This window comes from Amblyomma maculatum, chromosome 1 (genome assembly GCF_055883805.1).
Source record: "Amblyomma maculatum isolate TAMU_Amacu chromosome 1, ASM5588380v1, whole genome shotgun sequence".
NCBI classification, from domain to species: Eukaryota; Metazoa; Arthropoda; class Arachnida; order Ixodida; family Ixodidae; genus Amblyomma; species Amblyomma maculatum.
This window is the reverse complement of record NC_139344.1, coordinates 439,623,854-439,695,942: the sequence shown is the minus strand read 5'-3', so window position 1 is coordinate 439,695,942 and position 72,089 is coordinate 439,623,854. Positions and strand designations below refer to the sequence as shown.

General features: G+C 46.1%; 1 protein-coding gene and 1 pseudogene across 2 annotated transcripts; both read left to right on the top strand.

Moving 5' to 3' along the window:
* Positions 1 to 30,088: 30,088 nt before the first annotated feature.
* LOC146209536 (uncharacterized) lies at positions 30,089 to 38,698 on the top strand. The gene is made up of 5 exons (XM_084580412.1): positions 30,089 to 30,095; positions 30,437 to 30,539; positions 35,649 to 35,835; positions 37,314 to 37,400; positions 38,612 to 38,698. The coding sequence occupies exons 1-5, from the start codon at positions 30,089 to 30,091 to the stop codon at positions 38,696 to 38,698; spliced, it is 471 nt and encodes a 156-aa protein (XP_084436538.1).
* A 3,828-nt stretch (positions 38,699 to 42,526) lies between these two features.
* LOC146209535 (uncharacterized) lies at positions 42,527 to 44,574 on the top strand (annotated as a pseudogene). Its single transcript, XR_014703451.1, has 2 exons — positions 42,527 to 43,162; positions 44,494 to 44,574. The product of XR_014703451.1 is annotated as an uncharacterized LOC146209535 (transcript).
* The last annotated feature ends 27,515 nt before the right edge of the window (positions 44,575 to 72,089 follow it).

Genomic DNA, 72,089 nt, shown 5'->3' with positions numbered 1-72,089 from the left:
GCCGTGATCACACGTTTGCCGTGGCCGCGCTGAACTTAAACCATTGCCTAGCAACCGCCACACTTCGCGGGGGCACACTACTAAGTCACACCGCTGGGCCGGTCGCCTCATGGAAACAAAAGTGTCTCCACCGAGAATCGAACCTCCATCCTTGTATCTCTAGCCGAACCCCCCCCCCCCCCCCAACTTTCGGGATATCCGCCTCACTATTAACAACCTTCCCGTGCCTATAATCGACACTAGCCGAATTCTTGGCCTCTACCTCCAAGCAAACGGAGCCAACACCAACACAATACAACGCGTGCATCGATGCACACAGCAGACAGCCCATCTCATACGGCGCGTTGCCAACAAGTGGGCAGGCATGAAGGAGGTAAATCTTTTTTCTCTTTTTCAAGCATTTGTCGTAAGTCGTATTGTACACTGCTCCATATATACGCCTCACGTTCACGGAGAAGCACCGCCTGGATTGACTTATCCGCAGCGGGGTCAAAACAGCCCTTGGTCTTCCTCTCTCTACTCCCAACGACAAGCTCCTCGCCCATGGTGTCTCCAACACGGTTGACGAGCTCATTGAGGCGACCCGCCTAGCCCAGTGCCAACGCCTCTTACTAATTTGCGCAGGTCGCTGTATCCCTGAACTTCGCATCGCTCCCCTCCGTCCGCTATTCTCGGTGATCAATCTCCCACCTGCCATTAGGGCCAACATCAAGACTCTCTCCCTCGCAACATGCATCCAACTCATCTTCAAGATCGCAGAGAAGCTCGGGCTGCGTCACGATAGCAGCGATATGCTGACCGACTTGACGTAGTTTACACAGACGCGGCAGCTAATCCTACTCAGACTGCTGCAACAGCGGTTGCCACAGATGAGAACATGACTCTTATGCCTCCTGCTCCTTACTCACTTCACATATAACTACAGCGGAGGAAGTAGCTATTGCTCTCGCGCTTTCCACTTCTGAAGCTAAAGTGGTCATAATTGTGACTCACAGCGTGCCGTTCTTAATTTTACTCATGGCCGTATTTCAGTCAAAGCGTTTTGAATAGTTATATCAAGTCGTCCTAAACGCCAGATGCTCCTGCTATAGGCTCCGGCCCATATGGGTCTCAAGGGTAATGAGGAAGCACATGAGCTAGCTCGAGGGCTCACTTTCCGAGCAGCTTATCATCCTGCCCCCAATATGCCCGCCTTCGTCTGGAAGGACGCCATGATCATTTCACGCGACCTGCGCCAACACTATCGCTTTTCTCGCTAACTCTATCCAGGTCCTCTCCAAATTCTTACAAAGCCAGAGGCCTACATGTGGCGCCAACTCCAGAGCGACACTATCCCAATCCCAAAAGATTTCATATTTCCTTAAAGGTTTATGCCGATATGTAAACACTGCAATATCCCAGACGTTCTCCTTCGTTAGGTCTGGACTTGTCCACGACAACACATGCCAACACACACACAACATACCTGGGAGGCTTGTCTGCGAAGCTCCACCCTGGAGGACCAACGAGCTCGCATCGGTCTCGCTCTAGAGGCTGCCAAGTTCCAAGGAGCCTTGGCCGACAGCTAGATGTGGCCTTCTGCCTCTTGACTGTTTATTAAATGTTTACTAATCAAAACATCCCAGTGAAGAGGCGAAGCGGGTGGCATAATGTACCTCTCGCTAGAAAACTTGTGAATGGGGGCATATGTGGGGTGCTGCGCGGTGAAAGGCTGGATTTGGCGGTGCGCTGACGGCGGAGCGATGCTGGTGTGAGCTTACGCGCGAGTGCCGAGAACAAAGCGCGTTCCGGGAGCGAGGAGCGGAGAGGTGACGTGTTGGGAAACCGAGATGTCAATGAATTAAGGGAGAAGAATAAAGGAGGGGAATTAAAGCGTAGAGGTTAGCGGATATCCGGTTTGTGCGGCGAAGAGGCCTCTCTGATCACCATTGCAAAGCTGGCCTAATTAAGCCTGCAGCATGACGGAATGCCATCGACGGGTTTGGCGCAGGTCTAAGATTTGGGTACGCTGCCACTGCCAAGTTCCTGGGGCAACCGACGTAAGTGCATAGGTCTTCTTAGCGTCCTCCCTGCACCTGCTTCCACCTGGCTCTTGAAGAGCATTCTTGAACGGTGAACCACCGACTCGATGCAGCTCATTCAATCGCGTCCGCCCTGGGTACGAGACATTCCTGCTTTTCTTGGACATTCTTCATACGATGAACGCTTTCAAGTTACTTGTACTGGTGTGCAAGTTTTGTTTGAGTTTTCCTGTAAGTGTGAATTCCTATTAGCATACTAGCTTTAAATTATAAAAACAGCTTCGATTTTGTTTCATTTTTTGTGATCTTGTTCGAATCTGCTCGCGCAGTGCTCCCCTCTTGCATTTAGGGACGCGTCGCGGTCATTTATGTATTTATTTAAAACTTAATTGCCGCCGATACAGGAGGTTCCCCTACTCCCCCAGCCAGGTACGCAGACCCGAAAATAGGGGGCTGGGAATCCGCGACTAGAAGCGCGCAAGGATAAGTGATTCTTCGCAGCCTCAACCTCCAGGCGGACTGCTTTGTTTTGGGTCTCAAGTGTTTCGCTTTGGAGAAGGGATTCCCAAGCTTCCGTGTTGCCCACTGCCCCAGGCGAAAAGGGGCATTGCCAGATTATGTGATCTAGTGTACCTTCTGTCCGCAGTGTTACAGTTTTCGTGTTGTCGTTCATCTACTTTTAAATGGTGCAACCATACCGGGTTGGCTTAATTTCCGGCCTGCAGTCTGCGGAGACTTTTGGCCTCTTCGTTGTTTAGCTCTTTATGTGGAGTGGACAATGCTTTTTTCCGGTTCCGAGGGAAGAAGTTTAGAGGAAGACGACGCTGTAAACAACAATACGTCAGTTCGTCGCGAATTTATGTACGCGTCCCTGTTTAGTTTGTAGTATTCACAGATCTCCGAGAGGTTAAACACCTACCACGAAATCTGTGAATACTGCAAACTAAACACGGACGCATTCATAAATTCGCGACGAACTGACATAATGTTGTTTACAGTGTCGTCGTCCTCTAAACACCTTCCCTCGGAATCGAGAATTCGACCGTACTTTCTCGGACCGTTTTTACAAAGCTGGCCTAAATGATTGAAGAAGTTTTTTGGATGCATCGCGGATTTCACTCATTAACGGATCAGTGGACTGCTTTATTTTTCTTTGGACTAGGGCTTGTACAAGCAGTTTCTTTCGACGATACGATTTTCATTTTCGTCTATTTCCTCCCGTGTTAGCGGCGTCTTCTTTGCCTTATGGTGTTCCATTCAAGTACCCGTCGTTGTTTGATGGCTTCCCTAATTTCCTTAATTCACCAGCTTAATAGCTTCCTCTACCGTACAACGGATTTGCTACTTCTATATATTTAATTTTTCTACTTATAAGTAGTTCTATCTGATTATAACCCCACTGTGCTCTCGGACGATCTACATCTTCACATATACGGGCTGCTATAAGCGTATTTGTTCGCAATTTAAGCGTCAGGTTGCTTTTTGTCTTTCCTGCATTTATGTATTAAATAGTGCTCCTAACTACAGAATAAAACATTTATGATCATTTCCCAGACTGCAGTGACCCTTTTCGTCATTTCAATCTTCGCGAGCTTGCTATAAATTTCCTGCAAAATTGGTCAGTAGTCAGTGGTCGTCTTACTGTTCTGAAACTTTTACGTGATTTGCCTATCGCATTTAGTTTCGGTGTTCACAAAAAGTTTAATAATGTCGCGCACGGAAGTGCACATTAATGTCCGTTGCAATCAGTGTATCTATCCAAATCCTCAATGTGGCTGGCCATTGAAATATCCCAATGGCATAATATCGACATCATCTACAAACCGGGTTTAACCTTGACTGAAATAGTCAACCAGATCCTTGCTTTCCTGCCTGCATTTGTTGCCTGTCGCAAAAAAAATAACCGGTATCCATATGCTTCTAGCGATGTTTGTTCCTGATATCAAAATGTTTTTTGCTCAGTTATTCTATTTGCCAATTTGTTCTTTGGTGTATCAACATACCTACCCCTGCCACCCATTTTTTTTTTAAAGTGTGGCAGGGTCCTTTGAATGGCGTCACATGACGATGCATAGCAGAAATATTATTAAAATTGTGAAGAGCACTATCAAATTCCGCTGTTTCCGTCGCTCCTGTGGCTTCTGTCGAAGAGTCACCTAGTTTGTTACCGCATCTCGATGGGCGTTTGCGTCTCCTTCGATTTTGGCATTTGTTATGGCGGAGAATTATTTGGTTTTAGCGGCCATGCATTAGGCAGCTCGATGAGATGAGGCATGAGCTAGTTTAATTTTTATTTCTCCGAAGGTTCTGGGCGCAATAAATATAGAGAAAAGCTTCTGCGTTGAGAATATTAACGCCACGTGTTTTAACACGTTCAAATATACTTCTTAAAACATAATTCTTACTGGTAATGTTTACAAATTGGCACTATTACTTGGCAAATTACTAAAATATTCTATGTATGGCTGTTCCTGTTTTGGTTGAGCTTTGCGATGTTTTCCATTACCAGTAGCCGCAAAACCAGCCAAGGAGCCAGAAGGCGACATCAATTGCTATTGGTCGTGGCAGCGCTGATGATATTTAAGTCCATTATTATTTACATACCTATTTCCATATTTATTTCGCATCTTAAAAGATAGTGTGTTGCTTTTAGGTTGCGTTCAGACCCATTTCTGCTGCGGAATCAAATTTTGTAGCGAAAGTTACATTGCGCTAGGTTTTCAAGCCTTCAGCGTGGCACCATGACACCATGTGCCATGCGCCATTACCTAGCAACTGTCACGTGGTATAGATAGAGAGCTAGGTCAGAAGTTAGAGGAGGAAAGGAGGAAAAAATGAAGAAGGAAAAGTAGAAGAGAAAGAACAAAAAGAAGCAGAAGATAGATAACTCGGTACTTGGTGGAGGCGAACGACAACAACGAGGTACTAGGACAGAAGGTTCGTTCAAACTTTACGACTTCGGTACAATAAATCCAGGTGTCCGCAAAAAAATTCCCTCTAACATTCACAGCTTTCGCTCGGTCACTAGGTTGAATCCATTGTAAACCGCACAATTTATTTAATTCGCTGACATACAGGAGAAATAAGTAGCTGCAGGAGCCTGTAGATGAAAGTTTGGAATCGCGCTGTCTAATCTATTTACCTTCCTTGCTGGTGAGGCTCGGTTTCTCTTGTCTCATTTGCAGTGTGCGTCGAATTCTATGGGCCTAAATTTGTTTCGTTACATGATGCCGCTTGTAATTTTAGCTGCAGTTGTAGCCTTTACCCTCCCCTTCTCTTTTATCTCTTCCTTCTCCCTCTTTACTTCTATCTCTACGTTGCGCGCTTGTGTGCCTGCTACGGTGACATCGACATGTCCAGACTCCTCATATCGATATGCAAGAATGGAGGCCAAATTACCTGAAAGGGAAGCTTATGTCGACGCCAGGACATATTGCGACGTCTAGCAGACACCTCGCGGGATCTTGCGAACGCAACTCGCCAACTCGAGGTTTTCACCATGCGCCTAGAAAAGTTTTCGCCTTAAAATGCTTTCCTTCGAGAAGTAACATTATATAATGTCACTTTGCATTGTGCCGAGGGTAGCTTTGCTGGGTTAGACAAATAGGGTGCACGTTATAATATGCTTTATTAAAATGCTACAAATCTATTTTGTAAACGCATCACCACAATTGCCTTTATTTGTGTTTTGATTAACTGGGATATGACTTCTTGAATGCCCTTTAATTAAAATTCCAGAAACTCTGACCAATGTTGAGTGGATTCGATTGGAAAAAATTACAAAGGTTCAACGCTGCTGAACCAAATATTGAGCGAAAGCATTAACTGCGGGTGACCGAGCATTCTTCTTCTCTTTTTCTTCTTTCTCGTCCCACCTATAAAGCCCTGCTTTAACCAACCCATATGAACGTGCCTTAGTGGCTTATAGGGGTAACGTGAATGCCAAGGTCCTAGCATGTTCATTCTGACATAATCGTCTCACGTGAAACGAGAGACCCAAGTTCACCCTGGAGCCTCGACTCCACCCGTACACTGGGACTATCGGCCTAGAGACCCTGAATATTGCCATGCAGCTGCGTCCCAGCCCTTCCTGCCCAGACCCGACCAGCCGCAACTACCGCCGCTCCGCCCTGAGCCCGGATCTGAAGACAGAGAGCACAGACTAAATGACCAGAGCCGAAATCAGAACAAAGATCTGATCAACCCCAAGGAACCGAAGGACTCCAACACGCAACCCCCGTCCAGCCGCGCGACGCGACCTCGAAACAGAAGGCTCGGTGTCGATAAAGGTCGGTACAATAATGTCGAGAGAACATGAAGCGAACGGTCATAGCAAAGGAAAATAGACATAAGTAGTTGTTCCATGCTTTGAGGTATTATAGGCTTATGTAATGACGGGAAGCGCATCATCGAAGTTCTTGTGGTGAAAGGCGACGTATGTCGACTTTCGAAGCATGCTTATCAGTGTCCGGTTGTACGTTCAACGAGGTTATTTGCCTGGAGGTGGTACAGTGTAGAGTGACACAATTGGAAAATACAAAGCTCAGAAGCTGTTCTACAACATCTGCCATAAAACTGGCGGCTATGGTCACTAATAATGACATGAGGAAGCCCATGACGAAGGACAACAGATTGGGGCAGAAAGGAAGAGAAGTCAGGGGCGGTAGCAGAAGGGATGGTGGCCGTAACACGTGAGATATGATCAACGTATATGATGACCCAGCGGTTGCCTTTGTACGAGCGGTGAAACGGGCATAATCAGGTCAAAACCAACTTCCTCATATAGTGTGGTCTATGTTGTCAACCGATGTAAGCGGTCCGCGGGGAAGTGTTGGGAAGGTGAATCGCTGGCACTGCACACAGGAGGTCATGTAACGCTTAGTCGTTCCACGCATATTTGGCCAGTAGAAATATTCCTTAAAGGGACACTAAAGAGAGAAAGGAAGTGGGTTTGCATCGATAGAATGCCAGTTCCTGATTACAAAAAGGCCACTCTTACTGGAAACAGAGCTGTTATAAGGTAGTAAAGAAGAATAACAGAAATACAGGTATCGCCACCACAGCCAAACGGCCGAGGCTCGCAACTACAAATCACGTGACGCGCTAGGGATCCCGGAGGCTGACAAATGCGAATTACGTTGAATGTTTGAATGCGGTAGTACGTTTTTTCTCAAACATGATAACACGCTTTTACCATACGTAAACGACGGCGAAAAGACAACGTAAACGTTGCAAGGCAAATACAAAAATATACTTGGAGGCGCCTCAAGTTTTGGTTATGTTTCGGCTGAGGCAATTTTGTGCGCACTCGGATAGTTTGTTTGAACCTGCAGCGCCTGAATTACGAGCTTGGAGCAGCAGATGCGCCTTGATGGTTCCCATTTGAGCATTCGGAGGCACGAGCGAGCAAAATCCGCTACCGCCGACACACTCCTTCGTTCACACTTCTGCGCCAACATATCGCCGCCGTTGCCGCTTCGACTGCGACCTGACCGCTTGACTGCAGCTACGTACGCCACGAAAAGCATACATATGCTAAGTACCGAAGGAAAAACGCATTATCATTCAATTGTTCACTAAATCATGGCACATCTGACCAACATATACTGCGTCAACAAGATCTTCAACGTGCTATTTGCAGGCGTCGTAAACAAAAGGGGCATACTTGCCGCTCATACGAAGGAGAGCGTCGATATATTGCGCTTGTCGCTCGTCGAAAAAAAGGGCCTCGGGTAAAAAGTAAAAACTAAAAATAACGAAGCACCAGAAATACATTACAAAAGGTTCAAAAAAATTGATTTGTAAAAAAAAGAAGAAAAAAAGAAAAGGCAGCAGCGCTGAGACTCGAACTCGCTACTGCGTCCTCCGCAACGTTCGGCGCTAACCCCTCGGCTACGCCGCGCCGCAAGAACCTTGGAAATATTTCTAGTTTTTATGTCATGGCCCCATTTACAAAAAAAGTGTTTCTGCTGCCGGTCTAAAAATTACAACTTCTTGATCATCGGCGCATGCTGCCTGCTCTCACGTCTTGCAACTAATGTTCTGGATGCCTATGCGCACTATATTGTGCACTGGATCCATTTTAATATGTGGAATTTCACAGCACTGGCAAAGGTAATGGCGCCGGCACTTCGGTCATGTTCTGCTACCGTGGACATAATTTTCGCTGAACACGGAGCTGTAGCACAAACCTTGAAGGAAAAAAGTGCGACGAAGCTTCAAAACTGACAAGCGCAGCAGCGAGGAGACTATTTTGCTGGTAACTAAATCTTATTATTATGTAAACATGTCAGGAAGCGTTGCGATGACCGAGGGCTCGGTTTGTTTATACACAGTGCAAGGAGGAGCGCAAAAGCTTGAGAAACATGTAAAGTATTGTGCATTACAAGCCCTCTATGTTTTTTTTTTTCTTACTTTATGGGCCCATCGCTCGGTAAAATACTCTCTTCATCGTTTTATTTATTTCGGCTGAGGCCGTCATTGCGAGTACGCTGTTGCCAAGTTGGCCCTTGAGGGATGCGACGCCGCGGGCCGCGCCGGCTCGCTAACTATCACGGAGTCTCCGCTTACGTCATAGTGTACGTCACTCAACTCCAACTACGTAGTTGGAGGCCACAGTTTGAATTCGACCGGCGGGAACAAGAAAAAACCTCAACTTCTTATCGCAATATCTCAGCAATTATTCGATTTTTTGCTGCTGGATATGCGGCGACAGTGTCACCAAATGTAGTTTATTAGATTTTCATACCATCTTTGGCTGTCTTTAGTGTCTCTTTAATTTAGTAAGGGTCCTGGCAAACACCCAGTGTCCAGCTGTAACGTTATCCCGCATTACATGTAGAACAAAGTCGTAGAGGTTAGCCGGAACGACGAGAAAAAAAAATGCGCACCGTCGCGAACGCTGAAAGGGCTTTCAGATGCTGGATCACGAGCTTTTTCAAAAAGCGGTACCAAGCCTTGATCTTTGCGTTCTTCTCGCTGGAAAGTGCTGAGATCCAGAAATTGTACGGAAACGGTGGCAAGATAGTCGTCAAAGTTGTCATTGCAAAGTGCAGTCGCTAGAGGGAGCCGCGAGAGGCAGGCAGCTTGGGCGTTTTGGGAACCACGTTTGCACGACACTGTAAAGTTGAAATCCTGAAGTCTTAATGTCCATCAGCGGGCGAACTGACCGCATGAGTCGCGCAGATTCACTCGCTAGTAGAGTGAATGATGATTTGCGATGGCTGTAATGAACGTCCATAAAGGTACGAGCGAGACCGCTGTACTCCGAACACGACGGTAAGGCCCTCTTGCTCCGTCACGGTATAGTTGCGCTCAGACTAACTCAAGGTAAGACTTGTATAAGCGAGGAGTTGATTCCCGCTATGCATTCGTTGTATGAGTACAGCCCCCACGCCGATGCGACTGGCGTCAATGTGGAGTTCAGTGGGAGCTGTCTGGCTGAAATAACGTAGTATGGGCCGCGAATTAAGAAGAAACTTGAGCTGACGTAACGCAGAATAATATTCAGGGGCTCATGTGAGAGGAGTATCTTTCTGAAAGAGGCATGTGAGCGAGTAGGCTAAGTTAGAAAACTTGGGGATGAAGCGCCAAAAGTAAGAGCAAGGTCGCAAGAAGCACCAGAATTAATTCACAGACGGCCTTTTTGAAGCAGCGGACAGCTTTAGTCTTCTGTAGGTGGGATCTAACACCGTCTTTGTCAACAAAATGCACAAGCACAGCGATCTGGCACTCGCAGAAGCGGAACTTCTTGGAGTTGAGCATGACACCGGCTTTCTCTATGTAGTTAAGGACAACAGCAAAAACGCTGTTATGATCGGTGAAGGTCTCGAAAATCACTACGTCATCTAGGTAACACATGCAAATTTGCCACTTCAGTGCACGCAGAAGGGTGTCCATAAACCATTCAAAGGTAACCAGAGCGTTGCATAGCCCAAAAGGCACCACATTAACTTCATATAACACATCTGGAGTTACGACCACAGTCTTCTCTTTGTCATTTGGATGCATCGGGATCTGCCAGTATCCGGACTGTAAATCAACAGAGGAAATGTAGAGAGCTTAACGGAGGTAGTCAATGGTATCAACAACGCACGGGAGTGGGTTAACATCCTTCATTGGGACAGGGTTGAGGCGGCGATAGTCGACACAAAATCTGCATGTGCCATCGTTCTTTTTCATGAGAATCACAAGGGCGGCCCACGGGCTCGATGATTCGTGAATAATTCCTTGTTGCATCGTATCACGAACCTGTTCGTTAACTATTTTTATGTTATGTTATTTTTATGGCATCTGACTAATCGGGTGTGCAGACCCGGTGTCGATCCTGTGATGGGTGCGGGAAGAGGAATAGGTGCTGGCTGGTTTCGAACAAAGTGAACATGCCCATATGTTTTAAAAGCACAGCCATTAGTATTCGTGGGCCGTTGTTGGGTAGCAATTTGTTTATCATGGACAGTTATCAAAGCTTAAGCAAACTTGTTCTTTTGTTCTATCTCACAGCTCAAAGTGTCTAGTTTGATGAGCAGCGCCAGAAATAACAGCAGTAGCATTTCTGAGCACTCCGAGGGAACAAAGTTCTGGCCTTCTATCCGAAGCTTTCTATTTCCCAGCGCATTTTTTTTTTCAACAATTTGTTTTGTTCAGTTCTGATCTTTTTTTCTAGCAAAATGGTACGTGCAGTTCAAGCTGCTGTAATATCTGGACTATATGGTGGCACCCGCTGTACATTCTGCAGGGAACAATTTCAGTTCAGACCGGGTTTTGAAACGAGTGTGCAATTGGTAAGCAAACATTTTGTAATCAAGGAACAAAATAATCAATTTTATTATACTGCATTGATTTCAGTCGTATAAGTATTGAAAACTAATTTCATGAGACTAAACGCTGCCGAGAAAGTTGTCCGTCTTTGCGTCGTCATCGCAGCTATTTCGAATGTGCCAGCACTGGCGATACACCTATATTTATGCGTTCCCGAATTTATTGTTTATTTGTATTCATTGCGGTTCGTGCACTTGCTCACAAATAAAAGCACTGGAAAGCAGCCACTCTTTGCCACAGCAACAGTATGTGCCTGCATGCCAAACCTGGTATACGGTGTGGAAACAGGGTATTTTATGCAAAAAGGAACGCAGCTCTATCCTGCTGTCCGGAATTAAACAATTGTACTCTGAAGGTGTTATTTTAGGACACGTTTCTGTTCTCACGAACTAAATATTCCAAAAATCAAGATTATTCTCTAATGCAGCTGCTCTGCTTGAAGAAAGCAATCGGAGCGTCAGTCCAAAAAATATCTTCGTATTTGTGCCGTTTTTAGAGACATAGACTTGAATGGAGTCGGAACGGAAATTAGGTCTGATTCGTGCTTCCACAACATTCTCTTCGGATGCTGCAGAAGGCAATGAAATTATCAAATTTTTAGAAAACAAATCATGCCGTTGTCTGTAAAAGTATATATATAAATTCAAGTGCTATCGAAAGCAGGAAATTTTAAATTTTGCTGCTTGAAGGACCAGCGATGGACTTATGGGCTGGAGTGCTGAAGAAGTTTTAAAATCAGTGGCATCGGCGATGAAGACTTGTGCAACGGGCAAGTGACTAAACTAAAAGCGCAATTTTCTGCATTTAGACCTCTTACATGAAGTATGCTCGTTCTGCTGCGTCCTACTGTAATTTGTGCTTATAAATTGTATAGCTACACGCTCCTCTAAATATTTATTTATATTTCTCGTGTTTCAGTGGCCCTTTTCAAAAATTCGTTAAAAACGTTGCTTCGAAATACAAACTAAATATTTAGAGGAAGAAACACTCAGCAACGCCAGACACAAATTGCTGCAAAACTCTATAATTATACGGCTATTTAGTTACAATATGCTATATCACTTTTTATACATAGCGGAAGAAATATAATCGCTGAGGCCCTTTAACGCGAAGATTATAGGCACATTTTTTGCATAAGACCAAAACAGTGCATGAAGTGCGGTTCACATGCAAGTGATTGGGCGAGCACCACGGCGAACGGCAGCGAGAGAGCGAAAATTTCGAAACCTGGTGAAACCGCGTTGATTTGGCCACTCAAGCTGGCGCTACAACTAAAAACAGGTTTTCGTGTCGCCGTGGCAGAAATCATCATCGTTTTTGCAGCGCGTAGCCGGACAAGGATAAAGAACGGAGGAACAAATAGGACGGACAAGCGCTGAACTGCAACTTTCATTGCAGTTCAGCGCCTGTGCGTCCCATTTGTTCCTTCGTTCTTTGTCCTTGTCCGGCTGCGCGCTGCACAATGAAAAACCAACTATCTCGACAGCTCATCCTTTTCAAAAAGTCACCAGAGCTTCTGCTTGCATGTGAAATAGATTTTATGCTCACAAAAAGCTCGATGCACACGCTACCTCCACTACTGACATGTTGCAGCTGCCGCGACGTCTAATTAAACCCGCGCTCTGAAAAAAGAACGTGTTACTGTGCAATATTGTCTAAGTACATACACTTTGTATCTTTGTGAAAGATGACAACCGTTGCCAAATTCGCGGTTTTAGCTTTTGACACGAACGGAGAAATAAAACTGATCACGGCTCAACACAGTGAGGCCGTCATATGCGAGCGAGAGCTAGCAAACGGATTTTTCACAAAGTCCGACTGCAACGTTCTCGCTGCCGATACACTTGCTGCAAACCGTATGGTGAGATCTGTGATTTGGTGCTTCTTGGCGTCTGTCGAATGTAATAGTCAGAGGCGTGTTAGTTGTTGATTAGTATTAGAATGCATCATACAACCGGGGGAAAAGACAAGGGACAGAGAAGAAGGCGACAGGACAAAGCGCGGACCCGTCGCCTTCTTCTCTATTCCTTGTCTTTTCGCGCGGTTTTATGATGTCTGCCGAATCTTGTTGTTGCCCTCATAAAAACAGCGTATACCCACAAGGAGGATTGGCCATGACCAGGCGGTGGTTACGGTTTCTTATCGCCATATTTACAAACACGGCTTCTATTCAACGCCTTGTCCAAGCGGTCCTACAGGCCTTTATTTCGTTTCAGAAAGCAACCTCCGCTGGAATCGGACGTCCGACCGCGAAGAAACTCGAGTTTTCTCGAGAATCTTGTGTAGCCAACGACGCTACCTTAGACGCTCCTCGACCACCACTCCACTTGTAAACATGGCGAATGTCACATCATTACCTTGCTGTGCGGATTTCGTTCTACCGGTATATCTAGCGGCTTCCGAAAATGGATACAACCAGAATGCACCAAACCTTTCTCTAAAGCATCGGCTGAGAGTGACAGTGACACGGAGCTGTTGAAACATTATCGTTTTACGTACGCGGACGTGACTAGCCTCCTGCTGTCCCTGCCGCTCACGTCAAGCATGAATAGCCGTGATCAGCCGCCGACAGCAGTGTAGTAACTAATTATTGCATTCCGCTTCTGTACCCGGACACATTTCATGTCGTCACCGGATGACTGAACCACATTTCGGAGTCTACCGAGTGAAGTATTGAGGCGCGCATTTCCAGACTAATGGTGAGCACACCAGTCGACGAGCGCCAGGAACGGTGGCGTGCTCCTTCCATTGCTCGCCCTGGGCGGTGGCTTCCGGAGACGATGACGAGCGTCTGGGGGAACAGCCTGTTACATGCAGTAAGATGGGGCACCGAACGGGCAGTGTAGTTGTGCGAACATCCGTGTTGCGCCTCTAGTTTACTATAGCTGAACCCCACGCATCAGTCTTGCCCATCGCCTGAGAGTACGTGCGGCGCTGTCAACTGAACACCATTTCTCAAATCCTACGTAAACTCTGGGTGACCACCAGTGGCAGACATAAAAGCATTATCGGCTGTTTTTAGCCACCGTTTTTATGCAGCCTGCAAAGCAAGTTTTACTATAGACCATTTTATCGGCAGAAAGGAGTATTGGAGGAAAATACTAACCGATAAGAATTATTTGGGCAGCCCACTATTGTCAATCCCGCATGAGCTGTGTATTCGCATGGTTCATGCTTGACAGAGAGTCCTTAGTCATTAACAGTTTGCCGTTTTAAAGACTTAAATCATTTCAATAGTGCCATTTTCGGTGCTAACGTCATCGGAAAAGCAATGCGCGATCGTGGACTGCAAAAAAAAAAAAGAGAAACCGCAAGCTGATTGCCGAGAGCGTATGCGGGACACATGCAACGACAGTAAAGTGCGGCTGTGATACGTTTCTGTTTCACACCTCTCTAATATTTCCTGATTTAGATCGCACATGAACGTTTTGTGTAAATCAGACGACGCACTCTCAAATATGATGCCCATTTCACTGCCTCCACCCCAGTAGCTACCGCACACGCCGTGTCGGCCGTGCCTTCCGTAACCCCGCGTCATGATACGGTGGATGCCTTGCGCTGGCATCAAAAGGATGCACTAAATTTTGTTATTTCTTTAAATAATTGACAGGTTGCAAAGAAGAAAATTTTCGGGGCATTGCTGACTCATACCGTATTGTTGGCATGAGTGATAACAGCAAAACAAAAAATTCTGCTCACAGCAATGGCCGCCTTTACGGCGCAGATCATCGTGTGCTTGCACGCTAGCTCTGCTGACAACTCTTTGCTGAAATTAAAAATATTTCCCTTTCATCATGAGTTCAATTATTGACAGTAAGGTAGTTCTGTACTCAACCGATGTACGGTTTAAAGAACCGTCTACTGTGCCTTCGATGCGAACCATTTTGGGCCTACTGAAGACTCAAGAATAGCGCCTGGTGAGAGGGACGGGCAGCGCTGTTGCTGCTCCGTCGGTCACTTTCGAAGGGTCCATAAAATTGCTGTCGGACTGTACTCTGGTCAATAATTGCTTTATGGGCAGTTTAATAGTACAGTGAAGCGCGATTTGAAGGTTATCGCGCGAGCGTCGACCAGCCTAGCACTCCAGGCACCTGGGGGCCGGGTTCTTAACGGGAAAAATGATTTCGCACTCTTCTCTCTCTCGTTCGCTGTTCCAAACAACAATACTCACCCCCGCGACAAACTCACCGCCTTTTCTATCTATTCTAAGCTTTCCATTTATTGCGATAAAGTGTCCAATTTCAGATAATACCAAAGAATAAGTCGCGCGCACTACGATCACTGCCTGTTCGCAGAACCAAAATCAAAAGAAAGAAACTGAGAGCTCAACAGGGAGTGACGGCTGCTGAAAGAACACCGAAAAGAGTGAGGGAAGCTGGCCTGATACCTCCCTCGCCTCGGCAGAGAATTCTGGGCTATGGCGCTGCTCATTTTCCCAGTCGACGCTCACGCGATAAACTTCGAATCGCGCTCGACTGTACGTTGTTGAAGCCCGCCAACCCGATTGTAGGCGTTTCGCACTGGGGCGCCGGCGTGCCACAGAGGCCACGTATCGCTAAGCTCGCTTTGCGATAGCATCGGCAAGCTGCATAACTGCGGAGAACATTGTCCTGTATAACAAGCCTCGATACTTTAATTTGATATGAAGGCAGTGCAGCATTGAATGCAAAGAGGGACTGTCGAGAGAAAATACGACATAAAATCGACTGTAATTCGCCGGAAATCAGTGCGACAATGAATGAAAAACAACTCTTGCCGTAAATATTTGTATCGCCTTCGGAAGCTGCACATAACCTTATTTCATTGCACGCTCGGTTCAACAATTATTATAGCAATTATGAAGTATAACACAAAATAGAGAGGGACCTACCCACTCGTAACTGTTTTACTCACCACAAAGTTCGGCCTGTGGAAGCGGAGCGTATTCCGCAGTTGCCCTGGCCGCTGCTGCGGGTTTCAACAGCTTGTGCCATGCAAAACGGATGGTATACTTGGCTGCCGCGCGCATACAAAACGCAAAATAGCACCACGGTGCCGGACAACTTCCGCGAGCATAGCGCAGTAGCCGTTGTACACTGGCGCTACTCCAGCACGAACTGTGCACGCACAGCCTAAGATGGGATCAGGTGCAGCCGGTGTGGGCTTTCCATCTTTGACTCACGCTGGACGCTACCGCCAGGAGATAATGGCAACTCCCAGGCATCAATACTAAAATCGTCTACACTGTGAAGCTTGCTTTGTCGACTCGGTATAAAAAAATGAGCGTGTTACACACTGCAGCCCGTAGATTTTGGGGCAAGTGTTTCCTTGATCTATTCGCCATGCGACTTATGCGCAGCTTCGAGTGGAGGTAGTATTCTCGACGAGACTTTGTCGGAGGAAACACCGAGGAGCGATCATGATGCGGAATCAGCCCTGGAGTGTATGAGCGTATGAGTACTACATTCCGCGATGTGGAGGTGGAGCGTCGAGCAGAGGTGCGTTTGTGGATACTGGCGTTAGATTCCATACTAGAGAAATGATAAATTTCAGCAAATTAGATTCAATGACAGAGATGACGGAATGTGGTAATACTCCTTACTGAGCATTAATTTGTGAAATGAGGGAGCCAAAGAAAAACAAAAACGTAACTAGAAATAGAAAAAGCGGATATCGAAATAAACGACGATGAAATATAACAACCGGCTATGATGAACCAAGAGAGTTCTACTTAAGTTGAGGACAACCCAGAGGGCTATGGAACGAAAAATGGTAGGGGTAACATTAAGAGATAGAAAGCGTGCAGAGTGGGTCAGAGAAATAACTCAAGTTAACGACATTCTAGTGGAAATTAAGAAGAAGAAATGGACATGGGCAGGACATGTAGTGCGAAGAGAGGATAACCGATGGTCGCTTAGGGTAACAAACTGGATTCCAAGGGAAGGAAAGCGTAGCAGGGGGCGGCAGAAAGTTAGGTGGGCGGATGAGGTTAAGAAGTTCGCAGGGGTCAAGGGGATGCAGCTAGCACAGAACCGAGTTAAGTGGAGAAATATGGGAGAGGCCTTCGCCCTGCAGTGGGTATAATCAGGCTGACGATGATGATGATGAAAAACGTTTTGATTCCAGAAGCAATTTTTTTACACTGAGCAAAATTTCCCATCTGTACTTGCCAGCATAGAACGGCCAAGAGGCAGAATAACCCCTAAAGACAAGTGGAAATTAAGTTTCTGTAATTGCATTTCTAACAACCGCCTCCTGAGCGCTGTGTATCTGCGACAAAGAGAAAAAAAATGTTCAATTATTTCCAGTTCAGTACAATATTGGCACAAAGGAGAGGTGGCAAGACCAGGCCTGTAGAGGTAAAAAATTACCGACGATTACGTTACTTCCTAATGCTAAATTTGAGCGCAGCAAATAAGCTGTTTCACCTTTTCGATAGATTGAGTCAAAGAAATCGAGCAACACATGTATGCGCTATCACAGAATTTTTTTTTTTTATTTTTCACACGTATTCCTTTAACAAAGACTCCACTAACAGTTCTTGACAGTCATGAAGGAAGCTTTGTGGTCGGAGAAGTAGACTGATATATGTTCGACTTTGTACACCAATGCTTAATTCTCAAAGACGAGATCTATACAAGTGCCTCGCGAGGTTGTCACAGCCGTGGGACGCGTTACGAGCGAGAGGAACGGGGTGTTCTCCCGCATAAGTGTGAAGAAATTCCTGTTTGCCTTTATGTCAACATTCGTCTCGCTCATGGCTCAGAAAGAACTGGCCGATAATTTTGCAGTGGCGAACGGCAGCGGCAATTTCGGCTCGGGCGGTGCACATATACAGATCAGCCGCCACCGATCTGGCTCTCTGATTGCCACCGCACAGGGGTTGCATTGGAGGAGGAGAGAAGAAAGGAATTAAGTTCGAGCCGGCGCTTTGACAACCAGAGACTCGCAGGAAGAGGAGGGAGGGGGGCGGCGTGTACACCCAGCGGCAAATGATGGGGGCAGAAGCACGCGCAGCAAGCGGACAACGTGATAAAGGGAGGAGGGAAGAGATAGCAGCGACTGACTGATGGTGCTGACGCCGATAGTGAGTCAACCCCAGCTGCGGAGTTGGTTTCAGGGACAACGCCGCCGATGCCGACGCAAACAATATGATACCCTCGCTTCCGCAGCGCCAAGAACCAGGTCTAGCCGTGGGAAGGTGGTCACGTATTCGTCGACGTGCCGGGGCCTACGTGAAATAACCGGCGCGTCGGCAACTGAAGAGCACCCTATCCGCCACCCAGGAACAGGGGGGGACCCTCCCCTCCTCTTTCTGCATGGCGGCGACGATGTTTTATGCAGTCACGTTATCTTGACTCTCTAGCGGCGTCAGCGGCATCCAGCGGTATCAGTCGGTCGCTGCTAGCGCTGGGGGGATGAAAGGGGGGCGGAGCTGGTTACGAGGCCGACGACGACGTCGACGCGAAACCCAGGAACGGACGCCAAAGAGCTGCGCTCTAAAACATTTGCAGCGCAACACGACAACAAAGCTGAGTGAAAGAAACCCCAAGTTTGCGAGACAGCCAGGCTTAACTTCTTCCGAGTACTCTTGCTCCATTTAGCCGGATTTTTCTCCCTCTTCTTCTTCCCTTCTTCTGCGTTTCGGAGCAACCATTTGCGATTGTTACGGCGTCACGCGCAGTGGCGACACTTACCCGAAATGCACCGCTGAAAATCTTAACGCAGAATTTTCCTCATTGGCGCTAACCAGCGAGTGTGGGTAAAACCCTACGCTCCTATGGTCCTTGAGGTATTTGAACAAAACAATAATTAAACCTGATTGAACTCAATTTTTTGGGGAGGATTTAATTGAAAATATATTGCAAATAGCGAACTTAACAGTAGACTACGCGCGTAGCGGAGAGCAGTTTATTCCTCCAAAGGTTTTCTTTATTTAGGTTTGTATTCACCGCCGCCGCTTGCGGTGGGGGCTAGGCTGCCACCGAAGTTTTATCTGTTGTAGGTCGTCATTGCACCCGCCACCGCTTCGGTGGTGGATGACGGCTGTTGTTGCTGCGCGCGTCTTTCTTTCCCTCTTTCTTCTCTATTTTCTCTTCTGTCTGCACGAGGCAGCGGAGGTGGCTCAGCTACAGAGCCAGTAGCAGGCCCGTGCATTTTCTTCTCCTTCTTCCTACAGCCAAAAAACAACAGCCCCATCAGGGGAGCACCAATCCATGTCAGCGCACGTTAAAGATCCCCAGGTGGCCGAAATTACTCCGTAGCCCTCCACTACGGCTCCTCTTTCTCTCTTTCCACTTTCTCTCCCACCTTCCTCCCTTCCTTACGGCGTAGTTGAGGTGTCCACAGAAAACAATGGAGACAGCTACTGCGCCTTTCCCTTCCTATAAACCAATCAATCATTGCCACGTTGAAGAGGAATGCGGAAAGGAATCCTAGCGGTGTGCCCCTGTTTTCTAGCTGCAATCTTGGAGACTAAGTTCTTGGAATTTAACGCATACGTTTTGTCGGTTAAGAAGTCACTTAAGTAATTATATGTTCTGGATCCCACTCCGGTCTCCTAGCCACCGCCGTTTGGTATGACGTCACACCGCTTGAGTCATCGTTGCGGTCACTTACGCTCGCTTCACTAGCTGTCAAATTTGTCAGTACGTTGTTAAAATTTTCTGAGAATAGTAACACGCTTATCCAGCAACTTCTAGGGGCTCAGGGACAGATACAAGTGCAGATTCAAAATCTCACTAAACAAATGCAGGAAGCATCACTGGCCTTCTCTGAATCCAGTAACAGAATCGCAAAACTAGAAGAAACAATGGGTAACAATCATGGACAAAAGCCATAATCAGAAGGACAACTCCACTATCTGGCAGTGGAACTGCCGAGGGTACCAGATATATCGAGCGCTATTGCAACAGTACATGGAATAAACTGCCGACAAACTCATAGCTATCATGACACAGGAAACTGGAAAAAACCCAACCAAATTGTTTGGATATCAAAGCCACAGCAGCGATAGGGGCGAAAAATCCAGTCACGACGTTTATCCATGGAAACATAGCCGTTACTAATCACGAGATCAGATCTCGGAGGCGAAACGAAGAGGCGTCCGTGTGCTGTGCGATGTCAGCGCACGTTACGAAGAGGCGTCCGTGTGCTCTGCGATGTCAGCGCACGTTAAAGATCCCCAGGTGGTCGAAATTACTCCGTATCCCTCCACTACGGCTCCTCTTTCTCTCTTTCCACTTTCACTCCCACCTTCCTCCCTTCCCTTACGGCGTGGTTGCGGTGTCCACAGAAAACAAGTGAGACAGTTACCGCGCCTTTCCCTTCCTATAAATCAATCAGATCACATCTCGGGATATAGAAGCAGTTTAAACCGAAATCGTCACTGGAAGAAAAGACCGAAAGAAAATCTACCTCTTGAATATATACAGCACTCCGAAGCAAAGGAAAGTTAGGTTTCAAGTCCTACTCCGAAAAGCCCTAAAGATCGCAGGAAATAACCCACATATAGCGGGTGACTTTATTGCAGCCCATCAGGAATGGGGGTACGATAGGCACGATCCTAAGGGCACACAATTATGGGAAGACATTGAAACACTAGGATTCACCCTGCATACTGATCCAAATGCACCCACACGCACGGGTAATAGCGTCAGCAGGGACACCACCCCGACCTGACTTTAAGCAAGAATGTAAGTACAGCGGACTGGAAAAACACCGAGCAAAACCTAGGTAGTGACCACTTTATTATTGTACTCACATTAGGAAAAGGAATCAAAATTAGAAACTCCAAACAACCCAAAATCACGGAGTGAGAAAGATTTAGGCAAATACGAGAGACCGAGGCAATTGAGAAAATCGACGATATCGACAAGTGGTCAGAAACGCTAAAGAAACACGTGGAGGAAGCAACACTCACTCTACAAGAGAAGAAGCACCCCCGAGTATCGATAGCAAACTCCTAACATGTGGAACAAGAAACAGGACCTAGAGAAAACCCTAAAAACACAAAGATGGAACCGTAATATTAGGAGAGCACTAGCTCGACATAATAAAGAAATGGAGACATACGCCATCAAACTAAATGAACAAAACTGTTGTAGCAGATGTGATGAAATGGAACAAGGCATGAGCCTCTCCAAAAGATGGAACATTCTACGACACATGCTCGATCCGGAAAAATCTAAAGCACAAGCCAACGTAAATCAAACTAAAGTTAAGCATGCCTTCGGAGGCTTGGACGAACAATTGATGAGTAAATTAATCGAAATCTACATCGGACAAACGGAAACCGAAACGTTACCAGCATATGAGGGGAAACCAAACCTAGACTTAGACGCCCCCATCACTAGGGCTGAAACGAACAGCAAGGCAAAATGTGAGCTTGTCTTGTGGTTCTTCCTAATAAAAACCTGAAATTAAAGGTACGTCTTAAAGCTTGCTGTACAGCTTTGCTACAGGCACCACACGAGAAGCAAAGCTGGGCGCAAGGCCAAACAAAAGAAAACAGCTGAAGCCCGAGCTAAGATTAATGGATTAAAGACAAGATCAGCCTCAGGACCTGATGGTATCACGAACACTGTTATCATAAATCAAGACGACAAGTCAATTACAGCCCTGACAGAATACATGAATAAGGTATGGGAGACTGGACAACTACCGCAGGCATAGAAAAATGCCAGTATAGTCCTCGAACCCAAACCGGGGAAGCTGTCAAAACTAGAAAACCTCAGACCCATGTCACTGACCACGTACGTGGGAAATTTAATGGAACGCGTTATTCAGACGAGACTTACCAAATACATGGGGCAAGAGAACCTCTGGCCACACGGAATGGTGGGCTTCAGGCCGGGGCTAAGCACACAGGACGTGATGCTCAGACTTGGATACGATATCATAACACATGAATATTCACATACAAAGACTATTCTCGGACTCGACGTAACCAAAGCCTTCGACAATGTCAACATAAGGCAGTGCTCGAAGGTCTTCAAGAAGTTGGGGTTGGAATCAGAACCTATCATTATATAAAAGATTTTCTCACTAACAGAGAAGTCACCATGAGCTTTCAAAGCACCAAATCACCCACAGTTACCTTGGTTAGCAAGGGAACGCCACAAGGCTCTGTCTTGTCTCCCTTTCTATTTAACATTGCTATGAAGGGGCTACCAGCACCAACTAAAGCGAATACCGGACTTAAAATTTAGCACATACGCAGATGACATAAATCTCTGGATAAATAAAGATAGCGACGCAGAGATAGAGAACAAACTTAAGGCTGGCGCAAATAAGGTGGTTGAGTACGCTGCGGAACGAGGTCTATCCTGCTCACCGCAAAAGTCAACACTATTCATCTACAACCTCAAATATAAGAAAAATAAAGCAGACATAAAGATAAATGTTTAAAACTACTTGGTTCCACAAGTAGAGGAAAGTAGAATCTTAGGAATTTTTCTGCAAGCAAGAGGGCAGAACACAAGACATGAAAAAATTGGAGAACTACGCAGCCGAAGTTACGGGCATATTCAGAAGAGTAGCGTTTAGAGGACACGGTCTCAAGGAACGCAGTCTACTCACAGTGACACAGACCTACATCATCAGTCGCATATGTTGTGCCACACCTTTTCTCAATCTCAAAAAGACGGAACGTGAAAAAAGCGACTTCATAATTCGAAAATGCGTCAAACGCGCACTAGGCCTCCCTGTCTCCACATCAACAAAGTAGCTGGAGAAAATGGGGATTCATAATACATGGCAAGAGCTCACTGAAGCTGTCAGAATCTCTCAACTGGAAAGACCAAGTCAGACGGAGACAGGCAGAGCCATCCTAGACTGGGTCGGACTCCAATCAGGCAGAGGCCCACAGACGAAAACATCTATCCCATCCAACATAAGGGAACACATACTGGTACCACCCTCGAAACATGCACCCAGACTACAACAAAGAACGCAGAGAACCCAGAGCCAAAGTCATCGCTAAAAGAATGAAACACAAAGCAGTCGATGAAGTTGCTTATGTAGACGCATCATGCGGACGACACGGAGCAGCTGTCTCGGCAGTAGTAAATGGAGAAGGTGCACCTAAAATTGCGGCCTCAACACGCACCCGTGACATTAGTACAGCTGAAGAGGTCGCAATAGCGCTCGCATGCACTGGTACACAGGCCAAAACTATAATCAGCGATATCAAAACGGCCGTCTGAAATTTTGCAAAAGGACGGATCTCAGAGGAGGCCAAAAAGATTCTTCTCACAAACCCCATTACTAGAACATTATCCATCATATGGATACCAGCACACTAGTTTGTCCCTGGCAACGAAGCTGCGCATCTGCTGGCCCGAGATCTCTACCACCGGTGAAGACCTCTTCTCCTAGACGGGGCCGGGTGTCCTCTGGCCGCGGTGCGACAGACTGCCTCCTCGGACGCCTGCGTGCGGACCCGTAGGTGGCTGCCGCGCCATATTCGGCGGAAATAAATGTTCCTCCTCCTCCTCCTCCTCCTCCTCCTCCTCCTCCTCCTCTACCACCGGGCAGCGGTAGAACAGCCCGAATGCAAGGGAATAAAAGATTGCGCTATCACATACAATGAGATCACAGGATCTTACAAACTAGATCGAAAAGTATACCCTCCTCCAGATCAGTCTCTCACTAACAATGAAGCACGCATCTGGAGGCGATTACAAGCCGATAGCTACATCGGCCCTGTCTGGGTTTTCGTAACACAAACCGGGGAGGAAGAAGATTCTAAATGTAAAAATTATGGCCAAAAAGGCACGCTAGATCATATGATATGGCAATGCGCCGATTCCCCAGGCGCCGGCATTAACATTGATAGTAGAGAAGCCTGGGAGGTTTGGCTGCGGAGCGGAGATCCCACCGTTCAGCGGCACGCGACCCGCCTGTTGGCTGTGGCCGTGAAGAGTGCTTGTAACTTCACCTAACCTCAGCCTGCGGGGCCCTCCTGACCCGCTCCCCGGCCTGCGTGCCGGAGGCTGGAGATGAAGGACTCCTTTTTGGTAGAAATAAAGTTTTCATTCATTCATTCATTCACCAGCTGTGTCGCATGCCTGATAACATGTCGGAGGATTGAATAGGAGAGCTCTCGTGCGCCGACAGCACAGTTAGGGCGGCGGTATGGAGAGCTCTGCAAGCAGGAGGCTTGCAATCGACACCGGAACGAGAAGAGGAAAATAATCGTCCACGAAACAGAGGAACAGCGCGCCGAACGACTGCCTAAACGCCCCGTATATGCCGCCGTGAGGCGACTGTCTCGACCACTATCAGCCACACCCCGCCGGGGTGGCGCAGTGGTTACGGCGCTCGACTACTGTTCCCAAGGACGCGGGATCGAATCCCGGCCTCGGCGGCAGCTTTTCGATGGAGGCGAAAAGCAAGGCGCCCGTGTGCTGTGCGATGTCAGCGCACGTTAAAGAACCCCAGGTGGTCGAAATTTCCGGAGTCCTCCACTACGGCGTCTCTCATAGCCTGAGTTGCTTTGGGACGTTAAACCCCACAAACCAACCAACCAACTATCAGCCACGACAGCAGCCGAACGAGAGCCCTGATTCCTGCTTCACTGAATTTCCCGTGATGAACTCATGTTAATGCCACAACAAAATAGCTAGACAACCAGACTATCCTGTATTTGCAGTCAAGACAAACTAACGCTAACCAAGCTATGCCTTACGTTTCGTTACGCATATCCTGGCATAGCCGAGCTAAGCCACTGACAATTTTTTCATATTGCTGGAGCCCGAAACATAACAAACGAGTTATCTCCTGCCTTGTCTACTGAACGCGACGAGAATCTCAAATAAGAGGCATCAGAATCTCATAGATATTGGGATAATGCACCGATATGAGAAGGCTACTGTTCAAAATGCACTCTTGAAGCAGCCCCTAGTCGCCATTCATCTGCGCAGTACGAGTGTATTACCAATACGAAATTTGACAATGGAAACATGAAAGTCCCCCGTTAAGGACACCAAAACCACTTATTATATTAAAACATTCTTCCTGCCACGAACGGCTAGTCTGTGCAAAGAAACCAGGCATGTTTGCGTACCGAACACAAACTGAGTATGTCATTTCACAAAGGAAAGCTGGGAGATATGCGTAGTTTTGTCGCCGTTGCTTATATTATTAGGATCTATGATATCCTGACGACAGATTGCCTCCACCTTGATGTCATTTATTGATAGATTGATAAGAAGTACACAAAACCTGTCTAATGTCGAATTCAGAGCTACCTTGCTAAAACGCTTACACGAGCGTCACTGCTTCGCCAGCCTGGAGGCTTCAGACACACACACAGGAGCCTATATTCGGATCAAAAGCCCTTAGTCTAAGGAACTAAGAAATATTCGAAGCAAAATTGTCAGTATAAAAACGATCACCCTGTTACAATGAGCTGATCTCTATCGCTCTTGAGGAACTTGGTCGCTCAAACATGACAGGGAATGTTGTGCGCTCATTGCACAAAAACATGGTTCAGGCCCTTCGGGGAGCGCAAATCTACTGTAACAAATCTGCTACCATACCTGATGATGATGATGCCCTGTGGCGGGCGATTGGTCAGGGTACTTTGCAGCTACTAAATATATATCGACAAGTAGTGCAGAATGTAGATAGTTTTGAATGCTGAACTACAATTTGAACATGAAATAAAAATGAAAAGAAAAGGCAATGAAGTCACGCCTAGCGTAGTAATCTGTCTGATGAAGCCATGTAAGCATGAGCAGAGTCGCACACTGGTCTCAATGCATAACCCATGATGCTTGCCCCGAAGGCGAGCAGAACCGGAATGGTTACAAGAAGCCCTAATCTATCAAGGGAACACTATACGAATATTTTACGGAGATGCGAACCGCCTGCTGAGGAGGAAAAACGGATATATGGTTTCAATTTTACCACAGTACTCACAGAGGTTGGTCAAGCAAAGACCCGAACGACGTAAATACAGATTAAATTGCAGTATTCTGCTGTGCGAGAGAATCATGAACACCTCATATTTCCTTGAACTACATATGCGCACACGCCAGGGCCATTTCACGTGTTGAAAGTCCGCTGCAGCAAAGAGAGGCTCATGGCTCAGTAAATAGAGATGTTTGACATCTTTGAAGCGCGCTATCGTTAGTAGACAGTAACGTTAATGAGAAGGTATTTGTTACGTACAGCACAGTAGGTCCACCAAAAATTTGCCCCCTCATTCGGAGTAATGAGTCGCCAGGGACCCAGTGAAAGCGCACTTCTGTAACATGTGGGAAACGGAAAAGCAGAGTATTCCTCAACTTTTCGAGCACTGTCAATAAAGAAAGACTGACAGCAAACTAACTTGAGATGGTACAATGAATCTTGAGTAAGGCCAGCTGAATGGCCAGAATTTCAGCAACCAAAATAGGCGTGTAGTCATGAACCCGAAACGAAAAACTCCAATCAAGAGTATGGAAGCATATGCTAATAGCTGCTTTTTAATCTGTTGGGAGGCATCTGTGCCTCACATTCCTCTCCGGCAACATCGTCTTTATCTTTTTCCGTGCTGATCCAAAACGTGCATAACCAACACTTCTTTTTTTGTGCTCATATTCACATCGTTTTCTGTGTTCCTTCAATCACATGGGTTTTTTTTTAATAAGCTTACAAAGTTATCCCTGGATGCCTATATTCAGCTCAATTTATTACGCATACATGGTCACATATATGTGTCTCAGCCATTAAAAGGTCGCCAATTAAATGACCATGACATTTTCTTCCCCGCCTTTTGGTTCATTCCGGAATATTCAAAATACTGAGGGATATATTTTCCATCCGTTCCGGGCATCGATAATTTCGGCACCTGGAAGCAGTGGGTATCGCACCATATACCGCAATATATCTCCGTCCTCTACTACAAGAGATCGTCCACTATTTCTTATTCATGTAAATCCACTTTTGCATCAAAAGCTGCATTGCTCTACGTTTTCAAGCCGCCGATGTGGCACCGTGTGCCGTTAAGGGAAGGAGAAGAATAATGACAGTTCGTGCCGTCGGCTTCGCACGGCGGCCGTATGCTCTGCGGCGCGTCGCGCTGTTCGATAATTACATGATGCGAGGAGGTATATACTATACCGGTAGATAGTAGGGACGCTGGCAGTAGGGGATGGAGCAGGAGGCTAGCAGAGCAGCCATGTTGCACAGCCGAAATGAAGCCTTACAAAAACGGCGCAGCCAGAGGGCCGTAGCTATCGGCACAACATTAGGCTTAACCGCAGTTAAACCAGAGCTCATTTTTTTCACAGTTCTTTTGATAGCCTGGCGACATAAGCAAAGATGTTAAAAATATGTCCATCAAGCAAATTGACCTATCAGTGGATTTTTAAGTTTTTATATTTATGTTGCCAGTAAGAAAATTGTGGTGCTTGTATAAGCAAATAAGGAAAAGGATAGAATATATAGGCAGAAAATTAAAGCCTTGTCGAAAATAATATTTGCGGCGCATCTGACATCATTACACACGAGGCAGTGCCAGAGGTTACATTGCGTGCACGTGACGAGAGGACAACAAAGAAGGGTTTCTACGCCGCATTTTATCATGGACGCTGCTTTTACTGGTAAGGCATCGTTGATCTTTTGCATATGCCGCAACCCTATAGCAAGTCTTGCCTGAGGGGCATTTAATTACAAAGTTTCGACTCATTTATGGGGGCAAGTGTTACGAGCAAAGCCTAATAAGAACACTATTTCTGAATAAGGTTAGTTCTGAGTGAGTACGGAAAGAACAGCTCCCAGACTGACTTCATGCGGCTGCGTGTTGTATGTGCTTGGTACGAAAAACCTAACAAAGCGTCTAGAACTACTGAATCCTGAGACATTCATTGCTTTGGCGCAAAAATATTGCACATTACAGTGCCAGCCAACACGTACAATGAAGACCTGCACCTCGTGCTTCGATACCAGCAGATACTATAGGTATGAACGCTAAGCCTAAATGCGTTAATACGTTGCTTCACACGGAATCACAATATAATATAGTTTCTATGGGGTTATGGGCAGCATTCATGGTGGTTACAAGATTTTAGGGGTATAGACGTAGTTCTGCAGCATTACTTACAGAGGATTGATGCAATCATAAGCGATGCGTATGCTCTTCCTATGCCGTGCTGGTAATTGCTTTCACTGCAACAGTCACTGCAGAGGGCATTAGCTAGCTCAAGGTCTCGACCTCAAATCTGTTTGCATGTTTCATAGAGCCATAACTGTCGACCATTTTATTTATTACATGCCCCGAAAGCACCACTTACGAGATTGAGGGCGTGAGCGATTCACGAAAACATGTGGCGTTGTAGTTGCTTTGAGAATCCGGACAGTGATTTTAAATCCTTGTGTCAAGATTTTTGTTCTAAGTTATAAATATCACCGAGAATAGTTATATAATGTCCCGGACAATAGGGCCAGACGTGCTTAAAAGGCAGGACGGAGCTATACCAACAGCCAGAGTTCTGGACAGAGCGCGCGAGCCGACTTCAGCGTCCTTTCTTCCTAACAAATATAATAAACCTAAGAATCTCGGGAACACCAGGTGGCACAACTCCCCCTCCTAAGAAGACGAAAGAAGAGGCAGAGCGCGAGCGATGGGCGATGCCAGTAAAAACAAAAGGATCAGCACAGAAACCAAATAGAAAACGGAAGCGGGGTAAGGCGCCCTACACAACAACAAAACAAGCACATAGTACACTGCACATTACCGCGTGAAATAAGGCTTCATGCGGACAACGTGCACCACTTTGTAGCGTGGTTGTCGACGCGAGGGCTCCACAGTACCCGCTTGAGGAAGTTCGTATGTCACTTCAGTGACAATATACGCAATACCGAGGGTATATCCCTGGATTATTTTGATGTTAGGATCGTGATATTTCTCATCATATAGGTTCTATTGAACATCAGGTAGAGATCCTTATCAGCGCTGTTTCTGCGCCCTATTTCAAAGGTGGATAGGAGGGATTCATGGGTTTGATCACTAATACCCCAAAAAGAGTTGTTTTCCTTCAAACTAGATGACAACTACACTAGCCTTCTATAGCCGCTGCCTTAAGATCTGCTACTGGGACCCGTAACTAAAAAAAATCAGGTCTAATCTGTGGTTCACCTATATTATTCCACTGCAGGAATGCATATTAGTGTTTGAACAGGCAATCGATCGGCAGTAATACTCGCGGAATGTTCCGCTGATGACAACGCCATTTTTGTGAGGTTATATCAAGTTAGATACCCAGAAAGAAAATGTTGAAGCACAAGTGCCGGGTTAGAGGATTATATAATTTTCACCAGCCAGTGGACACGCGCTCACTGGCCACGGAATATCAGGTTTTTTCCAAATGTGATGGTAGTTGTGTCTGAATCTTTAGTAGCGGGAAAGATAGCTGGAAAAGATAGAAAGCTACAGTGTATAGTAAGTATACAAAAAAAGCGACCCAGCCGTTCATGTACTCAAGCGCACCCACGGGCACACAAGACACACGGCCTAGTGACAACCGACGAACTGCTCTCCATCAATTGGCAAGCCTCGTTTACATGCCGCAGCACTTCTGCTGAAGTATGAACAACCACTGCACATTATACTTTGTTTTCGGCCGTTCCCAACGTCACCTTGCATTTTACGGACATGGTTAAAGAGAAAAATTTGTTCTGTTGGAGCGTAGCGCCCTCGGTGATCGACATGCAGAGTCGAGGGCAGGCCAAGGCGATGTGGACAAATGCCATCTTGAGCGGCGGCGGCATTCCTTGGTGCTAGGGTGACCCAGGCTAGAAAGTGTCTAAGACTAATAATCATCTGCCATTGCAATATTTCTATTGAAGGTAGTAAGAAAAACCTGTTCGAAGTTTGTAGTGTTTCGGTTTACGCTATCTTTGACTAATACCTACAGCGACGAGACACGAGAATTTTCGAAACTTGTCTGACAGTCTGCAGCGCAACTAGGAAGGTGCTGTAGCCTTGGTGAACAGAACTGTAACGGCCTGACGGGCAATGGGAGTTGAACGAGCAGCCTCCAACATGATCCCTGTATTGAGTACATTTAAAAACACCTCGCATTTGGCCTGGAATGGATCTGAAATGGGTAAATAAGAGAACATTTTCTGCTATTTCTTGATACCGCAAATCACAATGAAGGTGCTGGGGTTGATCGTGCACAGTGAGCTTCAGAAAAAAGTCCTACTGAGATTTTCAAGAAAGGTGTGACTGAAGCTTGAGAAGTAGGCTATGGAAACCGTCAGTTTTCGTCCTCAAGATGACAGGTGCGTCGCACAAGTTTCTATTAGAGTTAAAAATGCGATAATATTTCAAAGTCAAACTGGGAATCAAGCAAAGAAAAAGACTTACTGCCCCTCCAGTCGTCAAGTGCAGATGTAACCAAGAAAAGGTTACATACATATCATGCTCTGTGCAGGTGCGAGCAGTCTTCTGGCGTATTCCTCGAAAAGTACCTGTATTCCACACGACGGCCTCTAGCTCTCTTTTCATCAGGCTCTATTGCACAGGTGAAGGAGCTCAGAGCCATAAGTGCCATAAGTGCCGCCAGGTAAAACAAAGAGCAGACCCAGTTACACATCTTGATTTCATATAATCTTCATTTCAGTGCTGGCCGTGAAGAATGGGTCTGCTTTTGTCACCGAAGTGGAGCGCTCCCTCTTCGGATACAGCACGCCCCAGACACACAACTGGTTCCTCTGCTTCGAGATGAAGCTAATTTAAAAAACGCTGTGTCGATGGGGGCCATTATCACTACAGTTCAGATATTCGCATTTCGTACAATATCGGCGTTAGATTCAGCCCCAGTCTCAGCTTACATTTCCTCTGGTTTATATTTCAATTTATTGTATGTATTCCTTTTTCTAGAATGAACGAGGAAACTGCGACAAAACTCGGTTAGGCTTGATGAGGTCACAGTTCCCTAAAACAATCAGCAGCAGTGAGCAACGCAAAAAACATAATTGAACAGACTATAGAAAACGGCACATTTACACTATATGACTATATAGTGTAAATGACTAATAGTGTAACACTATATATTTACACTAATTTCTCTGCTATATGACAGCAGAGAAATTAGATGCACAAACATGGAGCACACTATGCACTCAAAGGAAACAACAAAAATGGCACAAAACACTAAAGCAAGTCGTACATTCGACATGGGATGATAAAAATTTTCATTAGCTAAAGAGAAATCAAAACAGCTAAATATTTAGACCAGTTTGTAATTGCTTTTTTAATCTCTTTTAAATTTTCTCTTTCAGATGAATGAGTGCTCAACAAGCGTTGACGGCGTGACTCACTTCTCAAGCTGAACCAACGTTCCGACTAGGAGACTTCTCCAACTTTCGAGCTGAGGCACCATCTCAACCCTAGTTCAGAGGTCTTTCATGCCCTATAGCCATCTTCTTTCTCTCATCTACCCTAGGTTCTTTTACAAAGATGAAACATGAAGTTTCTGGATAGGTTATTGAGAGCAGCCTGGAATCTGGTAATTAAACGCTTGTTTTTAGTAATTTGTCTTTGTTTTAAGGACCATGTTTCTGTGTTGCCAGAGGACGTATTGGTTTCACCGCGCTAACACATTGAACGGCAGAAAAGACAAACACCAGGGAGCGCGAACTAACAACTGGTTTTAATGGATGAAACGGAAGTCATTTTATACACAAAACGTGGTCGTCATCAAACAAACATAAGCAACGAGGAAACACGAGGAAACAATCATCGCAGGTAACAAAGGCATACAGCTAGACACACTCATCGCGATAATCTAAGCAAATCAACTTCTTTCGCAGACAACCACAGTTATACGTGTCTGATACACATATCGGCCACGACGGATTTTATTTGAAGCGCTTCTGTGATCTCTCTTTCTGTTTTATTATCAGAATGCGAAATAACAGCGGTTTTTTCAAATTGAGTCAAATTCAATCATCCGCAAGGGGTTACCATCTTTATGGGTAAAGACCCATAAAGATGGTAACCCCTTGCGGATGATTGTGGAAGACAAAGAAACCTGGCAAAGGAGCGTGACACGATACCTGCAACAGCATCTCTGTACTTTGGAAGTAGATGACCCGTACAGAATAAAGGGATCTGAAAAAGTCGTGGACTTTCTAAAAGAAGGCCGCAACGTTAGTTGCCTCTCCATCGATGTTCAGGACATGTACTACAACATCCCAAAACCTGATGCCGTGACCGCCGTCGAGGAGGCTGTGGAGTACTTTGGACCCACAAAATTCCAGAATCAATGCGGTACTAGCGTTCGTGCTTTTTTAGACTTGCTTCAGTTGTACTTGGGATCTCTGTTTGTCGAATTCGAAGGGAACCTTTTCGAGCAGCGCACTGGGATCTGCATCGGCTCCTGCTTGGCGCCGATTTTGTCTGACCTGTACATGGCAAAAGGAAATAGGGCATTGAAGCACCAGCTCGAATCCCTCGGAGTGCTTGCATGTTTTCGTTATGTTGATGATTTTTTGGTGTGTTCTCCTGGTGATGCAAGCAGTACTGTAAACCCCAACTTGGTTATTAATTTGTTTGAAACGGCGTTCAAGGGACTAAAATTCTCCTTTGAACTGCCGGAACAATCGGTGATTAGGTTTCTGGACCTCGAAATTCACAAGGGCCTAGAGCACACGTGTTGGCTTTACAAGACAAAAGGAGAAAAGGCGATTTTAAGGTATGATTCCGGACACTCAAAATTAATCAAACGGTCCATCGCTAATACATGTATAATTCAGAGCATCAGGAAGTCATGCGTGCATAAGGTAGAGCAAGGAGTTATCCAACAGGTTGCCAGGTTAAAAGATAGCGGGTACCCTGATATTCTCCTGGCCTCGATTTCAGAAAAAATCCTAAAAACATTGACCGCAAAAAATAAGGAAAAAAATGACCCTGAAGGTTCCAAGAAGATCACGCGTCCGATTGTCATCCCGTATGTACACGGAGTATCGCACGGTCTAAAAAAGATTGCAGGCAGGCACGAAGTTACTGGGGTGTTCACGGCACCCAAAAAGCTATCGGGGTTGTGCGCAAAAATAAACAGACTCGATGAAACACCCAAACTACGTTGCACCACCAACCATGAGAGGAAACACGTCGAATGCGATACAGGCGTGGTTTATTCCATCCCCCTCTCATGCGGATTGAAGTATGTCGGCCAAACGGGTCGGTGCATAAACAAAAGGCTAAATGAGCATGCTAACAATTGCAAATCAATCGTGCATCCAGGGAAGCTGGCTACGCATTGCCAGCACTGCAAATGTAAGCCTCAATTTGAAAAAACCGCTGTTATTTCGCATTCTGTTAATAAAACCGAAAGAGAGATCACAGAAGCATTTGAAATAAAATCCGTCGGGGCCGATATGTGTATCAGCAACGTATCACTGTCGTTGTCTGCGAAAGAAGTTGATTTGCTTAGATTATCGCGATGAGTGTGTCTAGCTGTATGACTTTGTTATCTGCGATAATTGTTTCCTCATGTTTCCTCGTTGCTTATGTTTGTTTGTTGACGACCACGTTTTGTGTATAAAATGACTTCCGTTTCATCCATTAAAACCAGTTGTTAGTTCGCGCTCCGTGGTGTTTGTCTTTTCTGTCGTTCAATGTGTTAGCGCGGTGAAACCAATATGAATAACCAACTAGGCCCAATTCTCGCCATTTTAGCAGAGGACGTATTTGCTATGATGCCGATTAAGAGTGAATGGAAGCAGCCTATTGCTATTATAAGGTGTGACAAGCAGCATATGTAGACTCGGTTTACTTTAAGCAGATTATGCCTTTGGCATACAGTGACATTGGTAAGTCTGCCGGTCTGTCTTGACAACCCTAATAGCTCGGAGTGCCTTTTTGCCGAATCAATAGCTTGTTATAACAACTTGAAGTTGTGATGCCCCACGCAGTGCACAATATGATAACTTACAAATATAGAGTGCATTACGTAAATATTTAAAAACACAAACCGGTAAAGAGGTCACTGATCCTGCAGAGAGAGCCAACGGTTTTGCTTTGATCCACGACAAGTTTTCAAATATGTGTTTACCGGAAAGGGTTGTCACTGAAGCAGATACCAACAAATCTCTGAGGCTTTACCTTGCGTATATGTTTTTAGCATACCTTATAGAAAGGGCGTAATGGATTGGGACAATAACATGTTTAAAAATAATAAAGATGTATTGATAAAGTTTCAGCTAAATTTTTTCGCCAGCATTCAAGTATGCAATTCTATTGAATTATCATTTGCAGAAGTGGCAAACCTTGGGTAACGCTCAAACTATTGGACACACAATTATTGCATTTAACAAACTGCAGTTTGTTGCTAAATGAGCATTCACCAGATTAAGGAGAGTTCCTTGTATTTCATACCCCTCATGTTTTCTCGAGACGATTTCATGCAGCACGAATCAAAAGGTTTGGAAGTCCAAATATAGACCAAATGTGTATCCTTGGGAGCCGGTATTGTCAATAATTTTCTATTTAACACAGAGTAAACATGCTTGGTCACTTTATCTTTTATAAAAATATACTGGGACGAGTCACTACCAATATAAACTTTCCAATATGCTAACGATGGCTCTTTCGAATGATTCGAGAACACAAGTAATGCGGAGATAGGTCGATACTTTGTGACTTCATTTCTCTTTCTTCCTGAAAGAAAGCAGTAGTGAATGGCAGATTTATAATACAAGCTAGAAGGTTGAATACTGATACCGATACTTACTTCAAAAGCATAGTTTTGATTTAGTAATGGCCCACCGAAGCATAGTTTTTTTTATTTTGTACAAATATAAAGAGCTACTTCTTGTGGTGTCACCTGTGTAGCAACGTAATAGATTTACGTAAAGAGTAATGGGGTCACGAATCGAGGCATTTAAGATAGATTGATCTGATGCGGGTTTACTAACGTCAATAAAAAAGTGATTTATAAGCGCTGCACAAGTTGGCCATCAAATAAACGTTTTCTTCAATACGGCTACAGACATCCGGCACACACTTTGGTTGAGTTCGTGGGTTGGAAAAAGGGATGAAGGCGACCAAAATGGACACGTGGTGTCATCGAGTAGCTGAAAAATTAGTTTTTATTTCCGTTTTGTCGTTTCTTTTGCACTTATGCAGCGAGGCACTTTATCAGAGGCACACTTTGGGTTTGCTTACACAGCCTTATGAGCAAACATGGCGTCTTGCTCTCTCCCGGGTGTGAAACGGAAAGCGCGTAAGTTGAAATAGTCGCTGGATGTTGACCAAAAGTTCTGGATGTGACAGCAAAGGGTCTTAGTGGTGGTGCAGCCTGATCCAAGTTTGATTCGTGCAGCCAGTCTTCGCTAAATTAGCAGGTACTTCGAAGGGTGCTCACAGGTGAGCCTCGTTATTTTAAGTGCATCTTTTGAACGCTATTGTTTTTGCATGTCGTTCTTCAGAGTTTCAACAACCTAAAAAGAGAGACTTATTGGGCGCCACATTGGGTGAATTTGAGAACTGCTTTGAATGATGCCATAATCAAATTGGGACATAGTTGTAACTTTTTCGTTGTTATAGCTGACATTTCAAGCAGCAGTGTTGACATTCTAAATTGTTTTATTATTGGTCCGCATTCACATTGCATATCATGTTTTGTTTTTACTACTCTTCTTTGGAAAAAGATTTATAAAATATTTCTCCAAACTGTTTAGCTTTTATACTTAATTTTCGGATTGCAATATAAAGTAGCTATTGTGCTAAACTTTATATATCGTAAAAGCTCTCTGTCAGATTTTTAATACTGTTTTCTTAAGCCTTGAGACATTGCTTAACATGCTTTATGTGCGATGTTTTTGCCAGGCGGGAAGCATGGCGTTGCTGTCTCTGCTGTACAGCCCGTGGTCGCTTCGGGTGTCATCGCCGGAGCCATGGCCGCTGTGGCTCGCCCAGTGCGAGTCGTTACAGAGCAGCCTGCACTGCGCCCAGATGCTGCTCTCGGCAGCGCTCTCGGACAACACCTACTTCCTGCTGCACGCCACCTTCTACGTGAGTGGCGGTGCAATTATTGCGAAAGACATACTAGTGCCCTCAAAATAAAACAGAGTACGGACCTGTGCAAAATGTTCTCTCTTCATCCGGGCTGTTAATGAGGCAAACGTCCGGATGTCCCACAAGCATCGAAACTATACACATCTGCGTCCGCTTCAAGGGCGCACCGCGAAACAAAATTTTCTTTGTTCGTGTGCTCCATTTTATTTTGGGGGCAGTAGTATGTTCTTCCCACCGCATGAATAATTTGCGGCTACATCCTGTTCCGGATTCTCTTTCCCGCTCAGGGTCAGCAAAAATTATGGGGACTCTTAAGCTCTGCCTCTAAGGTTATGACGAGATAGCTGGGCTACCAGCCTACATAAAAAGCCCGCTTTAACCAACACGTATGAACGTGTCCGCGTGGCCTATAAGGGTAAGTGAATTCGATGGTCCTGGCAGGCTTATTGTGACATCAGCCTTTCATATGAAAGGAGAGGCCTGAGTTAGCAGCTCTTGGAAGAAGGCAGCAGAGCAGGTAACACCAACACAGAGCACGAGAGGCCCACACACGCACACAAGGACTGCGCGCTGCCTGTTTCCCTCTCCCCGCTCGTTTTGGGATAACCGGTACCGCGCGAGGGGGCTATAAAGGAAGGCGCGCGCCGCCGTCTCGCCCTCTTCATTCCTGCGCTTCGCCCTGGCTCTTTGCTCCTGGACGCGCGGGCTGTTCGCTGCCTGCCCTCCCGGACGAAGACCAGACACAGCCTTGGACGACCCCCTGTGAGATTAAAGATGTTTGTTATACGGCCCACTGTGTATTTGTCGTGCGCATCCCTCGGGCAGAGGAATCGCCCACAAGATATAAGGGGATGCTTCTTGCTCATCGACTACATCTCAAACATGTTGAGTGCAGCACCGATTAGTGAACGTGACATGGGCCATGCGATCAAAACAATACATAGCCTATACCGGTGTCAGTGTGAAGGTTTTCTGGTAACACAAATCACGAAGGAAGAAATGCTTTCACATTAATGAATGTAGAATTGGGCTACGCATTATGCAAACTGGAGAGGTCTATAACGAAGTCGTGTTCAACTCCTCAAGCCCTCAGGCTTGTATTACATCTTTCTTTTCAGTGTGTGTTTTAGCTCTCACTCTTCTCGTAACTCTCTCACCAGCTTAGCTTCAAACGTGTGACACTGCATGGATAGCAAATATTGTCCACAACAAAAGATTTCGCCTAGATTCCGGGAGGATGTGAGGATTTAATACGAAAAATGAATCATCATTCTCCAAACGTAGACCTAAACATTTCGTCAAATATTTCATTGACTTGATACAAAGTGCCATTCTTCTGAAAATTAGGATTCTTTTCACAATGTGCTTTGTTGTATTGCTTGCCATAGAAGCATTTCGAAATATTAAACTTATTTCGGATAAATAATCTTCTCTAATGCGTTTTATAATTAAAACATTTTTTTCACGTCTTCTAGTTCCTGCTGTTCCAGGCCACAGCCACGATCCTAATCCTCGGAAGCGGAATCTACATGCTTGGAAACAACGCGAATAAGCTCGCGGGTGTGAGTATTAAGGTTCCACACCCCTGAAGATTCGCTTGACGCGGTTTCCTAAATACAAGCGAGATGGGCGTTGTCCCTCTGCTTTGAAGAAAATATAATATGCACTCTGATCATTTAGCACGATGTAAATGTAAAGTATGTAAGGATCTAACAGGAATTTCTTCTGCATTTTTCTCTATGGTTTATTTATTTTAATGAATTTTGTCTCTCTCTCTCTCCGTTTTTTTTTCTTCTAGTTCGTACAATCTCTACAATCAACTATATCGATTTCATATTAGGGTATTTTGGTGACATTTAATGCTTTAAGTATTGATTGGTGCCATTGCTTTAAGAGAAAGACTTAAGGCATATTAACTAGGAATCCAAGGAATCGGAAACGATTAATATTATATTATTATTATTATTATTATTATTATCATCATCATCATCATCACGTCGGTTCTTAGAGACGAGGTTATTTGTTACTCAGGTTAAGACTTTGAATGCTGATCCGGGGAATGCATTTAAGTTATCATAAACTTTCAATCACTAAATCTATTTTTTTAGAGCAAATGAGAACATATGTACCGAAAATGAAAATTCACCTTTTACTACATAACAATAATTAAGAACTGTGATCACAGTGCCTTTCACAAACCAATTTTGCAAAGTGCAAATTTCATGCCCATGAAAGCCTGTTATCATCTGAACAACGTTCACACGGTATTGCAATATCTGCCATTGGATTCGATTTATTTAAAAAGAATGCATGTGTTGTTCTTAGTGCTTCAATACAGGAAGTTGAATGGACGATGTGCCTAATGTTTGGAACATTATTTCCACTGATTTCTTGGGATTCCTTTGTATTACAGAGAAAAGTCTGGCTTCCCGCTAGTTGATTGAATTCATCAAATCGCTGTCAGAGAAAGAAAGCTACCACGATAGCGAAACGTTTGTAAATTCGAAAAGCAAAATGTACGGAACGCAATTGTTCGATGTCAGGGCAGGTTAAAGAACCCCAGGTGGTCGAAATTACTTCATAGGCCTTTACTACGGCTCCTCTTTCTCTCTATCTACTCCCCTTCCTTCGTTTTCTTACGGCGCGGGTCATATGTTCCCTGAAAATATGTGACTTATACTGTGCTTTTTCGCGCTTGCATTTTTTGCGCCAGAGATATAATCTTCAAACACATAAATTGTGGAAACCTGTAAGGCGCTTTCTACCTTCGCAGACGGTGGCTGCACTCACGGGCGGCGTACACGCGGCCCACCTGTGCTTCACCCTCAACGACCACTACTTCAAGTCTAGGGGATACTGAAGGCCCGCCGGGAAGATTACCTAGCTCATTCACATCAGGACACACGAAAACTAAAAGCAGTGTCGTAGTTGGCAGGAAATCATAAACTGTGCTACTTGTGCTCGATATTTTAAAATTTGCATTCTTATGTCGGCGTTTCACCTTTTACTAAAGCAAGGCGCCCGTGTGCTGTGCGATGGCAGTGCATGTTAAAAAACCCCAGGCGATCGAAATTTCTGGAGGCCTCCACTACGGCGTCTCTCACAGCCTAAGTCGCTTTGGGACGTTAAACACCACAAACCAAACCAATATGTGACTGCGGTATGAATCTAAAGTATTTAAATAGGATAAGTATATTTAGGCATGTAAAAAGGACATACATTTGCATTTTTGCAGTCATTCACTGAAAACTCCGACAAGGTGGTCAATAGTGCCACGTAATGGTTTACGCAGATGTGGGCGTCATATTCCATCCTCGTTTCTGTACGGCTGCATAAACATTTTGTACATGCCACCTTGAAAAGAGAGCATAGGAGCAAGAACAAATGTACTCTAACACCAAATAAATTAAAGTGAATGCTCTAATTATAAACTCTTGATAGCCAATTGATCAACGACGACATTAGCGCAGGACATAAAATGCGGCTCATTTACGACAGTGTAATACCAACTTAACCTAAGAATGTTGTTGCAAGCAAACAGCATTGATAACTTTTTTAGGCGTAACTTTCAGTTCCCTGCTTCAGTTATTTCACATCCTTCAAGTTTCAAAGATGATGCCAGCTATGGGCTCTCGCTTTCCCTCCACTGCTGTAATGCGCAATAGTCAGCCCACACTTCAGTCTGTTCCAATCATTGCGGGTCCACCACAGCTAACTCGAAGGACTCGATTTCTAGCGTCTAATTAAGTGAAATACAAAGTTTAGGAAATTCGTTTTCCGCTGTAAGTGGCTGACTCTGGGGGACGCATTTCGGGAACAATAGCGACAGCCTGATCAATGCCCCCAAGCGCTTCTGAAGAACAACTCAAAAACAGACAACCACAGTAGAAAAGAGGGACACACAGCGTCGTGCTCATTGATCTCCATGTGGTTAGCCATAAACACCACTACAAGAGCTTCGCACAATCCAACAGAAAGGGCGGAGTCAAATTTTCATTTTATGACTTCAAACATTCTGCATAAGATGCACTTATTATGAAACAAGGCGGAAACACAGCAATATAGGACACATGTTGACTTAGGTGACATACACACAGGGTCGCAGCAGATAAGCATCTCTGCACTTGCGCACTCAATGGAGGCGGAATGCAAGGCACCCGTGTGCTGTGCGATGTCAGTGCACGTTAAAGAACCCCAGGTGGTCGAAATGTCCGGAGTCCTCCGCTACGGCGTGTGCTTCTAAAGCCTTGATGTGAGTTTGACTTAGGTTGCAGCTTTCCTCAACTTTGGCACACGCGCCTGCCAACCCTCCGCGGGTGAGTCGGTGTCGGACGTTGCTTTGAGTTTTTGTGCGGATCGGTTGGGAGGCATCACTTCTAAAAGCATACAAGACGGCCCTAGGTCTTCCTATGTCCACAGCTACCCATAAGCTCATGGTTCTCGGAATCTCCAATACCGTGAGCGAATTGATCGAGGCAACCCTCACCGCCTAGAATGAGCGGCTCTCACTCACGCACGCTGGCCGAGCGGTAAAGCTCATGGTTCTTGGAATCTCCAATACCGTGAGCGAATTGATCGAGGCAACCCTCACCGCCTAGTATAAGCGGCTCTCACTCACGCACGCTGGCCGAGCGGTACTGCACCAAGTTTGGATCACCCCGTCGAGATCGGCCCCAAGTTACGCTGAACTTACACCGGAATATCGCCTAAGTTTCCGCATTCCACCCATTCCCAAACAGATGCATCCGGAACACCACGCCGAAAGACGGGCCGACCGGGCTCGTCAATTCGAGAAACGCTTCAGCGGACGTCCGGACGTCCCGTATACGGACGCCTCTTACCATCCATCGAGGCCAGCGATGGTGGCGGTACCTCTCGTCCCTCACCGCAGCTGGTACACAGTCTGCAGCATTCGCAATGCAGAAGCAGTCACCGCAGCTGAGGAGGTTGTCATTGCGCTAGCGCTAGCCGACCCTAATACCAAAGTCGTCATCAATGACTCTCAACAGGCTATTCGCAATTGCGATGCTGGCCGTATCTCTTGCCAGGCGTTACACATTTCAAGTTCTACAGCACCCTCTTCCACATCTTGCTTACTTCTTTGGGCTCCAGCACACGAGTCGCTCAGCGGAAACACCCAGGCACACACTCTCGCTCGAGATCTCAGCTGCCGAGCCGAGAGCATGATCAGCCACCCTGCTTCCGCCGACACTAATATTTCACGCGCTTCTCTACTCACCACTTACACGGACATGCTCCAGCACTACCGACTCCAAAGGTGCACATATCCTCCCGCACACCGAGATCTAACAAGACGCGAGGCCGTCCAATGGCGCACATTACAAACTGTCAGTTTCCCACACCCCCTCTTATACAGCAGGTTCTTTCCGGATCAGATAGCCCCCATGTGTAAACACTGCTCAACTCCGGCCACACTCATACACCTGGTGTGGACTTGTACACATTACAACACAGACAACACAAACACCCCAGAGACGTGGGAGTCTCTCCTGTGTACTTCCGAGCCGGCAGACCAACGCTGGCTTATCCAGCGCGCGGTGGAGGCCGCGGCATTCCTAAGGATCCCCGCCGACCTCCTCTAAGTCAGCGCAACCGGTCCTTTGACTGGTCCCCTGTTTTTGGGCGCAATAAAAGAGTTCACCACGACCACCACCGCTACGGCGTCTCTCTTAGCCTGAGTCGCTTTGGGGCGTTAAACCCCACAACCCACCCAACTCAATTTTATTAAGGGGAAAGTCGTTATAGGCTCACACTCGCGGCGTCTGGCGTCTTGTCCCATTATAGCTCTGAATCAAATGACATCAACCTTTCCCTTTTTTTCTTGTTGTTTATCATTAGGAATATAGTTTATATTAATAAATGAATACCTTCCCTACCGGGAATCGAACCTCCATCTCTTTGATCCAGAGCTGCGCGCTTTAAGTAACAGCGCCACGCGCGGGATCCTGAAATGCCCATCATAATTCTCCATGTGTACTTTGAGGATGTCAGCAGCAATGCCCCGCTGCGGTGGCGCAGTGGTTACGGCGCTCGACTACTGTGTCCAAGGAAGCGGGATCGAATCCCGGCCTCGGCGGCTGCGTTTCGATGGAGGCGAAACGGAGTGGAGTCCGTGTGCTGTGCGATATCAGTGCACGTTAAAGAACCCCAGGTGGTCGAAATTTGCGGAGTCCTCCACTACGGCGTCCCTCATAGCCTGAGTCGCTTTGGGACGTTAAACCCCACAAACCAACCAACCAGTAGCAATGGCTGAAGCTGCAATAAGTGATTATGACAATGATGACATTAGCAACGATAATGACGGCTCATTTAGTCGATAGTGATATTGAGAGTAAACGTAATGCACCGTGTGCCCCAGCAAGGCTAGACGTTCGCATTTTTGCACTGTAGATTCCACAGTGCTCTTGCAATTGTTGACTGACCCAGGTGAGAGGAGGCCGAAGTTAGGGGGAAGAGGAAAAGATAGGTGTGGTGTATCTTTATCGCATCGTCATGACACTGCATTTCCTGCGCCATCACTTATCAGCCACGCAAGTAACAGTGGGCGCATCACTTGTCTTTCATGCTTTAAAAGCATCTGTGCAACAATGAAGATTATTCACTTCCACCCTGGCATGTCAATGAGAGACAACAGCTGGCGACGAGGCGGCGACGGCGACGGCTGGCGATGGCTGTCGGCAGGTTCGGCGAGTACCGTCTTGAGCACGAACGCGTCATAGGACGAATACGGCGAACACCTGGAAATGTTTTGCGATGCGAACCAGATAACGAAGCAAGAGCAGAAAAGGGCAGTCCTGCTCAGTTGTTGCGGCGAAGAAGCGCACGGGCTCATCGTAACTTTGGTGAAGCTAGCAAGACCGACAACAGCAACTTACAGCGAACATAAGACAGCGGTTCACAAGCACCTGCATCCAAGGCCTTCAGAGCTGTACGCAAGTTTTTGTTCTACAGAAGAATCCAGGCTGCCGAGAAATCAGCTGCGGACTACGTCACGGAGCTGCTGCAGCTAGCCGAAGACTTCGGGTTCAGCGAAAGGCAACTCCCACTAGACATCATGATGCGGGATCGTTTCGTATGTGGTCTCCAAAACGAAGGAGTTCATCAGCGACTACTCGCAGAAAGCGATCTCACACTTATGATTGCGTACGACTTGGCCGCGACAGCAGAAGCAACAGCCAAGCAACAGCAAGACATACGGAAGCAAAGCCGAGGCGAGACAGCGGGCAGCCAAGGGTGTGATACAAGTAACTCCGCCCGAAGCAAGACTTCACGAGAGAGAGCTGGAACTTCTACCGGTGCAACGGTAAGCACGCTCCTCATTTATGCTGTTTCAGGAAAGCGGCATGCTTCAGATGCAAAAATGTTGGTCACATAGCGAAGGCTTGTCGTTCAAAAGACTAAAATAGAGAGGTTCGGAAGACCATACGTCAAAGGGCAAATAAGAGCAAGGGCGTTTACGAAATGAGTGTATTATTTTCACTCTGCGAAGTGAATAAACAGTACCAGAATTTCATTGTTCAAGTCGTAATTGAAGGGCATGAACTCCCGATGGAGGTTGATTCCAGAGTGTCGTGCTCAATTGTAAGTGAAGACACATTTCGAGCCATCGAGGGAAACTGGCGTAAAATTCCGCTGAAAGGTTCCGGAAAGATTTCGGAACAGGCGTTGCCTGTTTTGGGGCGTGCAATAGTCTTTGTGTAATTCAACGGCCGGAAGGCAAAGCTGCCTTTGCTGGTAGTAAAGAAGCAAGGCAAGAGCCCAATGGGACGAAACTGGTCTACTCCACTAGGCATTGGCTTGCGAGAAATCGAAATGAAAGTGGAAGACGTGCCTTCAAGATTTTGTGAGGTGTTTTGCAGGGACCTTCCTGACTTAAACGGACCCCCAGTTTATATCCAGTTGAAAGGCGACACCCAGCCGGTGTTTCTCAAACGTCGGCCAGTGCCACTGGCACACAAGGATGCCGTGGCCGAAGAAATTGATCGCTTGGTGTGACAAGGCGTTTGGGAACCCGTCGAATGATCAAACTGGGCAACGCCACTGGTAGTAAGAAAACACACAGCACTTTGCGTTTTTGCGGCGACTATCGCAGCACAGTAAACACTGCTCTAAAAAATAGCAGGTACACATTGCCCACTACAATGGAAATCTTGATTGCTTTGGATTCACGCAAGTGGTTTACTAAGCTAGATCCAGCCCAGGCTTATAAACAGCTTACGCTAGACGACTAGTCGGCTGAGGTGCTCACAGTTAACACGATAAAATAACTGTTCAAGGTCAAGCGTCTACCGGTAGGAATTTCAGTGGCTCCGTGGGTGTTTCAAAGCGTCATCGGCACACCCTTAGCAGGCATTTCTGGCGTGAAAGCTTATCTTGATGACAACCTAATATCGACAAGTACTGCCGAGGAACACTCCGAGCGATTGGAGACCATGCGAGAGAATCTTCAGAAGGTAGTTAAGAGTAAATGAAAAGTGGGAAGAATTGAAACGAACAAGCATTGAATTTTTGGGTCACAAGATGGATGACAAAGGCGTACACCCCAGGAAAAGCAAGACTGATGCCATCCAGCAAGCGCCGGCGCCCAAGTGCACGAGAGCTGCAAGCCTTCTTGATCTTGCTCAATTTTTACAGCAGTTTCCTCAAGGGAAGGACTGAAGCAGTCGAGCCACTGTACAAGCTCCTCGATCGTGACCATGAATGGGAGTGAACAGGTGAGTACCAATGTGCCTCTGACAACCTAAAACGATTGCTACGCTCAGACTCTGTACTAGCTCCGGATGATAGCAAGCGTCCTTTGGTTTTCTGTTGTGACGTATCTCCTGTTGTGGGGGGGGGGGGGGGGGGGGGGCAGTACTAGCCCATCGTGCAGATAATGGAAAAGAGCAGCCTATTGCTGTGCTTCACGAACTCTTGGCTGTAATGAGTGGAACTATGCCCAAATTGATAAAGAGGGATTGGCTGTGCTATTCGGCGGGGCACCTTACGGTGATTAATGATCACAAGCCGCTACTCGGCTTGTTTAACCCATACAAGCGAGTGCCCTAAGTTCTGTCGGCAAGAATGATTCGCTGGATTTTCAATTCAATTCAATTTATTTTCAACTCGAGGTTGAAGGCCCTCAGGCGAAAATAGCTGCTCTAGAGCAGCTTGAAGAGTGCCTGAGGGCCCATACATGGCAGCAGTTGTCCCACAGTAAATTACAGTGTAGACTCACATCAATTCAACATCCGTTCAAACAAAATCTAACAAAAATTAAAAGTACAGTACTTAACAAAACAGTAGTTATTCACGGAAAGTATAAGAAATTTGCGTTATGCCTCAATTCACAATGAAACTTATAAAGCCCTACAGAATTCTAACATGTCAGTACAGCTCTAATCACAAAGTGCGCATGGTTATTGAAGCATAAGTAGTTCATATGGTTACAAAATAATGTCGCAATGTTTTTTTATTGAAAGTCTTGAAATATATTGCCCTCTTATCATAGCCATTGAGAAGAAGTGGAAGTTGGTATTGTAAGGATTGACAGAGAAATTCGGTACGCCGGTGCGGAACAAACCACTTGTCACAGCTGCGGGTGCGGTCGACGCTTTTTTGTTTGCTTAAACTTGCGGAGCTCTTTAAAAACGTTTGAGGATCATTGTTTGCAAAACAGAAAGTATTAATTAAGCGATATTGTAGGTAATATTGTGCTTTTATTATATGATACTTGAGAAACCGTGCTTCTGTCGGATGGTAATACGATACATTACAATATTACGAAGAGCTTTTTTCTGTAAAAGAAAAATTGCGTTAATGTTGCCGATCGTTGTTGTTCCCCAAACAAGCGAACAATAGTTTAAATGTGATGTGAATAATGCGTGGTAAATGTGAACTTTTATTTTTTCAGGCAGATAATAACGACATCTTGCAAGCGTTCCCACAGCTGATGACAGTGATTTGCTCAAACAATCAATGTGGTACGAACATGTCAGGTCAGTCGAAAATGTCACTCCTAAAATGTTATGTTGGTTAACAACTTCAATAGTAGCTGTACCGTGCGTTAAAGGACGATCTATTGCAGCCTGTTTGTTTCTTGGTTTAAAAATTATGGCTTTAGATTTATTTGCGTTGATCTTAAGATCATTGGCGTTGGACCAGTTGATTATCTTAGACATCTCAGTTTCCTGTTTTGCAGCTACTTCCTGTATATCATCCAGAAACAAACATGCTGGTATCATCGGCATAAAGAACATAACAGGCATCAGAATTCGGTTGAACAATATCGTTGTACATATACATTGAAAAGCAGTGGCCCCAGTAGACTGCCTTGTGGCACACCAGAAGAAATACTCTTAAAAGATGAGGAGTGGTCCCCAATACTCACACACTGCTTTCGATCACTAAAGTACGATTAAAACAACACATGCGATGCACCGCGGATACCGTAAGCACTCAGCTTTTTCAACAAAAGCTTGTGGTTCAGAAAATCAAAGGCCTTGCTAAAATCCACAAAAATACCCAAAGTAAGCATTTTGCATTCAATGTTTTTGATAAGTTCTTTCACCGTTAACAGTGCTGTTTCAGTCGATTTTCCTCGACGGAAACCACGCTGATGCTCTCGTAGTATATTATGTTTAGTGAAGAATGTTTCTATGCGTACCAACAAGATTTTTTCTAAGCCCTTTGAAAATACTGGCAGTATAGACACCGGCCTGTAGTTCGTAAGGTCATTTTCTTTACCGCCTTTAAAGATGACCAATACTTTTGCTTCTTTCATGCGATTTGGGAAGCATCCAGTTGTGAGGACCAGGTTGAAAATATATACTAGGTGAGGCGAGGTAACGTTAATTACGAACTTGACAGGCTTGATCTGAATAACGTCGACATCAGTTGAGCTGGTATTTTTCAGATTAAGGAACGTGCTACAAATTTCCGTTTCGTTCGTTGGCTCGAGGAATACGGTTGGATTTAGTTTGTACCTAGTCGTTGACCCTGTTTCGTCGCAGGTTGGTCTCATCGTGTTTACAAAATGGGCATTGAAATCTTCGGCTAAATCGACACCCGAAATACATTTGCCATCTTTTGACATTTCAAGAGTGCTGCACTTGCGATGTTGTCTTTGAATAATTTCGTTAATGACCTTCCACACTTTCTGAGGACCATTTCTTGACGCATCAGATAGGATGTTATTATAGTAAGCAAACTTTGCTTTTCTTAACTCTGCAGTCAATTTATTTCGATACTTCTTGAAGTTTGTTAGTGCTGTCGTTTCCCTGGTACGCAAGAAGTCTTGGAACAGTTTTTGTTTCTCCTTAACCATCTTCAAATGATCGGGTGCTATCCACGGCTTTCTTATTTTATTCTTTAGTTTTGCTTTTCTATATGGAAAACATTTATTGTAATGGTCACAGAACAAGACCAGGAATTTGTTGTAAGCTTCAGAGGCATTATTCTCATTGTAAATAGGAGACCAGTCGTTGTATAGTAGGCGTGCCCGGAAAGATTCCAGATTACTTTTCGATATGCTCCTATACTTGGGTTCGTCCTCGCTCGTCTTTTTTTTTTGTGACCTAAAGCTGGAATACCCAATAAATATTGGACAGTGGTCACTTAAGTCATAGCATATGGTGCCAGCGGAGTGTACGACGGTGTCTTGATTGACAATGAAAAGGTCAAGGACTGATTCGCCTGTCTCGGTTACTCGCGTTGGTGTGTTGATGACAGAATGAAAGCCAGACGCCAACAGTTTGTTACTGAACTCAAGAGAATGACAGTCATTTCCAGCTAAGTTAATATTAAAGTCGCCTCCTAATAGCAGACGATATTCATTAAAGGAAGCATGCTCCAAAGGTTCTTCGGTGAAGGTAAAAAAATGATTTTTGTTTCCAGAAGGGAGGGCGATATACCACTGCGAATATATCTTTCCCGCTAGAAACACGCAACGCCTCCAGGTCAGTATTACTATGCGTGAAATGGTGCATCACCTCGCAGCACACATAATCTCTGATAAGCATGGCGACGCCGCCGCCACGTGCCTCAGTTCGGTTTTGGCAATAGTGTTTATAACCTGCTAATGTTAACATCAGGCTTTTTTCATGATACCATGTTTCCGTTATCACGACGACATGATTCCTGAACCGAAATTCGTCAAGAAACGTAGTAAATTGTTCTTGTTTTGATGCCAGTGAACGCGCTTTGATATGCACAGCTGACGTTACTGCCTGGGTTGGTGCCTGCAGTGTGATATTAGAAGGTGAGCAGAACTCTCGATAAAACATAATGAGAATGAAAGCAAGGAACTAACTACGCATCAGATCAGTCAATCTTTGACAAGTCATTTTCGTGCTCAATTGGCACCACGTTGCTTCCCTCGGCTTTTCGCGCAAGAACTTTTCCATTCCTGGCCCATACAAACTTCCAATCAAACTCGCGTTTCCTTTTTATTGCCAGGGAACAAAGTCGCTTCAGGGTTGGGCAGAGATGTTCATGTACAAACACACTTTCTTTATATGGGAAGCCGACTTGTTCATTCGTTATGGGTTTATTTCGAGTCTTTTCCTGAAGAGCATCTCTTTTCTCGCGGCTTTTGAATTGCACAATAATGTTGGCTTTGTCTTCCTCACGAGTTGGCACGCGATGACACACTGCTATGTCATCAGCAGTGATAGGTTCGCCTACAGCATTGCCCGTCTTTCCCACCAGTTCCGTAATATTTTCATCTTTCTGCACCAACCCTTTTATTTCGACGTTAGATCTTCTCGAGTACTGTTCTGCTTGAACCATTCTGCGCTGAAGCTGCTCAATGGCATGTTCGTTAGCCTTCACCCTTTTCCGCAAACTTTCGTTCTCTTTCTTCAGATCTTTGTTTTCTTCTTGCTTTTCTGCTAATTTATTTTTTATTTCCTCAAATTCTGCGTTGATGAACGTGATGGAATCTTTTAGACTTTTCATTTCTGCGCGAAGCTCGCGTAGTTCGCCTCTGGCATCCCTGTCAGAGTTATTAGGCATCACTACAGGATACGCTTTCTACACACAAAAACTGCGGCAGCAGCAACAGCAATATCTATACAGCTCTTCCGTTAGACAAAGTCAAATCGATACATCAACCTGCAGGGCAAAAGGTGGAAGAAATCAGCGAAAAAGTCGGCCTGCTGTCGCTGCTGCCTAGTGCCAGATCCAGGGGTGAGCAGCTTTCTTTTATAGCCCGATTGGTGACGTCAGTGGTGATGTAAGATGCGCCAGATATCCCTCCGGTGGCCGTCGATTGTCCGGTGATAGGGGTGGTAAGTACGACTGTCTTTTTCTGCAGTGCAAAAGGTGGAAGAAATCAGCGAAACAGTCGGCCTGCTGTCGGTGCTGCCTAGTCTGCTGTCGCTGTTGTTGTCTGCATATAACTGTCGCTTGGAGTACAGACGAGGCGAAGACAATGCTAACGCCTATGCACTCAGTCGTCTGCCAGCTCCAGGAGACGAACACTAGCCACAACCACCTGCAGATGTGCTGCTGTTAGAAGCTGTCGAGGACGCCCCGATTCAGGCGATGGACATTGCAAAGCTGGCCAAGAAGGACAGTCTTATCCAATGTAAAGGAACGGCTATTCTGTGGCTGGCCTTCAACGTAATGATGCAGTGCGAGATTTCGCGGTTGCTTTTTAAACAACACACGATGCCGCATGCCACACGAGAAAATCTCTGGCAGAGTTGATGTTTGGGCGTAGACTGAGGACAGAATTAGACAGGCTTCATTCGGATAGGCAACACATGCCTTAGCTGCCACTGCCAGATACTAAAAGTTGTCGTGTGGGTGACGCAGTTTATGTTAAAAGCTTTTGTCCATTTCTAGGCTGGAAAGCGGCCAGGGTAATGGCTGTGAGAGGCCCTGCATCGTACACTGTTCTGCTGGAAAACGGTGACCGCCATCACAGGTACTGGAAACGGTTGAGGAGCGCCTCAACGAGGCCCGAAGCTGACTTACTCACAAGCACGGACTACCACGTCAGGCTAACGCCGTCTGCCAGGCTGCCGGAGAAATCGCCTGCCCCCGTGGAAGCAACCAGGAAGTACGTCCAGGTCAAGCTACTTAGAAATCAATCGCACCGAGATCAACATGCGTTCGACGACCTGTTGTACGTTATGCATTAATGAGTAGCCAACATGTTGATTGTGTTAATAATCTTAGGGGAAATGAATGTAGTGTATCTTTATCGCATCATCATGACACTACATTTCCTTCGCCATCACTTATCAGCCACACAAGTATCGGTGGGCTTTAAAAACGGCTGTGCATCAATAAACATTGTTCAGTTCCTCTCTGGCGTCCGACTGCGTTACAACAAGCTGCTCTCGGTGGCCGAAAGTCCTTGTGCTTCGGCGACAACCATGGCCCAGCGCACGATCTGGAGTTGGTCTGCCAGTTGTGAGCTACCCACAGCATCCTCCCACAGCTTCCCTGTCGCTGCGCCCCCTCAAAGCGGGGGGTGGGGGGAGTACGTTTGTTGGGATATTTACGACATAGATGACCAAAGTCTTCCCGTGGACTCGAGTAGGGATGACAATCGGCTGAAGTGTCACCTGTATGAATTCAGGAATTCAGATAATGGAACTGCAAAGTGGTCGCTTCTAGTCGGTCGCAAAAGACGTGCTCGGGCTGTGGCAGTTACTTATGAGGTTCAAGGTAGCTCAGACGCGATATGTGGTAGTGTAAGGTAAATTTGTGGGAGGTGAGCAGGCATTTCCTTGCGCTGCGAAAGGAACGTAGACCGTCCACTGCCTGGTTGACGAGTGCTCGGGCGTGTTCTTCGGTGGCTGTATTCCTGAGGTGTCCACAATGCGCTGGAACCCAGGTAGTGTTTATGTGAGGTGGGATACATTTGAGGATACGGTAAGTCGGCGAATAAAAATCTGAGAGAATATATTCAGCCTAAGTGGGATAATTGACAAAGCAACGGCGACTTCTTCCCCCTCGATTGGTTGAGTTAAGTGGATGAGGGTAGCGCAGCATAGGTGTGTGGGCATTATCCGAGACCGTCACTGTAAATGCAGGGTGGTGAGAGGATTGTGCTGTATCTACATAAGCAGCTGGGGCCGAAGGTGGGTAGTATTTATGGAGCTTCCTGGCCCTGACCATTCCGTGGTCATGATTTTGCGTGGAATGAATATTTGTCGGTAATGGAAGGATATGCAGACAGCTGCAGTTGGGGGGGAAAGTTGTGAGGTCGTTCGTCCTATGATTTTATTTTGGAGGCCTCACAGGAGCTGCCTGCCCGCTTCAGACTGTGAAATGGATATAGGGGCTAAAACGGTGTGCTCCTATAAGTTCATCCACTGTGTTGTGCACCCTCTGTTGGAGGGGTTTGCTAGTAGCGGTATTCTGAGGAAGATTGTGAACTAGACCAGCTAATGCAGCAACAAAGCAGTCCAGTCGGTAATGCACTGCCTCTGAAGCGAAATGAAATGACAGAGCATATTCTGGCGGTAGGACGCAAAAGCCGTAGTAATTAAATTAGCTCTCCATACCACGCTATCAAGAGCACACACGACACCGTAGGAGAGCCTACAGCAGCTGGCGCATTGAAGGCGAAAGCCTTCCTTGACTCTTCAAAGGCGTGCGCAAAAATGACTGCCCGCGAATTGCGTGACCATAAGACAGATCCAAACCAATCTAACGCAATTCACTAACAGGTCAAAAAAGGCAGAATACCAAATCCAGTCATGATTATTCGGCTATTATGCCTTAATGGTATTGCATAATCGCTAGCTACTTTTGTCAGAGCCCAAATCTAAGCCATAGTAAAGAATCCATTCCAGAATCGTCATAACAAGCCAAAATGGAATCCACTCATGAGTACTTGGCTATAATGCCCAAATGACAGTGCATATGATTTGCAAATTTAGTCATATCCCGAATTGAAGTCTCAGCCCATAATCTAATCCAGAATCCACAGAACAATCCAATACCAAATCCAGCCATGACTAATTTGTTATGATTTCTTAATGACCATACATTACGAGTAGACGCATTAAACATAGCGCGAATCGAAGCCATTGCCAAGAATCCAGTCCAGAACTTACATTAAAAGTCAACATATAACGTATATATAGTTTGATTAATTGGCTATAATGCATTAATGATGATGCATAATAACTTGTAACAATAGTATCTCAAATCGAAGTCATAGCCAAGAATCCAATTAAGAATACCCATAGAAAGCCAGTAGAAAATTTAGTCATGATTAATGAGCTATAATGCCTAATGGGAGTGCCCAATAACTTGCGACGTTTGTCATAGCTCTAATCGAAGTCATATCCAACAATGCAATCCAGAATCCGCATAACAAGCTAAGCCAGGAATTTTGCATTATTGTGCATAAGGAAACGAGTACACCCCATGAACTATATTACATGGCGAGGATGAAATTAGAGGATTCAATAAGCCGCGCCATACAGAATATGACGCAATACCGTTTCACACCTAGGAAGTTTTTCATTTCGTACATATTTTTTTATAATTTTTACATAGGCTGCTGGCCAATGGCGTCCCCGCAACGCTCAGATGCTACTTCTTTAAACTTCCTGCGTCGCACTTTGCGTTCCGCGGAGCGGCCAGTTTTCGTTTGGTGCAACGCCAGGCATAGAGTTTCTTACTCTTACCTAGAGGGAAAGCTGTGCTGCCGTCTATGGGAGTTTACATGGAGTTTCCAGACGGCCAGTTCAGCCACCATGGGCGCTCAAAGCATCATGGGCCGGAGAGCTACCGAGTGCAGAACTACAACTTTTGGCCAAAACTAATGCAAAGATAAGCGTTGTTCTACCGTAAATAACGTCCTAAGATTGAATATTGTGACTATAAATTGCAAAAAGAAAGAGAAACAGCATGTCAGTGTGATATTTATCCAATATAGGCGAGGGCTCTTTCTCCTATTGGCTTAGTTTTGAGCAGCACAAATACCAATATTTCGCACTTAATAGGCAAAATCTGAAACAGAAAAACTTTATAAAAATATTTATGGTTGATCAATCACTTAAGGAAGTTTTTAGTGGCATTTCGGAAACTAAAAACCATTTATTGGTGACGTCTGCTTTTGCGCCTTCGCTACTATGGCTTTCGCGGTCTATATTTGCGTTTTCAATATAGGTGTGCGACCCATACCTCCCCGAACCGGAGAGACAAGGACGCACACCGTTTTCTCCGCGCTGATGGTAACTCTCGCCCGTTTCGCCCACGTCGCCACTCGGCTGAGAGCGTCCTCCGCCAAGCTTTGCAGCTCCCCCCTCTTGGGGCCAGGCACAAGGACGACGACGTCGTCCGCATAGGCCTGGAGCGATACCCCCTCTGGCATCGGCAGGTCGAGCAATCCACGCACCACAATATTCCAAAGGAGCGGTGACAGCGGAGAACCCTGCGGGCTGCCCAAGGTGGGACGCGCTACCGCGTCTCCCGCTTTGCAGCGGTAAACCACCTCGCGGTCTGATAGAAATGACCGCAGCAGCGCGCAGAGATCTCTCGGGCATCCCCAGTCGCGGAGCGAACCGACAACCAGCGGATGCCAGACGCTGTCAAAGGCGCCTCTGAAATCTATAGATATTAGTAGTGCGTGGAGGCCAGCTGCCCGCAATTCTCGAATTTTAGTAACCGTCGCTGAGGGCGGCGCCTCGGTTGCGTGCGCTGTGTGCCGCCGCGCTGGTCGCGAGGGTCCGCCGCACAGCGCCGGCTCGAGCGAGTGCCCTGTATTGGCCGCAAGATTGGCGCGATTGCGCCAAAGAACCGATTATGGAACTTGACGAAAAAGGTAATGATGATTTCGCACCTTCAGGTAATGATGATGACGAAAAAGAAACATTGCAGTAACGCCACTCCACGTACCCGAGAAAGACCGACTGTCCCGCAACAAATAGCACACCGGCCCATGATTCTTAGCGCGCCCATGGTGGCTGAAGGGCAGCGCCCTCAGCTTTCCCTCTAGTTACTGTAAGGAGCTCTATGACGCCAGGGGACTCGACCTGGAAACGATAGCACCTCGCAGGCACAAAAATAATGCGTTTTTTCTTTTTTTCAAGTTTTGTTTTATATATTTAAATTCCTATATTTAGCATATGAAAACATCTGAATGCCATCTGAGGATTATGAATCCTTTGTTCCCTCGTTCCTGATGTTTCATTTTTTTAATTATTTCAATATATTATTGACTCTAAACTCTGGAATTTTGTAAATAGCATCATCAAATATTGGATTTTCATCATCAGCATTTTAGAATCTCTGATCCACTTTTCCTAATTTTTTATGTGTTTACAATTGATTGTCTATTGATTATTTGCTGCTGTATAGCTTCTTAATCAGCTTCATTAAATAATCAAGCACTGTCTTTTCATTCTGGGAATTTTTAAACAATTGAGACCCCTTTCTTTAATTTTACCATATCTTCAATCATTGCAATTATTTATTTGATAAAAAGAACATTTCAATTCTCCTAAACTGAACCATGGAACATTTTCTTTTCATTTAGATTATTTTTACATCTTTTACGCCCCCTTCTCCCGCTTGTGCCACCTGTTTCGTTATTTAAAGTTACTAATTGATGAAATGGAATCTCTAAATTTTTTAAACAGCAACTTCAAGTATTGCTTTTTATTCTGCGCATTTTGACACATGTGAAACCCCTTTTCCGAATTTTTAATTTTTAGTTTCTTTAATTCGTAAAAAAAAATTATTTATTACAGTATTTTCTTTAAGCTCTCAACGCCTATCACACACCATTCAACAATCACTAGAACAGTAAATTTCCGATACGCGTTACAGGTAACTACGACTAATACTGCCACGAAGCCGATGGATTTTTGGCCGAACAAGCTGCATAAGGCTATAAGCAATAGTCTAATATCGCGAACTCGTTTAGTCGGAGAAGCGTCGCCTTCCCAGTACCCTGAATTGCTTTGCTTAGTTTAGTTTAGTTATGGATCAAAGTCCCAAAGCGTTGTGAGAGACGCCGTAATGGAGGGCTACGGAGTAATTTCGACCACCTTGGGTTCCTTACGTGCGCTGGCATCGCACAGCACACGGAAGCCTGTTCATTTCCCCTCCAACGATATGCAGCTGTTTGCTGTCGGCTTCGCAGCCGGGTACTCTGATTCCGCAGCCGCTTTCGCTCCACATTCGGTTTATCAGCGTTGAACCCCTCTATAGTTTTCTGTTGTTCGATTTTTTACCTATTAGTTTACATTAAAATAATTTTGTTGAACTGCAGTGCCCTTTCTGCAAAGGTCATTTATTTAAGGTACTGTTCATACCAATTGTAATACCAATGATAGAAACATTAAATACATTATGCCACCACTTTTTCTTCAGACATTTGAGTTTGCAGCATTATATTTCTTATTTCGTGTTAGTTCCTTTTCGTTCTTTGAATAGAACTTTCTAAAAATTTGAAAGCGATTACTTAGCGGGACATTCTGTAGATAGCCTGCTGTGAATAAGCTGGAATGGGAGTTCTTTCTGTCTGATCATACGGCGTGGTTAGTGGTATCTTACCCTTTGCAGGAGCCATCACTACCAAATGATCATCATCCACAATGAAATATTCTTTACCTAGCGACCTAGCTATTGTCCCGGTATTAACCTCCAGCAACACCACCGTACATTCTATATTGGAATGGAGCTGTCACAGATCTCGCTTAATGCACGCATATCCACTTTAATTTCATAATATCCGTAGAGAGAGTTATATTTAAGATACAGCAGCCTTGTTATAGAACATAGTTTATTTACCATGCCTTGTATCTAGTAAACTTATAGGTAATACGGCGCTTTAGGTTCATATGAAACTCATTATCATTGGCTAGACCGTTTTGGCGTTAAAGCCATTCTCTCACCTGCGTAGTGGGAGCATTAACCACAGGCACGAACATGACCAACTTACCGAAGTGTAATTCACGAACCACCTGCTGTGCATGAATGGGATCTGGTGATATCAGCCTTTCGCCTATTGAGTCGAGCTCCGGTAGATGCTCCGGTAGTTTGTAATACACATCGTTTAATGACTGCGAACTTAGACATCTTCACTCAGGAAGCTAAACACTACACGTACGACACACATCCATTTTCCTCACGTTTTCTTTGAACCAAATGCGGTCACGCATATTCAGTCACCACAGAGGCCGTACCCGTCATCACTCGACCAGATCCTGAGAACGCTTCCTTCGAAGCAGACAGCTTCGATCCTGCCTACCCTCGTCGGTACCTTCACCTCTCGAAGCAAGTCTTGCACGTGCGGCAGCGGAGTCTCCCTCCAGGAATTCTGCGCTTTTATAACGCCTCTGTTGCATTAGGTCACAATGCTCTCACCGGTCCGTTTAATGGACTTATTCATATACACTACTGGACGGCGCCTACGATGAGTTTCATATCGAGCTGCTCAAGGCTCTTCTGCCGGGCGGAACTTTCTGTGATTTCCTTTCCGCGACTAGGGCATAGTGCATCATCACCCATAGCGATGTGAAATTAAGCTCCGTGCCCACATAGCGGCGTATACAAGCGATGTGATCATTTGTAAAAGCCGTGATCTCGTTCCTGCTTTATCTCTGCTAACGTTATGTGTTATTCCATATTTAGTACTGCCCTGTATCTGTAAATAGTATCTAGGATATTTTTATTATTATATATAGTAGCCTTCCTAACCTAATAACTTTCATGACGACTGCTTGCGAATATGCATTTTAATATTTGGATCCACAACTAGCCTTCCGCTATGTGTCCAAGCACATGGTCTGCAAATGTTTTTGTATTTATCCAATAAATAAAACAAACTACAATCTTCAAATTTCAAACCTCATTTCAAGAAGCACACACCAAATTTAGAGCCAATGCGAAGGCGAACATATAAACGATGTCTCACGGCCGCATGTCGATGGAGGCGAAACGTAAAGGCGGCCGTGTGCTGTGTGTTGTTAGTGCGCGTTAAATATCCCACGATAGAAATTATTCTTGAACCCTCCACTACACAAGTCATTTTCTCTATCCGCTTTCACTCCCACTTTCTTCCCTTCGATTACAAAGCGCGAAAAAGACCTTGCTTTTCTTTCCTGCGAACCAATTCACAATTCTTTTACAGGATGAAAGGGCACATTCTCGGTAGATACCTCACGCTTAAATTTTCTGTACTTTACCACATGACCTTGAAAGATTTAAGACTTTCGCTTTAAAATGTACGGGCGATGAGGTGCGTACCGTTGCGAACCAATGAAATTTTTGTTCTTTTTCGACAGCCGCCTGCATGCGACCTTATCACCGTGATTGTATCGCACGGATCGATTATGTACTATATATTCATGCTCCTTGTCACGAATAGCGGCTTTATTTTTGCCTTTGTTGCAGAAGTTGCTTTGAAATGTATCTCGAAAGATTGGAACCACGTGCGTGGGTTTCTACAATGTTTTAGGGTAGTCGTTCGTTGTTGCATCTCGATCTTTCTTTGCCATTTTTATATGGAGCGCTGACTTATGAAATGGGCTTTCTTTGTTCGGCGACCAAAGAGCACAATTGTTGCTATCGCCGTCGCCGAGTTGCTTAGTTCTTTTGCGGGTGCAAGTCAGTCAAAAAAGTTCTCAGTGCATTCCTTCTTTTTTGGTGCGTACTTCCTCTTCATGGTGAAGGAACAGCGCTAGGGACGGGACACAGAGAAACAAGGAAGCACAAACACAAGGCGCTGACTATCAACTGATGTTTACTGCAAAAAGGCAGAGATTATATAGCGAAGAGAACAAGGGGTGGCACATCGATAACGATAGTACTCTGTCACCGGCCATTGAAGGATAGTCACGTCAGTAAGTTAAAACATTGCTAATGATTGAAATTGTGGTGAAAAACAGCCGTCGATAGAACTCAAGGTAAACCATTGAATAACAATAATGGAAGAAGAAGAAATGCATTAGCCGTAAAATCTATAAAACGTAAAAGGTAAAAATCGAAACTGTGGTGAAAAACAGACCTCCCTTTACTTTCTTTCCCTTTCCCGTTTCTTTCTTAGCGTTTTATTGTTCATCGCCTGACTCTCTGCTGTATTTACATGTTTTCTGGTTTTAATTGCTTCTTCACCCCTAGGCATTTTGCGAATCATAATAATACACTTTTCAAAGGTTGGTAACCAAACTTTTAAAAGACGTTTTAACATTTTACCCTCATTCAGACGCCTACAATTGCTTCTGCCATTAAGTTTATACCCTTCGATTTCTACCTTTTACGTTTTATAGATGTTCCCGTTTATGCATTTCTTCTTTTCTTCCATTAATGTTAATCTATTGTTTATCCTGTGTTTCATCGACGGCTGCTTTTCATCACAAATGCAATCATTAGCAATGTTTTAACTTTCTGACGTGACTATCCTTCAATGGCCGGTGACAAAGTGACTATATTACGATGGCCGGTGACAAATCACTATCGTTATCGATGTGCCACCCCCTGTTCTCTTCGCTATATAATCTCGGCCTTTTTGCAATAAACCTGAATTGATAGTCAGCTCCTTGTGTTTGCGCTTCCTTGTGTTTAGGTGTCCCGTACCTTGCGCTGTTCCTTCACCATGCAAAACCAGCTAGCCCGGCAACCCGCACTTATTCCTCTTCACCACTACGCGACATCTGGTGGAGGTGTTGTCCTTCGCATTCCGGTTTACCCCTTCAATCAAACCAAAACACCGTTCCTGTCGCCCTTAGGTACCAGCCAACAGGCCACCGAACCAGCAACCGACTTCAAGGGGTGTAACCCGAACACTGCACAGGACCACGTTCGACCTCGGAAGGCGTTAACATCGACAATGACCCAGTCTACAGCAACGGTTGTCTTCGTGCATCCCCGGGAGCCTCCCTTCTTCCAAGGACTCCTAATGAAAATGCGGAAGACTGGATGAATTTTTTCGACCGCGTGGCAGAATTCATTGGCCGGAACGATGCAGCGAGACTCAAGCAAATGTACTTGTTCTTCAAGGACCTGCCCAAATCTGGTTCGAAAATCATGCGACTTTAATGAAGGATTGGGATGCATTCAAAGCAAAGTTTTTGACGGACTTTGCACTTTCCGCCAAAAACGAAAGTTCCCAGTCCGTTACTCCTTCAATTAAGAATTGAGCTCCCAAATGGCCCTGTCTGGTTTAGGTTGAAGAGATGGAGTATCTCCAGCCGTGCCGATCCCGGCATAACTGAAAAGACCAAGGTAAACCTGCTGATGCGCGGTGTGAAAGATCAACATCTGCCCAATCTGTTTCCACTGCAGTGAGTCTCGACACGTACTCCGTCACTGCCCGTGCCGACACATCGGCTTCCGAGATTTCGCCGTTTACACCCTACCGCCCCGCCCGGGTGAACAACTGCAAGAGATTGAGAGCTATCTGTGCAGCGCTGAGTTTGTGTGTGCCATAAAGCCGTCGGTTCAGGTCTCCATCGCCGTACAGGGCCCGCTTTGCGTCGCCAGACAGCAACTACGCTTACAATGTGCGATGAAGGTCCTCTACCCTTCGTAGGGGAAATTAAAGGTAGCAACCTTTGGAGGTGAAGTTGCTTCACGGTGAAAACACAAAGATCCTCCACTGGCGGTGATGACTGACAATGACGCCGTTTTAAGACGACGCTCCTTATGAAGACGATCACGACGATCACGCTTCCAGACTTAAAAGTTTCCAGCGCCATAACAACGGCTTGCCCCAACCAAGACTACGACTCACGGCGACGCCGAGATCGAACACCGAAGCCAGCATGCAATACGACAACACGAACACGTGACTTCGAAGCATCTGTCGACGATCGCACGGCTACCACCTTAGTTGACACCAGAGCCTTAATTGTATTCGGTCATCGGTGGACCGCTTGCCTCCTAGCTCAGAAATGTGACTACCGCGTAGAATTGCTCGCTGATTCGCCGCGCAGGTGGTAACCGGATTCTTCCGTCGGGACGATGCATTGTAATAGCAATCCTAAATAGACGCATTTACCCTATGAGCTTCGTGGTTCTAAAGCAGTGCCCGCGCGGCGTGATTTTGAGCATTCACTTTGTAAATGACCATAGGGAGATCATCGGCCTCCGATCCAAGTTTATAAAATTCGGACCGACAAAGCCATACCTGCTACGAAGACGTACACGCAACACGTTGCTCTAAACGTACTCGCCCGAGAATCGACAGTGCCACCCCGATCAAGCGTCGCATTCTGCGTGGGTAGCGCATACATCGGAACCACCGACGGCATCCTCGAAGGCAGCACCCAGTTGTGTTTGGAAGGGGGTCTTGGCACCGCAAGAGGCATCGCCAACTTTCTGACGGGACAAGCTCAGGTGCTGCTCACAAAAATAACACAATACCCACATCTCAACATGGATACGATGGTCGCTGTTTTCAACGAATTGGTGGGCATACGAGATGTATTCGTCGTCCCCGACCACCTCCTGGATAATGCAGCTGACCAAGGTCTTCAGCCTACGTTTGAAATCAACCAGTCACTACCCCATAGCCAAAAAGACCATATTCGTATTTTTCTTCTAAGCCATGACGAGTGTTTCTTTTCAGCATCGAAGGCGCGACAAACAGCAATTGGCAAGCACCGCATTATAACAGGCGAACACGCCCGCCCTGTGTGACAAATCCCATCTCGCGTATCAATGCGAGACCGCCAAGGCATCTGGAGCAAGTCGACGAAATGTTTCGCAACGACCGCATCCAGTCATCAAACAGCCACTGGGAGGCACCATTTGATTTGTTGAAGGAGTAAGACGCGACACTGTGTTTCTGCGTCGATTACCTCTGCCTGAAGAGTATAACGAAGAAGGTTGCGTGCCCTCTTTCTCGCATCAACGACACACAGGACTGACTCTGAATGCTAGGTACTTATCATCAATGGCCATGAAGAGTGGCTACTGGCAAATTAGGGTGACTATAGATATCGTGAGAAGACCGCATTCATCACACCGGACGGCCTATTTGAGTTAAAGGTGATGTCATTTGGCCTCTGCCCCGCACCGGCGAGGTTTCAACGGGTAATGGACTTGGATGACGTTGTCTTCGTCTCAAGCTCTGAAGGCCACCAAAAAGGCTTCGAACAGTGCTAGAAGCAATCAATCATCGGGGTTAAGGTTGAAACCAGAGAAATGCCGCTTCGCCCAAGAGGAATTGCGGCTCCTGTTCACATCTTCAGCAAGGATAGCGTTCGCCGAAACCCGGAGAAAACAGCTGCGATCGCACAGTTTCCACCGCCTGCCGACAAGAAAGCTATGTGCAACTTCCTTGGGCGTTGCGATTATCATAGACGATATTTCAGAAACTTTACTCATCGCCGAACTATTGATGCAGCTTACAATGGCTGACGTACCATTTAGAAATGGAATGCTCTGTAAAAAGAAACCTAGCAACTTGAGCACAGCCTAGAGGCCCCTTCAGTGCTAGGCCACTCTTATGAGAACGCCAGGACTGAAATATACACCGACGTGAACAGTGTGGGCCTAGGCGCCGTTCTCGAAAAGAAGAGTTCCGGAGAAAAGAAAGTAATCACCTACACTAGCAGATCCTTCTCAAAAGCAAAAACAGTTACTCGATAACCGAGATGCAGTGCCTAGTGATCATCTGGGCCACTTCAAAGTTAAGTCCGCAACTATGCGGTCGACAATTCAAAGTGATTATCGATCACTACGCGCTCTGTTAACTGGCAATTGTGAAAGTCCCCAACTCTTCCAGCGTGGCAACGTCGTCAAGGTTCAATGGATCCCTAGCACCCCCCCCCCCCCCCCTCCATTGAGGTATCGCAGAAAATAAAAATGCTGATGCTGAAGCCAAGCTGGATTATGAACACCAGCCTTCCATACACATCTCATTGATTGATTGATTGATTAAAACTTTAATTTCCACCAATTTAGGAGGCCCCCTACTCCCCGCTCCTGGCACGCAGGCCTGAGATAGGGGGGCTGGAACCTCCGCGACTAAGGACTGGCGAATATACATTTGTTATTCGCGGCCTCAGCCGCCAGGCGGATTGCTTTCTGCTGGTCAGTAGGGACGTGGCTTCGCAGCAGGGTTACCCAGGCTTCTCTACTTTTAATGTTGTCCCTAGCGCCTGGAGACTTAGGGCATTCCCAAAGTATATGGTCGAGGGTGCCCCTCGCTTTGCAGGCTTTACATTTATCATCTTTTCTCTCATCTATCTGGGTGTGAAACAACCAGACAGGGTTCGGGAAATTTCCGGCTTGTAATCGCAGCCAGGCTATGGCCTCTTTATTATTTAAGCTAGGATCCGGTGGCGGCATCAGACGTCTTCCTAATCTATAATTTTCGATTATTTCTTTATAGGTTTGCAAACGTTCGTCCATCGCCTGGCAGTCGGGCGGCTCCGCGTTTTCCCGGAAGTAGAGATCTCGGGCTAAATCATGGGCCGCCTCGTTGCCGGGGACGGACGTGTGTGCTGGGACCCAAATTAGGGTGATTTTGCGATCAATTTTAGTTGCAGCTTTTAGAATTCGGGCGGCTTCTTGCAAGACCCTGCCTTTTCCGATATTCCAGACAGCAGTTTTACTGTCGCTAAAGATCAATCTAGCCTTCGTTCCGACGCAAGGGAGGGCTATTGCGACCCCTCATCTCATTGTCAAGGAGTGACGCCACAGCCTTACGGATCATTCAATGCAGTCTGCTGTGTGTCTACACTAGGAAGATGCAAGCCATCAGCAGAGCCGCATCTCCCTACTAGATGCAGGTTCATGACTTCACGTACCATCTTAAGTTATGCGACGTCAAAGAACACTGCTCCATCGGTTACGTCTTATAGTCGCGTACACCAAAGGCTACTTCCTCAAGATCAGAGTTGAAGCAAATTCGAATTGCGTGAACTGCAACATTCCAGAGGCACTTTTTCATATTATTTGTGAATGCTCTAGCTATTGTGTCACGAGGAGGGCCTTGGAAAATACTCTCAAGCAGTTAGACAGCCGCCCTCTCTCTGAGGAAAAACGTTTAGGTGCCAGGACGAAACAAATGGATAACTGGTGGATGGTGAAAGCCCTGTTCAATTGTTTAAGTGAAACGGACCTCGATTTCCGTCTGCGACGTCTGCGTGTGCTGTGAGTATCACACTTGCATACGCGCTTGTGCTGAAACATGGCTTTTTCTCCTGAATTGTCTCGTGTGCGTGCTTCCCCGTTTGTGTCGGCACGTGTGTTCGGTGACAAGTGGTGCGGTCCGGCTGTGTGTTCGGCTTCAACCTAAGTAAACAAGTATGGACCTGAACGTATGTCACGGTTTTTGCAGGTACTTAGAACATAGTCTGCATGAACTTCTTCTGTTGCTTCTTGGTTCTCGTCTTCTAAGATATTGCCGCGTGCCTCTCGGAACCGAGAAAAAAGAGGACGAAACAATGCCGCTTGCCCCTTGGAACTGAGAAAAAAAGAGGACGAAGCTATGTGTGTGAGACTGATTCGTTCAGGGGTTGCCGCCTTCTACTCGTTACATTTTCTGGTGGAGGTGCGGGGTAAGGCTGAAGAGAGCCTGCATTAGTTCGGCCGTAAAGGCGGTACGGCGGTCAGTAATAATAACCAAAGGGGCACCGTGCGGCAGTACGATGGTCTTGAGAAAGAAGTGGGCTACTTCAGCAGCAGTCGCAAAGGAAAGTGGCTGTACCTCGGCATATCGATTTAAATAGTCCGTCGCCACTACTATCCATCTGCTCCCTGATGCGGACGTTGGGAAAGGGCCCAGAAAATCCATGCCCAATTGCCGGAAAGGGGCTGTTGGCAGAGGTATCGGCTGTAGAAGCCCTGCAGGCTTCAGCTGAGGTGTCTTTCGCCGCTGGAAATCTCAGCATGTTCTCAAGTAGTGCTGGACTGAAGGCAGCAAATTAGGCAAATGATACTTTTGTCGAATGCGTGCTAATGTTCGCGTGACTCCTAAATGACCAGCCGAAGGCTCATCGTCGCATGCGTGCAAGATGTCTGGCCAGAGGTCGGACGGCACAACTAGAAAAAAGGTTTCATTGTTGTGCTGAAAGTTTCTCCTACATAGGACGCGATTGCGAATGCTGTAGGAGGATAAACCCCCTGCGAAAGCACGTGGGCTAGCTACATCAAGGCCTTCGATATGCTCAATAAGCGCGCGTAAACCAGGGTCATCCCGCTGACGCTGAGCCATGTCTGTGGTCGTGAATACAGCAAGAAACGGGAAGTCGTTGTCTTCGCTGTTGGGAGGGGCAGCATCAACTAGGGCACGCGACAAGCAATCGGCGTCGTAGTGCTTACGGCCGCAATTGTATACAACCGTAATGTCGTACTCTTGGAGACAGAGGCTTCACCTTGCAAGCCGTCCAGAGTGGTCTTTGAGGATGGCTAGCCAGCATAACAAATGGTGGTCGCTCACAGCCCTAGAAGGGCGTCCATAAAGATAGGGTCCGAACTTAGGTATCGCGCAAACTACCGCGAGACATTCCTTTTCCATGGTTGAGTAGTTTGCCTCTGCTTTTGAAAGAGAGCGACTCGCGAAAGCGGTAACTTTCTCAGTGCCATTTTGCCACTGGTTGAGAACGGCACCGAGTCCAAAATTACTGGCATCGGTATGATTATCCGTACCAGCGTTTTCATCAAAATGGGCAAATTTTGGGGCGGCCTGCAGTCGCCAGCTTAACTCGTTGAAGCCATTCTCTTGATCTTCTTGCCACGCAAAAGGAACATTGTCTCGAGTAAGAAGCGTAAGAGGCTCGGCAATCGCTGAAAAATTCTCAACGAAACGCCTGTAATGAGCAAAAATCCCCAAAAACCTTCTAAACAACTTTTTGCCAGTTGGGCGCGGGGAGTTTCCACAGCAGCAGCCTTGTTGGGATCTAGTTTCACGCCCTCAGCACTAATAACATGGCCAAGAAAGCGGAGCTCATGGAATCCGAAATGGAAGTTCTGCCGTTTTATTGTCCGTTGGGCTGAACGCAGCGCTTGTAGTACCATTCGCAGCCAGTCGAGGTGCTCCTCAAAACTAGACGCAAAAATGACGACTTCGTCTAGATACACTAGGCGCGCTTGTCACTTCAGTACAGAGAGAACGGAGTTCATCATTCGTGGAAAGATTGCTGGCGCAGAACAGAGACCGAAAGGAAGCACTTTAAATTCATAAATGCCGTCGGGGGTGACGAACGCTGTTTTCTCTTTGTCCCTTTCGTCCACTTCTATCTACCAGTAGCCATTATTAAGGTAAAGCGACGAGAAATATTTGACATTGCGTAAGCGGTCCAATGCATCGTCGATACGCGGGAGCGGGTATACGTCCCGTTTTGTTACCTGATTTAACGTACGATAATCGACGCAGAAACGCAAGGTATTGTCTTTTCTCTTCACCGACACTACAGGCGAAGCCCAGGGGCTAATAGACGGCTGCACCATGTCGTCGGTAAGCATTTCTTGCACCTGGCTTCGAATAGCCTCACATACCGTTGATGACACTCGGTATGGGTGTTGGAAAATCGGCTTGGTTCTCGCGTCAACCATAATGAGGTGTTTGGCTATTGAGGTGCGCCAAACTTTCGAAGCCCTTGCAAAGCATCCAGAAAAATCCTGAAGGAGCTCTAGGAGTTGCCGCCGCTCAACCACCGACAGATTGGGATTAATGTCCACAGTTGATAGGACGTTAGGTGCATCACACCCGGCTGGCAACGGCGGCGTCAGAGTACAGATGTTCGCGGGCTCAATAAAGTCGGCAATATACGCGATGGCCGATGGTTGTGCGAAGCTCTGAATTACGAATTTCGGGACCGAGTTTAAGCACATAGCTAAAATGTGCTTAAACTCGGTCCCGAAATTCGTAATTCAGAGCTTCGCACAACCATCTTGCAAGCGATCAAGCCCTTGCGGTCGCATGGTGAGTCGCTTTCTACCATGACCATAATGCTGCACCGTGGCGGGACCGTAAAATCAGCAGCTGTAATACGTAAGGCGGTTGACTGTCGACGCTGGACCCCCCAATGGCTTGGCTCGGCGAAAACGTCACACGTGATTCTTGCAAATTAATTATCGCACCGTTAGCCTGTAGGAAGTCCAAGCCGAGTATGACGTCTCGTGAACAGTGGGTAAGAACAACGAAGTTGCCAACATAAACAAATTCGTCGATTGAAACTCTCGCAACGTATCTTTCTGCCGGGGTTATAAGGTGTCCCCCTGCCGGTGCAAATCTGAGGCCCAGTCCACTCGGTTAAAACTTTCTTCAATTTCCTGACTAACCTGCTGTTCATAACTGAATAGTACGTCCCCTGTCAACTAACGCAGTAATGAGAAAATAGTCGATAGAAACCTGTATCCGAAGCTGCGCACTCAGGTTCATCGTAACATGACTCCGTCTGATAGCCGTTGTCTTGTAATAAACGTGATGCAGAATGTTCGGCAGTTCTCTCGTCAGCAGCCTCACCTCCGCAGGTCGCTGCTTCTAGTTTTCCAGACGGCTCGGCGAGTGGGGGCTCGGCGAGCGGCGTGTGCGGTGTGTAGACGGTCGTGGACTTAGGAAACGATAACGGGAAGATGTAATGACGCGGAACCCGTATTGTGTGACGTCTGGGTGTCCGTATGCTCCGACAGGTACTCCTCGATTTCGGGTGGTCGTTCACCACTCCGAACACATCGTGCACGCGGATGAAAGCCACGAAGTCCGGCGCAGTGATACGGAAAGAACCTCAACATGGTGACCGGCCTCGCCACAGTGGTAACAAAGGGGCCGCTGGTCAGGGGCACGTCTTTCGAAACCATGCCTCAGCTAGAAGAGTAGGACGACGCGGGCTTGGTTCAAGTGTAGGGGAGTCTACTCTGGCTATAGGAGAGTCGTACCCACTATGGTGCTGGTTTAGATGAGATACAGTGGTGGTCGTTCTTAGAGAAAAGCACAGGGCAATCTGCTGAAGTACGGACGCGTACGTAGACACACTCGGTGGCGGTGGCTGCACAGCAGGCACAGACGGCTCCGGGACGACTTACCTAACTTCCTCACGAATGACCTGCGCTAGTGACGGAAGCCTCCATGACAACGTTAGATCTTGTAGCTAATGCATCTCAGCTCTTCTCTGACCACGGATCGAACAAGCTCCCTTAAGGCGTCACCAGAACCGTAGAAGCCGGAAGGATAGACTGCCTGTTACATAGCGGACACGTCACGGTTATAGTACTATGCCCTGCGTTGAAGTGTTTGTTCCATCGTGGTGGCCTCCGCTAGAAAATTTGATGTCGTTCCGTGTGGATTGCGCACACGTCCAGCAAATACTTCTCGTTTTACCCCGCGCATTAGGTGGCACATTTTCTTCTCCTCAGACATATTTACATCAGTACGCCTAAAAAGGCGGACTCTTTCATTCGGGGCTTGGCAGCGAGATCGCAGTGCTGACTCCGTACGCTCCTTTCGGTCGTTGGCGGTGTAGGTCGCCAACAGCTGGCGACGTAAGAGATCCCATGATGCTAGCGTCGTTTCGTGGTTGACGAACTACGTCCGCGCCGAATCTTCGAGAGCAAAGTGCACATTGTGCAGCTTCCTTTGCTCATCCCAGCCGTTGTAGTTGGGGACCCGTTCGAATTGTTCCAGCCAGTCATCAGCGTCCTCATAAAGCTCAGCATGGAAGGACGGAGGCGTTCGAGACTGGAGGACGACAAACTGGGGTTAACTCTCTCCGTTAGCTACAGTGTTCGTGTTCGATCTATGCATGGTGGTCACAAGCGTCCAGGACAGAGGCACGAACTCTGGCGACTGACCTCGGAGGCGGTGGCTGGTACTGCGGTGGACCGGTGTCAAATGCGTGGTGACGTGGCGCCTATGCGGACGTCGATATATTTATGCAGCGGGCCGAAGAAGCGCGCCAGCTCGAACGGTGCCGTATTCAACATCAATAACACCGGGTTGCCAATTGGTGCAACCTCCGACACCGAGACGTTCATAACCAGCCTGGCGATCTTGTATGGGTGTGGACACCAGTGCGCCGTCGAGGGCTCTCCGAGAAGCTACTTCACCGTTACTTTGGGCCATACGAAAGGCATTCGGCGTCTTAGTAACATGAAATAAGAAGTTGTTCCTCGGGGTCAACGACCCTCAATACAGCGGCGCTCAAGTGCTGAAACTGCTCAAGTAGTGCGGATGAAACCATATTATGAGAGGGAGTGATCTTTTGCGCTTGTGCGGCTTTGTGATCCCTGCTCCTCCTCTGGGCATCTAGTTTGAGGAAACTCACAGCGTCGAGGCGCCGCTTTTGAAGAGGGGAGGGGGGTATTGCCGCGTGCCTCTCGGAACCGAAGAAAAAGGGGACGAAGCAATGCCGCGTGCCTCTAGGAACCGAGAAAAAAAGAGGACGAAGCTAAGTGTGTGAGACTGATCCGTTCAGGGGTTGCCGCCTTCTACTCGTTACAATATTTTTATCGAAGGCTGCTCTAGCAATTACTTCCTTTACACACCAATAATCGACGATTTTAGTTTCGATGCCTGGGCGCAGCCATCTTATATGGTGGCGCCCTGTATGAGCCAAACTGCGAAAGCCCGCTCCCGCTCCTCTTGACGCCATCTTGGGCTTTGCTGTGCGGGCTGATGCTGCGGTGCGGAAGTGTAAAAGTGTTGTTTCGCGGTGCTCGTGAAAGCTATCCGATCCCTTAGTGCTGTTTTGTACTTTGTTCGAGCGCGCCAGCAAACCGTATACTATCCATTTGGCAAGGCGGCAGCTGTTTGGTGTGGCGTCTGCGGCCGGGGTGACTGCGAAGGACTGCGCACCGCTGCAGCAGTGAAGATGTATTTATTGCATTTTTCACAATGCATGTATTTTCAATTATATTTCACAATCGCAATGGTAATTGTGCACACAAGCACACAGCGAATGAAACGTACGAACATCTACGGAACGCCGAATACAGATACCACGAAAGATGCTTTCCAGTCATCGCCACATTGATTTAACGTGAAGTGCGACCCATTTCGGTATACGATTGAGCTGTCCTGCTTCAACAATGTATACTTTCAAGTTAAATCACTGTTGAAAAACAGCACATAATAGAAGTAATCTCTAAAGTACCATCCGTCCACGTTTTTATGCAGCCTTAGTGGTCGTGCTGCGGCACAAAAACATAGTATCCCTGTCCCGCACATCATAGCAGCATCGTTTGCGTGAAGTATTATTGAGCAAAACGTCGAAAAAAGCGCTCTCAGCTGCACCATGAACGAAGACGACAAATTCGCAGCACATACAGCGGCGCTTACGAAAGCGGCGCCGCCCGCTGGCGTGGCAGACAACGGCACTCTGGCCGAGCGCTACTCCCTAGTCGTAGCTAGGCCTATATTGTGAAGGCATATCCGACGGCGCTTTGTAATTCCTCAGCGCTAGAGTAACTAGTCTATCATATAACTGTCTTACTGCTGATCCTCTTGTATCAGTGAAAAAAAAAAAAGATGTAACTTTCGGTGACACCTTAGCAGCGGAGCCAGCGTGCAGACGATGAGCCGTACGCCGCACTAGCGGCAATATGTGGCAGAACTTGTTTGTATTCCAATAATCAATAGCACGGTGCGGGTCACAAATCCGCAAGAAAGAATTTGTTTTGCTGTCGGCTTATTGTTGAAGTTTTAACAGATTTTAGCACGCTCTTGCGCTGGCGGAAGAGATCCATCGTATCGTTGGCACAGAGGGCTTGCGGGAGGCACGGCCTGCCGGCGTGCGTGTTTACAAGGGCGGAGGAAGTAAAATGGGCATCATATTTGTGTGTCCGTCACTGGTACTAAGTCTATCTGGTTTACACAAAAAGTTAATAGACGAATTAAATCAGGATAGACTAAAAAGCGGTTAATAAGAAAAGTATCACAGCAGCATTCGGACTTTCGATGCATGCTTCCCGCATACGCTCTCGGTTTTCACCTTGCGATTTCTTAAATATTTTGTGCAGTCTACGATCGTACATCACTGTTTCGCTGACATTACCACTAACAGGGGTGCTAAGAAAGATATTCAGGGCTCTCAAACGACCATATACCGAGGTGCAAGGCAGCTCTGCTATGCATAAAGCGTGCGAATGCACAGCCCGCACTGAACTGGCAATAATGGGCCGGCGCAAGGAATCTGGTTAGAGAGTATTTTTCTTCTCTCCTGCTTGCTGTCGGTAAAACGGTCTATAAAATCATTGTACCACACTCTGTTGTTTATATTATCAGTTTATAAAGTGCCCATTCGCGGAAAAGTACCTGTCAAGCAAACTAATCAATGGTGTTCTCAACCGCATCAAGCGTATTATGAGTCTCTAGCGTAATAATGCAATGCGCTCTTCAAGCGCGGACTATCCTCATTTAAAAGAGTATTCATACGCTAGTGCGCATGCGCGTAAGTCCGATGCCAAGAGGGCGTGGCTAGTTAAAGACAAAGTAACCGATTTTCACTTTCCCTATTGCAATTGCGCCTGCTGTCGCATTCGTAAACACATGGATGCTCACAATGTTCGGGTGTCCATGAACTTTCGCACTGAACAGATGGGACAAGTTTGGCAGCCCACATTTGAACAATCAGAAGAAATAATGCTTTCGAGTGATGGTGCTATTTACAGAAATTGAGTGACATAGAAGTATTCTCCTTATGGGGCGTAGATGTTGCCATCTTTTGACACAAAAAGCTCAAATTCTGGTCGCCTTTGAGCAGGTGAGCCATTTAATCGGAAAAAAACAATGAACTGTCTTCAAGTTTACCTACCCTACACTTAGTCAGGGCAATGCTACTGGATACACAAGCAGCGCGTGTGACTGAGACGACTGTACTAAACTTAGACACCTCGATCAATTGGCTGTGTATGTTACGAAACCTTGTAACCACTGTTAGGAATGTATGTTATAGTGGCGTGATTTGCAGAGTACCCTGTGACCGCGTTCGTGTAATCACTGTACATTTAGCCCTGTGAACTTCATCGATTTAAGAATTAGCATTAGATAGACGAATATAATCTAGAATAAAAATGTCCCTAAAACGTTCTGGGTGCTGTGCATTCCAATTTGCCAATTCTGCATTTAAGAAATCGCCGCATCTGCTCTGTTCACTGGACAGCTAGTCTCTCTGTGGAATAAGGATGCCAGGTCAAATGTTGTTCATGAGCTGCACAATTGCTGCACATTATTCAGTAGCAGAGCACTAACCTTGACCTTCAGAGCCTAGCTAAGTCGTTCAAGGCTTGCATGTGTGATAAACATATCGCGTGATTGCATTCAAAACTCTCGCCCAACCACCCTTTGTGCCGGGTCCAGGTGGTGTCTGATATTTAGTTTCCACTTTAACATCTCTCTGCTAGCCAAGCTGGGGCATAGCTTACGGCAGGGATTTGAAGCGACGACATATGTACATCCAATCATTTGCTAATAATCGCAACTGTAGGCGTCTACCGAAAAATGAGTATTACAACGCAACTTTGAGTTCCTCCAAACCCAAACAAAATAAAAATGTTTAATATCACATTATCAACCTTTTGGCAAACTCAGAATGCTAAACCACCAAACGAAAAACTAAATGTTCCAAACATTGCTTAGGAGCGCCCTAATCGGTTTAGGCTGTGGAAAGCTCGATGGACGTTTTTGCGATTACAATACAAATATCAATTACTGTGCAGCAAATACGCAGCTGTAAAGCAGATATGCGTAAAATAAGTTGCGAATTATTTTTTTAGCTAAGCAAATCAGGAATGCGTGACAGAATTTTTAAACATCGCCTGTTAAAACGCAAAGCTCTTGAAATCAAGCTATACGGAATACAGACACACTACAGCTTTTTACTTCTCGGGCAGACCAGCCAGAATGAATGTACAGACTATTAAGACGAAAGTATTTAATGCCTCATACTTACGACGTCGGGTATCCCGTCCCACTATTGCTGTCAATCAGATAACGTCATCAACCAGAATGCACATCAAAATTCTCCTTTTGTGCCGTCAGAAAGGTTCCATGGATTCCCTGCCGAGTGAATAACTAAATGCGCCTAGACCGGGATAGTGAAACGCACGTCATAACTCTCCTTGTCTACCTAGAGGATGATAGTAGCGATGACAGTTAAGCCCCAGTTAGTGATAATGACAATGATGACGTTAGCAATGATAATACCGGTGCATTTCGTTGAAAATGATCATGAGTACAAACGTGATGCACCCTGTGCACCAGAAACGCTGAGGCTTTCGCATATCTGCAGTGTATGTTCCACAGTGCTCTCGTAATTTTTATCCCTAAACCAGACAAAGTATGCTCGGTCCATCACGTAAAATACTTTCTGATTGTACAACCA

What these genes read in the sequence shown, in the direction of transcription:
- LOC146209536 (XM_084580412.1), top strand. An exon ending in TGGTTCCTCTGCTTCGAGAT is followed by an intron (nt 30,540 to 35,648) that starts GAAGCTAATTTA and finishes ATGTTTTTGCCA; the next exon opens with GGCGGGAAGCATGGCGTTGC. An exon ending in TGCTGCACGCCACCTTCTAC is followed by an intron (nt 35,836 to 37,313) that starts GTGAGTGGCGGT and finishes CACGTCTTCTAG; the next exon opens with TTCCTGCTGTTCCAGGCCAC.